General features: G+C 37.6%; 1 long non-coding RNA gene across 1 annotated transcript; it reads left to right on the forward strand.

Moving 5' to 3' along the window:
* Nucleotides 1-31,727: 31,727 nt before the first annotated feature.
* On the forward strand, nucleotides 31,728-38,137 carry LOC118708956. Its single transcript, XR_004984782.1, has 4 exons — nucleotides 31,728-31,745; nucleotides 32,998-33,003; nucleotides 34,191-34,197; nucleotides 38,032-38,137. It is a non-coding gene; the product is annotated as an uncharacterized LOC118708956 (long non-coding RNA).
* Nucleotides 38,138-61,740: the final 23,603 nt, after the last annotated feature.

Consider the following 61,740-nt stretch of genomic DNA (forward strand, 5'->3'; position numbering starts at 1 on the left):
GCACACCCACACCCATTTTGAAAACATTCACTTAGATCAGGTTTTCGTTTCCCCAGGTCAAGAGACTACAGCTTCTTCAACATTGGCCTGTTGCATTCTGTCCCTGGGCTGCTTTTACCTGAAGCAGCAGAAAATTAGAGAAATTCCTAGAGCATAAAAGCTACTGAAGTCTGTACATATGTGTGGTTTGTTTGTTTTCCCCCTAAAATAAAACTTAACAGGGAATAAATAAATAAAATCTACATATGTCATCACTGGTTTGTTTGATTGCTAATTAATTCATTGGACATTGGTGTAGAGATATTCATTCATTCATGAGACAAGCACTGAGGATGAAGTCATGGACCAAATCAATATTGTTCCTACTTTGCATCATGGTCCCCCATTTCACTTTGTTTTGGTGCCTGATTGCCCCTAACCATCTCTACCTCGGCCCTGCCAGCCTGGTCTTGCCCTCAACTGCCCCCCCTTGCCAGTCAATTTGGTTCTGATTGGTTGGTTTCTATGCCAGTCAGCATCAAAAACTCCACCTCCTAGGCAACTATTGGCTACTCACAGTTCACCCTGATTTGGTTCTTATTGGTTGGTTTCTATGCCAATGTTTATGTCACCTAAGATTCAAATGTTGAAATCTTAACCCCCAAAGTGATCATATTAGGTATCAGGCAGAGTCCTCATGCATGAAATCAGTGCTCTTATGAAAGTGACCCTATGAAGATCCTTCCCCCTTTCACTTGAGAAGTTACATAGAAAAGACAATTGTCTAAGATGTGGGCTCTCTAGATCTACCTCACCTTGATCTTGGACTTTCAGCTTCCAGAACTGTGAGAAGTAAATTTCTGTTGCTGATAAGTTACCTACTCTGTGGTATTTTTATTATATCAGCCTAAATGGACTAATATACACTTCTTTCTGAAAATTTATTGAGTTCCAATTTACCTTCACAGAGTACAATTTGGGGGGAAGATAAAAAAAAAATCATGTCAATCTTATATGATCTGTTCCCTACTACTGGTATAAATAGCATTATTCATTACTAAGGCTACTCCCTCTGAAAAATCATTCTTACCCTTTATTTTTGAGATCTGATATCCTCATCTTTGAATAGATTATATGATCCTGGATAACTCCAAAATTCAAAGAACCTGAACTAAAGTTTGAAGTCTGTCCTTCTCATTAATAAATACAGCAATAATAGCAACTAAAAACATCAATTGTGAATGATTCCTCAAAGAGAGCCAACAATACTTTCACCTCTTCAGTCCTAATTGAGGCTGGATTTCTGCATGTATTCCTGCCTTGATGGTTTATGATCAGATATCTCCCACATACATACACATCCGTGTGCACACACACACACACCATTATGATCTCCATGTCACTCTTCAGGTTTCATATCCAGAGAAAGAGTAGATTGAGAAAACCGTCCCCAAAAATAAAATAACAATGACAATGTTGATAATGGTGAAAGTTTCAAAATTTCAACAGGGAGAAATAAAAAAGTGTGTGCTTAGACTCTCCTAGCTTAGCCTGCCAGCTGCAGAGCAGTCTGTGGCCTAGGCACACATGCTGTCAGTTCCAATTACCTCGCTGGGCCTTGTGTTTGTTCCTTCAGGCCCTCTGCTGTCTGGCATCAGTGCCCTACATCAGCTAAGATGTTAGCCAGCTGAAGATTGAGAGGCAGGACTTGCACTTGAGCCTGAGAACTGTCATTGTGTCTCTTTAGACTTGTGACAGGTATGCCTTTCCAATGGGCTGTCAGCTTGATTCCTGACTTGCCAAAGCAGCTGTGTATACCGAGGTCTTTAAAAAACCATAGAGAAGAACTTAACCTAGTCCAGCAAGTATAACAAAAAACAGCCACTGTCTTAGAAAAAAATAAAGAAAAGTGTAGTAACAATTAAGTGTCAACATTACTTAACTCACTTTGTGACCAATAACTATGATGCCAAAAGAAAAGCAGTCATCATCCAAACACACAAATTAACACTGTAAATGATCCATGCAGCAAGAAACTTAAAATTAATTCTACTGACTGAATTAATGTGTTGATAAAACACATTGTGTTAGGTTCCTTTGGCTTCCATTACATTTCATACTATTAAAAAAAATAAAGCAATAATTGGTACCAACTCATCCTGTGAGTTGCAAAGCCAAGAATTTTTTGTTGTCCATGACATTTTCCGAGGATTAACATCATTCTTACTTCAATTAGAGAGACATCTAAAACACCACCCCATACAATATTATTCTTTACTATTTTAATGTCAGGGGTGAAAAGCAAAAAGTCTATTTCACTATAACTATAAAGCTTTTTAAGACTCTGAGAGAAAAGTAGATAAATTCTCTTCTTTGGGCAGGGCAGTGATGAAAGCATAGACTTAAAGTCAACATTGTCTGATATCACCATTACTTTGTTTCTCTGACCCACACACCAAAGGAGTTATTTCTTCAGTCTCCTCTCCCCAAATGGACATCAGGACTCCCATTTCTCAACCCTAAGTAATTCTCTACTCCACAATATGGGGTGAGTCTGAAAATGCACAGAAGGAAACATGCTCTCCCATAAGAAATCGACAGTGATTCTATGCAGGTGTGTCTGGGATGATGGCTCCAAATTATCAGGAAACAAAGAGTAATGCTGGAGACTATGCAGCCTCAGGAGTCTCCAGCAGAAGCTGTCTGACTGCCAACATCGTGGTGCAGAACCGCTCCCTTCCTTTCTGAAACCAAGAAGCCAGGTTGAGAGATTTGTAGTCTGTTTTGACTTATGATAGTTTCCATTACAACAATCGGTATCCTTGCTGTGTGACTTTAGGCTAATTACATTTAACCTCTCTCTGACTCAGTTTCCTCATTTATAAAAAGAAGATAAGTGCCCAGCTGGTGAGACTCAGTGCTTGAACATTGTCCCAAGAACCAGGAAGTCACTGGTTCAATTTCTAGTAGGGGGTATGCAGGAGGCAGCCAATCAGGCATTGATGTTTCTATCTATCTCTCTCTCCCTCTTCTTTCCTTTCTCTGAAATCAATAAAAACTTATTTTTAAAGAGCAAGAGGATAAGTAATAATATCTGCATTAATACTTGTAAATCACTTCTAACAAAGGCAGGTAAGCAATACATATTAGCTCTTTTTAAAAATCTAACACAGCCCAGCCAGTGTATCTCAATGGTTGAGCATGACCCATGAGCCAGGAGACCACAGTTCAATTCCCAGTCAGAGCACATGCCTTGGTTGCAGATTAGATGCCCGGTGTGAGGCCTGCAGGAGGCAGCTGATCAATGATTCTCTCTCATTACTGACATTTCTATCTCTCCCTTTCCCTTTCTTTCTGAAATCAATGAAAATATATATTTTTTTAAAGTAAAAATCTGACAACACAGAACTATCTTAATCTTCTATTTCTTTAATAAATATTTACTTCTTGCTATAAATAAATTCCTATTAATCTATTTCCTTGTAACTACCCTATTTTCTCTTTGATTTTGATTATGTTGTGTGTGTTTTTTCCTTATACCTTTAAATAATATACTTTTATAGTGCTATGTAATATACTTACATTCATCACTTCAGTTATAATACCAGCTTTAAACAATACATAGTTACCTTTGATACAAAGAAACTTGAAAAATATCTATGGGATAATTTCAGACACACTGGGGCCACTGTTAAGTGGACTTCAGTCAATACTCTATTTACCACTCAATGTGCATATGGTCTCTTTTTGAGCAAAGTACCACCCTAGCATTCTGTGTACTTCAGGGAATAGTATGACCTTAGAGCTGGCATCTAATAATATCTTAATGATTTGGGTACCTGTGCATATTTATTCTGTAGAATTTTCACAATCACTACTATTAATTCTGTAGTTTAAATGGGCTCTAGTGGGTAATTTTTTCTTAGAGTTTCTCATGCATTGTAGTCAGATATGGTTGGGGCAGTGTCATCTAAAAGTTGACTTAGTAAACATCCACAATGGCTTTTTCATTCACAGGGCTGACACCTTGGTGCTCCGTAATCTTTTCCTTTGTGTGTTGTGTGAGTTTCATAGCACAGTGGTCGTAGGGTAATTACATTCTTATACAGTGGCTGGCTTCCAAGTGGCAAGATCTGAAGCTGCTAGGCCAGTTCAGAACTATACCTGGAAATGACACAGGGAAACTTTTACCATATTTTATTCATCAAAGCAGTCACAAAGCCCACCAGATTCAAGGGAGCCAAGAAATAAACTCCACTTCTTAATGGGGGGGAGGGGTATTCTTGAGATAGCATGGAGGGACCTGGAGAGTATTATGCTAAGGAAAATAAGCCAGTCAAAGAAAAACACATATTACATGGTCTCACTCAGATGTGGAATCTAATGAACAAAATACACTAATTAATAAAAACGATCCAGAGACATTGAAGCATGCAACAAACTAATGTTGTTTAAGAGAGAAAAGGGGGATAGGAGTGGGAAGAGATTAACCATTGAATTTATATATGCATAGTCCATGGACAGATCATACTGCAGGGAAGGCCTGGGGAGGGGAAGGGAGCTAGGCCGAAACAGTCAATGGAGGAAGGTGGTAAGGGGACATCTGTAAAACTTTCAACAATAAAGATGAATTTTTAAAAGTAGAGGAGTGTTCCCTTAGTGAGGGAGAAGTCTCTGGATGAGGGAGGTCAAATTGCTGAAGGTCACGTGAGCTGAAAGATCGGCCACAACATGACATAGGTAGTATCATGCCTCTCCTGCATTCTAGGTGCTTTCATTTTATGAAATTCCTCAGGAATACGAATGCACAAAGAGGCTATGACTTTTTTGGAGATGAAAGTCAAGCCTCAGCTCACCATATCTAAGGAGTTTTTTAATCACACAAATAAAATCTTAGTGGGTTGCCATTTTTAAGAATAATAAAATAGAAAATCCTTTGGCAAGATTAAGAATAAAAGATAAAAGACACATCAAGGTTAGGGATAAAAAAAGGAGAATAATGACAGAGATTCTTTAGATCATAAAGGGAATGCTAAAAATATTTTCTGCCAGTAAATTTGAAAACTCAGACAAAATAGAAAATTAACTAGAGAATTATAACCTACAATTGCTAACAATAATAAATAGAAAAACTTAATAGCCCTGTAACTATTTGCCAAATAGAATCAGTAATTAAAAATCTCCACTATTATTTCCCTTAAACCTTTCATTTTGCATTTTATCACAACTTCAAGGAACAGATAATTTTACTATTATGCAAAGTGTTCCAAAGAAATGGAAAAAAAAAAATCACCCAACTTATTCCATAAAACTAAAAACCTTGATATCACAATGTATAAAGCAATTCAATAAAAGAAAATTATAGACAAATCTCATTTTAAAATATAGGTGTAAAGATCTTGAATAGAATATTAGAAAACAATACAAATAATGCCATGAAAAGCAATATATCATGACTAAACATTGTTACAAAAATACATGGGCTATAAAACTTTAATAACTGTATTAATTTAAAATTGCACTAATGTACTTTTCTACATGTAACTCAAAGGAAAGAACTATAACAAGATATTTTAAGATGTTAATAGTATGCTTTGCCCAGGAAGCTCAGCTGGTTAGAGCGTCGTCCAAGGTTGTAGATTTGATCCCTAGCAAGGGCACATGCAAGAAGCAACCAGTGAATGTGAAAATGAGTGGAACAACAAATTGTTTCTTTCTCCCTTTCTCTCTTTTTCTAAAAGAAATCAACCAATAAATGTACATGTTTTAAAACACACAAAAGATATTAATAGTAAATATATTTGGGTTGCAGGATAGGGAGTGTTGTTTGTTTTCTTGAATAGCATTCTCTGAATTTTCTATATTTTCTAAAATGAGAATATACTGTATTTCTGTCATAACTAGACAGAAATGGTTTTTAAAGCAAAGATAAAATTATTTTAAAAATGATGTCACTAAAGGTCTGCTTCATCTAAATTAATCTCCATTTAGACATCCTCTAATCCAAATCAAATCTCTATATATTAAAAACTGCATAACTTTAATAGTACAGCATTTCATTTACTTTATCAACATTTTTATGTACAGAATAAGCACCCTTTTTTGCCTTTATTCTTCATTCATAGATAATTTATGGATGTCTATCACTATCCTTATTGCAAAAAAAAGTAATTTCCTACAAATTTCATATTTCTGATACAATCCTAGAAGACATACAGAGATATCTAGATGTACTTCTTAGGAAGCCCATGTTAATGACACCACAACAGATCTCTAACCTCCCTGATTTGGTGGTTCATGTCTAAAATCATCTGATTTAAAAACTGAACTGATCTGCAGGGCTCTTGTAATTTATCTTTTACCATGATTACAATTTCTAATCTAACCTGCAGCAGTTCAAATTGAACTCTGATCCAAATGATCAATATCTACGCATAACCCATTACATGTGTGAATATTAAATCGTTTTTGGATAAGGGCTGTCCAAATGAAAAGCATATAATTACCATCTATTAACATATGTTTAAGTAAATAACACAAAAATTCAAAATATGTCACATACAATCTATCAGAATTCCAATGACTATGATGTTAAGGTTAAATCCCAATATTTTCAATGGATGAATACCAAATTATGATTTGTGTCTTTAATAATTTATTATTAATAATGTTGGCCTTGGGACACAAAATGTAAAACTTTGTGAATAAAATACATTTAATTTCTGATTCCATTATTTTTGGGGTGGGGACCTCCTTAACATAAAAGTTTCCCTACCTACTTATAGGAAGTAGACATGGTCAGTGAGTAAAAGTATAATTAAATCAATTTGATAGGAAAATATTCCAAATATGTATCTTACTTTTTGTATTTTCCCTGCAAGTAAAAAAAAACACAAAACTACAGGAAATAAAAACATAAAATTATATACAGAGTAGAAGTGAGTCTAGTCTTCTACCCTGAGAGTCAGAGAGAATAGCAGCAATGAAGTTCTCAAGTCAACATATGCTAATTCCTAATATTTAAAAATGCATTCTTGGGATATTTTTCTTTATGAAAAAAACTAAATTCTTAGTGTTACAAGGTCAACCTAGACAAGTAACCTTCTATGGCATATTTCCTAGATTCTCTTGCAGTTGATTGAGAGTTTTGTGACTGCACCCAAGACAGTAGGGTATAAAAAGATGATGTAATCTACTTCTAGATCTGTCTTTGAAAACATCTCATGTGATCTCCCAGGCACCTCCTCATTGCTATGGTTCCAAGTGCTATAGTAAGTGCATAGCTGCAAGATGCTGGGTGTCACCCAGCTCGATGGACTTTGCATGAGACAAAAGTAAACTTTTATTATACTGGGTTTGCTTGTGACCACATCATAGCCTAGCCTGTTCAGGTTCATTTCAGATATGAGCACAGTGAAAAAAACTTCCAATATTCATTCTCGTCACCCCACTCCAACCCACTGCCAGGCTCTTCTTTTCACTCAGCACCACTGTAATTCAGCATCAGCATCCGGTCCTCCTAGGCCCTAGGTGGTTTTCCTCCATCCACACTAGCACAGATTTAGTCTCTAGTCCTTGCTGAATTGTACTGTTATCTTTCTGTTTTCTCGGGACCCCAAAGTTTAGCTCTCAAACTCCATTACCTCTCTTGGGCCAGAAGTGGATTTGGTCAAGCTGTTCTTAGATGTCTGTGCATCTCCCTGTGTGGAAAGAAGAATTCCTCTCCTCTCCTCCCCTGAGGTAGGAGAAACTCCTTTCTCCTACCTCTGCCCTGAATATACAATTTTGCAAGAAGTATTGTGTCTGTTTTTAACTTGGGCAGGACCTCAGAGTCAGGAGTTATTTTTTGCTTCTATCAGCCTTGTTGGGAAAAAGAGTATGGAGTTAAGGCTATTCTTTAGTCACTGCCTGGGCTTCCCCTGTGATGGTTTCATTGGTGAAAGTGCTTCTACTAAAGCCTATTAAAAATGCATAGAGATCTAAATAACATGCGCCCTCCAGTCCCCATTTCAGTGCTTTAACTTTCTGAGTAATTGAAGAGACTTTCCCATTTTCTTTGCATTAAAGCTCCTTTCACTAACCTTCTTCTGAGTGATCATTTGATGAGATCTCCCCCACTTTCTTTTCATTACCCCTTCACTTTAAAAAAAAAAAAATCATTTTACACGGGAACTATTTCAACAAAACTGTCATGTAGAACTAGAGTCTTTGTTTGAAACAAGATAAAGATTAGCCTGACCTTTCTTACATCAATTAATCAATACGGTTACACCACAGACTTACCTTTTAACCTTGGTGTTTCCACAGTGCAATATTAAGTATGATTTGTGAGGTTGCCCCACATAGGGTAAAGAACAACCCTCTGTCTGTGCCCTTTGATAGTGTCAAAGCATTAGCACAACCCAGGGAGGAAAGGAGGCTTTTATTGTCTTCAAGGAAAATGGCTTTGTAACTCTAAGATAGAGCAGTAATAGTGGCAAAGCCAGCTGATTGAAATTAACTGCTGGGCTCAGTTTGCACATTTATGCTTCCGGAAAGGTTTTTGTTGGGGAATGCACAAAGGGTGCAATCATTAGATCTAAATTTCAGATAGGGTTTGTGTATCTTCTGTTAGACCAGATGTCTTCCCAACATCCTTTCTGACAAAGCCGGGCCAAAGGGAAGCCAGCCCGGGTCCTGGGTGCCTGCCGGTGGCTGGAGGACAGAAGCAGCCCGAGTTCTGGGTGCCAGAGGGAAACCAGTGCTGGCAGCTGGGGGAAGGAAGGCCCATTATTGGAAGAATGTTCATGCATTGGGCTGCTAGGATACATATAATAAAACAAATGATCTATATCTATTGATACACTCATATCCCGATTCCTTTTGGGTGATTCTCAAAGACTTAAGCTCTCTCACTACCAGTACATGGTGCCAAAGGTTGCTAAATGGATTTCACTTGGCTTTTAACCTCTAAAATACACCAAGCACCACAGAATGCCAAGATCAAGTACTTTGTGACCAGTGCACAAAGTGAACCTTATTATGGATTCTGTGATGTTTCCAATGGCAACTCAATCCTTACGTTTCCTTTTAATAACAGAACAGTGCCTTTCTCTTGGATCTGGTTTGAGCAGTCATTAAAATATATCTGGTTTAGTCAAGGATGCTCTTAGATAATGTGAGATCCCAGGCTATAATCACAAATTTGATCTGACTATCTTTTCTTTCCTTACATTTAGCTAAATGAAACTTCCTATTTTATGGAAAGTCTCTTTAAATAGTATGTGCCTCTTAATAAATAAAGTGCTACTGATTCAAATATAAATTAATTTTTGCCATGAAATTTAAAAGTATATGATGACTTAAATACCAGTAATAGAGAGGAAGGGTAAAGTTAAGTGGAGAGTCATGTGAAGTCAAACATAGAGTTGCTCAGTTTCCAAATTGAGGGCAACTGTTTAAGAAAGTAGCAGACCCTAAATCCATTATCTTCGGACTGGTGTCTGGTTGTCATTATTTTTCCGCATCTACTGGTGTGTGTGTGTGTATGTGTGTGTGTCTGTGTGTGTGTGTGTGTGGGTGTGTAACCCAGAATGCACAGCATAATCATTTGGTAAACTGGTTTAGAGTATATGGAAAGACAACACTACCCCAGAGCTTTTGCTGTTTTTGTGGGAAATTATGAAAAGAATTTTGTTCAAAACAAGGCAGTAGCTGTCTTTTGTTTAAGGAGGATTTTAAATGTAATATATATAAGAAAATATATTAATAAGGGGTCAGACTATAAATTCTGTTCAATATACCCTAAAACAAATATATGGAGCATATTTTGCAGAATTTTACCTGTTATCTCACTGAGGCCTGAGGAGTCATCAGCAGTACACCCTGGCTACTCTGGCACCAATCACAGAAGAACAAAGACTGAATGAGACTGAAGTCCAAGCTGGATACAAAAGTCAATTGACGCCCAAGCTTAGCTGTCATAGCCTTCTCCTGGCCTCTGTTTTCTAATTCTAGGGAAATGTTGGTCACTCTCAGGATAAGGTTACTTTTAGCAGATGAGTTCTGAGATCAATGAGCTTGAGCTTTAAAATAAAATTCAAGGATGTTCTTATACTGTTAATCCATGGTTTTCTGCCAAACAGTGTCTCAAAGGTTTCCTTGGGGATTTATTCTGTTTTGGAAGGATGGCAGATATAAATATTTAAGTACCATGAGATTTAGTATTTGATCTAAGGAAGTTTACATTTTGTTTTGATAGTAGTCTTAGAAATGTGATTATTTTATGGACTAGATAGACCCAAGAATGCAAAGAAAAACAATAAAGTCACTTTTTTTTTGTCTAATGGAGTTCTCAAAGATTAAAAAGCATGATAACTATTAATGTGTAGGAGAGTGGAAATGGGTATTCTTTTACATAGCTGGAGGGAGTGTAAAATGGTCCTTTCTTTCAGGGATGGAATTTGGCAATATATATGAAGAGCCAGAGAAGTGTATACACACCAACGCATACTTTCCACTTCTAGGGAAACTATCCTAATGATATCATTGGTCAAGGGCACAAAGATGTATACACAAGAGTCTAAGTTTATAAAAAAATAATCACAAACAACATAAGTATCCAATAATAAGGGTTAGTTTAATCAGATACTTTTATACAATGGAATGCTATGTTGCTGATAAAATGATTATGTAGATGTACATTTGCAAATTTGGAAAGATATTTTTAAGTGATCATTAATTTATGACAGCACATTTTAAAGTAAATTTTAATGATACTTCTATAGGAGAAAAAAACATAGTAATGGATAGGTATGAATTGAAGATATATACCAAAATGTTACCTGTAATTCTCTTTGAATATTGAGTTTTCAGGCAATTCACATTTATTTATATGTCCTAATATTTCTACCATTAACATGTATTACTTGAGTATATACTTTTAAAAAAAATGGGATATGTTTTGAAGGGAATTAATGGTATTTGCAGATATAAAGATGTCATTATAAGTACTTTAATTTACTGGAATTGTCTCAATCTATCTGATTTGTACATCATCATCAATCACTTCTCGGCCTTTTGGCTAAGATCAAGTGTGATTTGTACATCATCTTCCCAAACTTTTTAAACAAAGACTACTTTGGAAAAGGTGTAACTGCAGGAAGAAGGCAAGAGGGATGAAGAAAAGAGAGGGGTGGTGATTGAATTTAATGCAATAGTCCTTCACAAGTCTAAGATGAACTCCTGGTTGCTAATCTTGGGTTTGTTTAAACTTGTAAAAACCACTTTTCTCCCTTAAGTTTCAAGATTTTTCCCTGTAAATTGAGAGTCATAATAATATTCATAGGATTGTTTGTGAGGATAAGATGCATAAGTCAATCTGCCTTGCTCATAAAGGACATGCCATAGCCCTGGCCAGTGTGGCTCTATTGGTTGAGCATCATCCAATGCACCAAAGTGAACAGTGGGGTTCCCTGTCAAAGCACATGTCCAGGTTGTATCCAGTCCCAGTCAAGGTGTGTACGGAAGGCAACAGATCAATGTTTCTTTCTTTCTCTTTCCCTTTCCCTTTCTCTCTCCCTAAAAATCAATAAGAACATATTTAAAATAAATAAATAGCTTGGCTGGCGTGCTCAGTGGTTGAGCGTCAACCTATGAACCAGGAGATTAGCTTGATTTCTGGTCAGGGCATAGGTCCCTGGTTATAGGCTCAATCCCCAGGAATAAATAAATAAATAAATAAATAAATAAATAAATAAAGTGTATATGATAAATGCCTAGTGAGTGGGTAATATGTTTTAGAAAAAGAGCTACACATTTTAGGTACGTTATTACACGTGTCACAACAACCCATCAAATAGGCATTTTATCTCCATTTTGTAGATGAGGAAAATATTACTCAGTCACAAAAAAAGAATGAAATCTTACTAATTGGGACATAATGAGTGGATCTAGAAAGTATTATGCTAAGTTAAATAAGTCAGAAAAAGAGACAAATATTACGTGGAATCTAAAAAACAAAATAAATGAACAAACGTGACAGGAACAAGCTCATAGACACAGAGATCAAGTGATGGTTGCCAGAGGGGAAGGGGTTGTGTGGCTTGGTAGGAAAGATGAAAGGACTAAAAAGCACAAAGTGGCAGTTACAAAATAGTTATGGGGCTATAAAGTACAGAATAGGGAATATAGTCAATAATGTCATACTATTAATGTGTAGGAGTGTGGAAGTGGGTAGTCTTTTACATAGCTGGAGGGAGTGTATTAGGTTGGTACTACACTTAAGGGAGAACACTTCATAAGTTAAGCAATTGTCTAACCTCTATGCTATTCATCTGAAACTAATATAATATTTTATGCTACCTGTAAATGAAAAATTTAAATAAAATTTAAAAAATATTTTAAAATACCAATGAAAAGATTAAAAGAAGATTGCCTTTTCACTTATAAAAGAAAGGAATCTACACACAAATACTCAGAGAAAACCCTTCATTGCCCCGAAGCCAGAATCTCCTCTGTGAAATTTCAATATGCTCAGATGCCTGGAACTGGGTGTCAATGGCTTCTTCCAGACTAATCACTTGAGAAGAGATTGTCTAAATTGAGCATCAGGGGGCTATGAAATCCCTTAGATCATACAATTTCATACAACAAAATAAACATGAGGCAAAGTGCTCTGTAAGTACCTAGATTAAGTCTTGCAACAATTGGCAAATCACTAATAACAGGCCTTTTGTCCCTTTTGCAAGCGGTCAAAAATAATGAATAATAAATAGAATGCTATGCCAAATCGACTAACAGCAAGTTCACGTGAGATCATTTAAGTCAAGAGAAAATGATGCTTGAAAAGGTCCCTGATGAGATTTAGCTTTTTTTTTTTTTTTTTTTTTCTAAGAGACTCTGGATAGCATTCTGCTGCAGCATTTTAAAAACCACTTTCCAAAATTGGGCACCCTCATTATCATGCATTACATTGGCACTTTCCACTTAGGTTGCTTTGGAAAAGAATGGCACCCCCAGTTGTGTTTTTACATTAAATGCACCTTCTCTCACATTTGAGCTTTCCCTTTGTGACAGTAATCTTATTTCATAGCAACTATATTTCTTTGTCTCCATTTTACTGAATGCGTGGTTTTCAAATTACTCAGAGACCACCACTTTTAGTGTTGTGGACAGAGGCTAAGTGAGAGACGGACTTGACTCCAGAGGCCAACTTCCCTGACCCCTCAACTAGCATCAGCGTAAGTAAGGAATCACAGGGGCTTTGAGTTGGATCATTTCCCATTCAGGAAAAAAAAGAGAAAAGAGAAAATAAAAGCCTGCTGTTGTTTTTATATTTTTTAAAAATGGAGATCATGTTGCACACAGTAGGTTTATTTTGCCAGAGCTAAAAAAAAAAAAAAAAAAAAAAAGTGAGATCATTCTAAGAGTCCTTGGGTGTCAACTTGTGGGCTGTTACAATGAGCAATTTATCCCTAGTGCAGGAGTCCCTCCCCCGGTTCCTCATTGGCTGAGTACTATGGACATTCTCCCTGGACATCACCTACATTTCCTATTGGATGATTTAAAACGTGGGCTATGGGCTTTTTAGTTGTCTCCACCCCCCTTTGTCTCTGTGGTGGGAAGGTCTTCCTAGGTCTATCTGCCCTCCCTCATATCCTGTTTGATACTGGAACTTTCCAGTTGCATTAACTAGTTAAAAAAAGGAGAGATGGGGTCTTAGTATTTTTCCATTTAGGGCGAGATATGTTGAAAATGGACCACTGAGCCTTATTCCTAACAAATTCTAGACAGGAGATGGAAGTGCCTAAGGGTCAATCAACATCAGAGGTCTAGAACTACACAGGAATTGGTATATAAACACTGCATTCCGAGGAAATGTAATTGTGACTAAAACATCAAATCATAGTAATGTGGAGCTATCTTTGGGTTTCAAACTTCTCTGTAATGAGCCTTATCTTGGGCCACACACAAAAAAAAGGCCTATTTCACTGGCTCATCTAAAGCAAAAATTCATAGAAGAGATGGGAAAATACATACATAAAATTAGTAGGTTCAAATATATGTTAAAGGATATATTAAATATAAATATCAAAAGTACTACTATAATGCCATAGTTCTTTAAATTCATAAATATATAATGTCAATATATTTAATAAACAAGTATGCACACAAATGGTTGGGATTGTGTTAATATGCAAATAATCAGAAATCAATTAACACCCTAGGTGGGTGGCCAGGTTGGCTGAAGCATTGTCCTATACACCAAAAGGTTGCAAGTTTGATTCCTGATAAGGGCAATGCCTAGACTGCCGGCTCAGTCCTTGGGCAGGACAAGTATGGGAGGCAACTGATTGATGTTTCTAACATTAATGTTTCTCCCTCTCTTTCTCTTGTCCTTCTTTCTCTAAAGAAAACAAAAATTAAAATCAATAAACATATCCTTGGATGAGGATATAAAATTAATTAATTATTATAGCTTCACTCATTCTAGAATGTAAACTACAGTGGCATTTCTCACCTACTTATGTCACCTAATAACTAAAATTCAACAACATAAAGAAAGTAATAAAGAAAACAAGCTGAGATTGTTAATATATGTGGACAATTCATTTACTTGCATTAACAAGTAATTTGCTAACAAGGAATTTTCTATGTTTATAACAGTATAGCAGTTGATTTATAAGTAATCAAAAATAGTTTAAATTATCCACTTTATATAAAAACATCTAAGAAATAAAAAAAATGTCTAATACAATTTATGGCCATTTCTATAAAATTATTAAACCAAAACACAGCAAGAGGCCAATTTTGCCTGGAAAATCCATTAATGTAGAACACCTCATTCTTCAATGATGTGTCATTGTACCTTATTTTACATATTTAAGATAAGCCAGGGGATTCTGAGAGGCTAGGGAAAATAATTAGTCTAAGAAATTCTTAAGGAGAAATGGAGTTTCAGGGTTTCAAATTAGGAAAGGAAAATCCGAAGGGTCCCCTGGAAGTGGATACGAAGAGGGCACTTGGGTGTCATTCACAGCCTCTGAACTGATGGGAGTCTCAGGCACCTGGGATAGTACTGATGCATGAGACCTCCATCTGTGGTCAGGAGCTGGAGACAGGTGTGCTCCCTCAAAACCAAAACACAGCTGACGGCTCCCCTGCAGTGCCACCCGGAGCCCCAGCCATCCATCATCACTGCAGCAGAGCTCCAGACCAGAGAAACCAGTCAGAAGGAAACCGGAGGTCCTGGGAGCATGTCCTGCTTTCTCCACTAGTTATTACAGGAACGGGGCAATTCCATCGTGAATTTACTGATTCAGTCAGAAATTAGAAAATGGATCTCCCTCTATTCCCAAGTGGGAAGGAAAAAAATGAAGGAATTAGCAATGATACATCAAATGTATATGTACTACAACAACATTTGTAATAATGGTTTTGGCTGTTCCCAGTTACTTTACAAGGTTTTTTAAACTCATCATCTAATCTTTAAAATAATCCTTCAAGGTAGGGATTGTTATATCCACTTGACTTTTTTAAAAACTGAAACTTAGAGAGGTTAAGAATTTTTGCCCAACATCACATAGCTAGTAATCTGAAAATTTAGGGTCTAAATTATTATAATTCTATTGAGGCCCAGTGCACGAATTTGTGCACAGGTGAAGTTCCTCGGCTTGGCCAGCAATCAAGGCCAATTGGGGCCATCTCGTCCAGTCCCCATCGGGACTGCAAGAAGTTGGTCAGCATAGGGGGTGGGGGGGTTCATAGGAGATTGGCTGGGGGAGAGCCACAGGAGGTTGGCTATGGTAGCACACTGACCACCAGTGGGCAGCTCCTGCATTGAGCATCTGCCCCCTGGTAGTCAGTGCACGTCATAGTGACTGGTCGACCGCTTATTCTGATCATTCAGTCATTCAGTTGCTTAGGCTTTATATAGACCTGACTACAAAAACCAGTGATGGTGAGACTACCCAGACATGGCAAGGTAGATGTGAGCCTCTAGTTTTGGGGTCTCTTCCTTTAACACTGCAATGCCAGCACACCAGCTCCAGTTTCTATATCCCAGGCTTAGGAGTCAGAGAACATTACATTGGGAAGAACTCCTAAGAGAAACAAGGGTTCTCACCCTTTGAGTGGATCAAAGCCCCCTTGAGATTCTGATGGGTTTTATGGTCCCTTGTCCCATAAAAACATATGGACATCAGTTTTTGTTATTCACCATAGTTATGTTCTATAAAGTCGATTAACATTGAATTGATGAATACCAAGCCATGTTTCTAAGGAAAATACAGAGCGAGTTTCCTGTGACCCTCTGAATACAACAATTTCATCAACCAGCCAATACATAACCTTGTTTTATGTGTTTTTCTTTAATGGCACCTTACTTAATATCTATTGTTGATTCATTAAACATTGAACACACAGCCAGCAGCACTATAACTCTTGCCAGAAAGAAGTTTATCTTACAAATATATTTTCTCCATAAGGCATAGCACTGCCTTCTTGCACCTTGAAACATTAGACAAAACGTTAGCAGTATGCTTGGGGGCCATTTCAAACAGTGAAATCATCAATAAAAGCACAAAAATGTGAAAAACGTGGCACCAAATAGACTGAAAAGGACACTTGCTTACAGGATAAAAGCTAAAAAAAGAAGGCAAAGTATTGCCTTGGTGGACCTCACCTGGGATTGTGTGCTGGGCAACGTCAAATGTTTTGCTGTTCTGTGCATGTCTGCAATGATTGTGAAAGAGCTGAGGGTATTGATTTAGAGGTTACAAAAAATGCTACTGAGTAGGCAATTCACACATGCAGAATCCATGAGTAATGAGAATTAACTGCATGTAAGCAAGGTTTCATATAATTCCCTACGATAAATGGACTGCACCACATCCACCTATTTTATCCTTTTTAAATGACTGATTTGAATTCATGCATTTTATACACAGGTTCCTGGATATTGGGAGAGCACATGAGCATGAAGATAAACTATAGTTTAAAATAAAATAAAATGTCAACAAGATTCCTAAAACAAGTAACTCAGGAATGCCTATTAGTAAAAATAATTTGAAAAATAATGAAAAGGATGCATAAATTAAATTTTACTTTTAAATGAAAGTTCATGGAATATGCGAGGTTTGCTTGTTATTGTATTAACTCTTAAAAATCACAAACATTACCTTCTGCTAATCTCTGCTCTGTGTTTTAAAAGATACTTTTGTGCTCTAAGAAAGTCATGCCCATGAGTAATCCCCAGGTGTGGCATTCCTTCTTAGAGAAACTGAAGCAGGTTCTGATTAATAGTTGATTTTGGTGATATGAGAAAGCAGAAACAACTGAGTGCCTTTAACCTTGGTCCCCCAAACAATGTGTTATTATACCAGTTAGCTGCACTCTCGACCAGAACAAGCTTGCCATTATAAGTTCCAGAAACCTGACCATGAGCCCATATTAACAAAGGGCAATGCAAAGATGAAATCACTCACTCCAGGGGTCTCTAATATCAGCAGATAGAGGAATAGTGAGTACAGACATAGGTAGAAATAATTTTTAAATTTCTCTTGGGTCACATTTCTCTTCCAACCCCACCCCCACCCCACTTCCACCCCTATCCCATTCCTCTTCTTCTCTCTAAAGTTTATGAGAAAACTCATGCACGCGCATACACACACATATCCACGCACATATGCACACACACCAACACACATACACACACTAATCATATAGCACCGGGGAGCTCACTGTCATTAGATTTACCTTCTGAAATCCTACCTGTCATTCAGACCTAGCTGCCTCTGTAAAGCCTCTTTTATTCCTTAGCAATGCATAATAACTTCCTACCCCAACCACTTTAGTCTCTACATTGTTGACCTGACTTTGTAATTATTTTTGCACTTGCCTCAAACAAAATATAGAACAGCAAGACCGTAGAAGGCAGATCTAGTATCTCTCAATGCATCCAGTTTTATCTCAGAGGCCTGGTATACCTCACTGTTTTATCTCAACTCTTAGCATAATGCCAATCACGGACAAAGTAATCAACAAAGATCTTTTGGATAAAAGTATGAGCCAATGGATAAGAATGAGCATAGTATGGTTATTCAGAAGATATAAACATGGGCAATTATAAAGAGCAAAACTGTCATCTGATATAATTTGGCTATATTTATAGCATCCTGACTGGGCTTATGTTTATAATCAAATTTCAATTGATGTGAAACTGAGTTCATTCATTCAACATGTATTCAATCAATATTTACTGAGCATGTGGTCTGGGCAAGGCTCATTGGTAGTGAACAAAATAGTTAACAAGGTTCTTGCTCAAAATGTGGAGATGAGCGTGGAAAAATGCTTCAACCAATGAATGCCAATGAATTCAAACAATGTTCTTTGGGCTACTCAAGAAATATTTTGATAAACAGCAAGGAAATAAGTTTCATGAAATAGAGTTATTTCACACTGGCTTTCCTTCAAGACTTATCTGTAAGACACTGTGTAACATAGTACATGCCAGAAGGGAAGTTAGAACAATTTCACCTGAGAAATCTTCCATGCCATTCTTTCAGCCTGAACACTGTTTATCTTGAAAACGTATGCTCCTGGCCTTGCTCCAAGGCAAGCAATCCAATGATTCATTTAGGTTTTACTCTTTGGGGGTCAGTTTTAAGCAGCAATGGCAAACAGGCTGTCCCAATAAAAACATATCTTAAGGAAAGAAAATTCCATATTTTTCTTCCAGTAGACAGAATCCTCATAAATTTTGGAGTTAAGAAATTCCTCTACTCAAGTGGCACTGCCCAGATTTCTTATAAACATGATGTCTGAGGTGGAAAATGAAGACGTGCTCTTTAAAACTAAAGAATTTGCCTAAATCTAGATTTGGATTTATGCTTAAAACATAATTTTGGAGTTAAAGAAGGGGAAAAAGTCATTAATATTCCCATATTGAAGGAGAATAAATTGAAGAACAAATGATAACTTCAGCTATACCAGTATCTCTTGAATGAGAATTTTCACAACCCTCTCTACCCTTATGTTCTTTCCATGCAAACTAAATTGACTGCTTAAGCTATAGGGTAAGATAGGCTACCATAACCCTGTCTTCAAAATATTAACAAATTAGATTGACTCTATAGCAAAAATCAAACATCTGATACAGACCTCCTTATAGTAAAGACAGAAATGCCCTGTATTACCTATCATTCTAAACCAGAGGTTTCCTGTATGGGGCATATGCCCTACAGGGGGGCAATTTTAGTTTTAAGGGGGGAAATTCGAGAATGAGTTATTAACAGTAAATTTTTTGCATTTCTTGTGGTTTTAGGAGCCTCGTATACAGTATATAAATATATAGCAACATATTTATGCATTTTAGTTCTCTATTATATGTTTTTAAACTTTATTTGCTATTTTTCATATTACTTCAAATTATTATTATTAACAATTTCTTAATGATTTCTTCCTCAGTACTTCAACTCTCTTTTTGTTATTTTATTTTTCTCTTACATGGATGCCATGTTCTTTAGAAGCTTATTTAGACCAAGTTAATGGCCTTTTAGGCTTCTTCCACGTGAATAGGAGTTCACTTTTTGAATAGTAAGAATTATATATCATGGGGATGGGGAGGTGACATCAGGATTTTAGAAATGCTCAAGTGGAGCATGGCCAAAAAAAGGTTGGGAACCATTGTTTTAAACCAAAGTACCAGTCTAAACAATTCCGTTCTATGAAAAAATGTTATCCAAACTTCTCTTATAGTAAATAAATAAACAAATAAACAAATAAAAAAAATCCTATTAGATGTGGGAAACAGTACAATATTTTTTTTAAGTTTTGTCCCCTTACATGACATAAAATATATTTTTGACTCAAATAGATAAAATATTCTAAGATTGAATTCCTTAGCATCATTTACATTCTAAAACTGAATAATAATGATTGGAATAAAATTAAAATGTGCTGGTTATTTATTTCTATAAAATATAATCTATATGTTAGAGAATAATATTCTTGCATTTAATCACTTGAAGCTATGAATTAACAAATGCATTTAATTCCGACAGGTTTTTTAGCAATAAATGTCAGTATATTTTTACTCATATTAGTAATACATATTGTACTTACATTGACAGCATATATAATACTTTCATAAATATATACATATCAACAACTATATAAAATATTAAGAAAGATCAAGTTATTTGACTAAGAAAAGTGTAAGATATATGTATCACTAGCAACTTTCAAGAACTCAAAATATTACTACACATAAAAGAATGGTTCCTAAACTCAAATATAAAACATCGTAGGTCTCAATTTACCTCATACACTGTCCTAATATTCTCAAAACCAAGATTATTGCATTTACTTAAAGAAAAATAGAAAGCCAGATAACACTTGAAAGAAAAAGGAAGAAAACACAATAAAACAAAATTTCCTAAGTGAATATAAATGTGAAAATGGTCCTGAGAAAGCCTAGACTCTCAGACATGATTGGATCAGCTATCAATCATTCCTATAGAGGACAGAACCAAACAATGAACCTGATTGAAATCAGAGTTATTTTGTGAAGGCTTTCCAGACTTTGAGGTTTGCTAACCTCACTGGAAGTAGGATAAAAGAAAGAATAAAAATTCAAAATTGGGTAATATCTCACCAGTATGAACTAATTTATATGTGACTCTGCTTGAAGGATGGGAAATTGATGAGTCATTCATGTTTCCTTTTAACTCTTAAAGTATATAATAACATTATTTTAAGATGCACAAAATGGCAAGTCATTTTGAGCTCTTTCAAGGACATAACCTGTTTCCCCGAAAATAAGACAGTGTCTTATATTAATTTTTGCTCCCAAAGATGAGCTAGGTCTTATTTTCAGGGGATGTCTTATTTTTCCATGAAGAAGAATATGGTACACATTTATTGTTAAGTGAAAATAAAGGAAATTTATTACCTGTATACGGTACGGTAGTATGGTAGTTATCAACACAAACCAGACAAACTGTGAATCCTACAGTATCAAGAATTTACTCATTTATTCAATGACAATCATGTAATTATCTTCTGGAACATCATCATAACAATCCAATTCCTGAATTTCCTGGTGAATTTCTTGTGACTCCATTTCTTTCAGAATCAATGGACCAAATCTCTCTTGTTTAGCAATAGCACTGTCTTTAAATGAGTATTTCTTGTCAAGGTAGCTTACTCGCAGTGCATTTGCAATGCAACTGTCAGTGAGTTTGTCCCATGAATTCTTCACCCAAGTCACAACTTCTTGCAGTTTAGGTTTCACAAAGTTTCCACGCTGATTTCTCTCCATTCTATTTTCAATGTAGTCATTAATTTCCATGCGCAAATTGTCTTTGAATGGCTTATGTATTGCAATATCAAGAGTCTGGAGATATGCCGTCATTCCTGAGGGAATTATTATCTGATCTATTTTTCTTTTGTGAAGAAATGTCTTCATGTCTTTAGCGTGGTGAGTGCTGGCTGCATCCCAGACTAGCAGACCTCTTTGGCTTCCTCACATAACAGGCAGCAGCATCAAATCAACCCACTTCCTTATAACTGCTTGTGTGGCCCAGGCTTTTCAGTTTCAAGAATAAAAATGCCCAAAACATGTTCAATCTTTTCCTTCTTGCCCTTAGAATGATTAAAGGTGGGATTTTAGTGCCATCCAGATGAATTGCCAAAATACAGGAAACACGTGCACACTTTTGTAAGCAGTGGAGGGAATGCACACTAAGGAGGCACCCTGCTGTTCAATTGTTGTTTGAGATGATTGGCCCATAAACACTGCAGTTTCATCCATAGCAATCACGTTGGGAAGATTGTATTTAGTGAAGTCAGCATCATCAATAAAGGACTTGAATGCAAATGCTTGCTTAATAACTTGAATATCTTCCAACCTAAACAATGTTGTAGATCTTCTTAAAAACAGTTCACTTCGCTGAAGGAAATTATCCAGCCAGTGTTGTGATGCTTTGAAGTCTTCGGGGGCTATGTCAAACTGTGATGCCATTGCAAGGGCAAATTCTTTATTCTGAGCCCTATTCACAACCAAAGCCTTTACTCCCCTGTCAACAACCCATTCACAGATCAGGTCTTCCAGCTCAGAAAATAATGGTTGCCGACCTGATCCACACTTGCGCTTTTTTAGCATTTCCCTTGTCCACTTCTTCAATGAAGTTACCATACTTTGCTCACCATTTTCAGACCAATCAGATACTCAACATCTCTGCAGAAAGCAGTAAGATTTTGGCCCCAAGAGTCTTTCATGATTACTTTCTTGTACTCCATGAAGTAGTTTTTTCTTTTTTGCGTTCATTTCTAGGAGTAAAAAAAAGGAATTGGGATATCAAGGTGGGGGGAGGGAGATCACTTAAAATGACACAGGGGGGATCAGAGGGGCGAATCAAAATGGAGATTACCATTTTAGTAACCCCTTTTGATTTTCCTATGTCATTTTGGATGCCCCCTCTGATCCTCCTGTGTCATTTTAAGTGATCCCTCTCCCCCCACCACTGTGCCACTGAACACCTTCAGCAGACATCCCTCCTACCCCTTTATCAGACATTTACCCCCTGCGGCCTACCTAGGGACTGTCACTGGGCTTGCTGGGGCCTGGATCTGGGCTGGAGCAAGGTCTGCCACTGACTGAGAACCTTCAGTCATGAGGGCAGCCTCAAGCATCAGGTAGTGTCACCAGAGACAGACCAGCACTCACCACCTTTGCCGTGTCCTGTCTGCTCTAATCCTCCCGTTCTTCTACACGCATCTGCGAGTCTCCTCCTCTCTCCCGCCCAGAGCTCACTGCTCACTCCGACCTCCGCTCTGCCTCCACACAGCAATGACATCAGGACTCCGTGTAATGTCACTGGTTGCTAGACACCAGTCAGGGTGGCCCTAGCAACCAGTTTACAGTACATTAATTTTCATTCTGAGACAGAGCCTAGGGGGGCCTTATTTTCGGGGGGATGCCTTATTTTTCACTCAGAAGGAAACTTGTAAGAAGGTCTTATTTTCGGAGAATGTTTTATTTTCGGGGAAACACAGTATATAATACATAGGAAGTGGAAAATAAATCCATTGCATTGAGTTCAAGGTCTTCTTGATACTATTATGCAAATCATTCATTTAGATTTTTCAGGTACTACCTTTTCTACCAATCCATTTGCTTAAAAAGGAAGAAATCTGACATCCAGATCTGAGGATTTCTTCCCACATTACATGGCCCAATTTTGGAACATTTAAGATAATTTACTACTTTTTGTAGCATAAATATGTTGGAAGATTCTAACTCTTTTTAGTGACATTTTTAAAAGGCATGTTTAATACAATGGGACTCTGTTCTCTTGTATTTTTGCCACCATTTCTACTCTTATGGCAACTGGTCATCTAAGATACTCACTTGTTTTTTGCATGAACTGGTCACATGTTAGGACTGAAGCAAATGAAATATTATTGCTCACACCTGATATTTGTTCTTAATAACATTCAATAATGTTTCATGTCTTCTCTGTAAACCTTGTTCCATTTTTCATCAAATAATTTATTTTGATAAAATGTAGAAAACTGTCTCAATGATTCATGTTACTCATTATTTTTATAAATTATTCAGCAGAGAAGTAATAAAAACTCTATAAAGTATAATCTAAATTGAACCAAACACATCAAAATTAATGAATAGTTCATCCTTTATTTTTATTGTGTTTATTCAATTGCTGCTTAATTAGAAAAATCCCTATCACTGTAAAAATCCATGAGACTCTATTAAAAAACTATTATTAACTTTACACCCAATGATTGCTTTCCTCAAGCCAACAATAATGAAGACTAGATTAGTATTTCAATAAAATTGAAAGTTCAGTTGCCCAAGAAACTAATTTCAATGTGGGTACCAATAAATATGCAAATGGTTCCCAAATTTTTCAGCATTTATTTAAATCCTTTAAGAACCACTCTTATTATTTTGGTGGTTATTTAAAGACAGATGATTGAAATTCAATTTAGTTAGATATAAATTTCAAAGAGAAGAAAATTTATTAGCTTTGAGTTCATTTCTACTTGGGACTGTAGAGAGAAATAAATAATGCAGGATCAAATCATTCAGGCATCATTATTTTGTGCAGACCATCTAAAAATTGCTTGGTCAAAAAACTCATGAGAACTTTAAGGAATAGAGCCATAGAGAAGATGAGTATCAAAATAAATTAAGTTCATTTTTATATGGATTGATTTATTAATTCAGTCATAGTAACATGACTTCTATGTCATGTTACTCAAAAGATTAATTTTGTTCAGCTCACCCCATAATTTTGTAATGTTAGCAAAATTATAAAGTGTCATATTAACAAGTGGCCTCAAAAAGAGTAGGTCACAATCTCAATATTCATACACTTATTCATATGATTATAACCCAATCCTAACAGAATGATTAGCCTCTTCTATCTTGAAGCGCAGCAAATAGTATGCAGAGGCACAAGAAACTGGGAAACTGGTATGAAATATACCAAGAGAAGTGTAAAACATATATGGAAAAGTCAAACGTAGTTAGATCCATGTTTATGGCAGGACCAGTCCTATTATACAATTCTGAAGTTTGCTTTTCAGCTTTAACACATTCTGCTGCACACCAAGCATAATCTAACATCCTTGGTCTCCTAAAATTTCACTGAAGTTAACTAGAAGCAGTTGTAAAATACTATTACCTCTTGGGCCAAAATAGAGGCAAAATCAAACCAAGAACATTTATCCAATCGTGGTCTGGCTAAAATACATGTTAACAACATACGACAACTTGTAATTCTGTATGTAAGAATCTACTCAAGGAATGACGGTTCTCTCCCCTAGAAGGCTTGAGTGTCATTGACTGGAAAAACAAAAAAACAAAAACAAAACAAACAAAACACACACACACACACACACACACATAATTTCATTATTTCTCATGTTTAGCTTTTATTTGTTTTTCCTCTGTTGTGGCGGCAGCAAAAACAAATTATTTGGGGAGCCAGTTTGGCTTTCACAGCAGCTGTACCAGTCAGATACATCATGGTGCATGATGAGATTGCCAAGTGTTCATTGTTTCAATATGGTCCAGTTTACTAGGGTCCAAGTTATAATTAGGTTTCTCCTTTGAATTTTGAAAGGAAAAAAAGTGAAGACACAAACTCCTAATACATATAATTAAAACTAGCAGCCTTAACCTAACATGTTTTTAGAGACACTCTTACTGTCACTCTAAATACAGGTTTCCTGCTGAGAGCATAATTACAGTTTTTGTTGCTCTTCATACTGTCTGCCTCCTAGAGAGCTAACACTGTTTGTTATTAAAGGATGACCTTGTCATATCGTGTTCACCTCTGCCTATAATGTCTCTCATTGTTGCTGTTCACCTTTTATCTACTCTTTTGGTGTGAAGAGGGGGGAAAAGCTAATGAACTACAGAGACTTGGTAAATTTTAACAAGTTGGAGTTAATGGGGTGCTTTCCCTCCTCCTTCCATCAGAAAAAGGCCCGTCTGCTCAATTTGACACACTTGCATTCTGAACCCAAAGCTGCCTTCTCTTTATTATGCCTATAAACCAGGCTGGAATGAAAAGTAAACCCATGGAATCCTAACGACCTAAACTAGGAGGGTGGGAAATTCCATTTTAAATTAAATAGCAACGTTTGAATCCATTAAACCTTTTGACTGCATTTATATTTAACACTAAGGTGGTAGCCAAATCTTTCTACTGATAGACAGCAGTATTCTGAGCAAGGTCTTAGGTAGCAGAGAGCATTTCATTTCCAAAGAGAGTCTATAAAACTGCAATGTGTTTTTGTTTTTTTTCTAAAGAACTTGACCTACAGGGGACATTTATTGGCACTCTGGTAACTACATATTTCCAGTCATTTAAACAGAATGGCAGTAAATGGATTTCTTCTTCCACATATTTGCCATTCTCAGTATTAAAAGTCACCATGCAGTGTTAGCAGTATTTAAAACCCGTTTTGCATGTCTCACCGGGCTGTGACATTTCATTATGTGCTGTAACCTGCTTTCTGACAAGTCTGTATCAGAAGAGACTATTGATACTTTGTAAGGTGGGACATTTTTTCTCTATCTTTTTTAATCTGTTAAAGCTACACTCTATTGAGAATGAAACACTTGTTTACAACACTGTAAGACATAAAAAGAAAAAAAAAAGACAAATAAGGATCTTGAATCAGACAGAATTTGTTAATATTACTTTGTCTAAGGCACATTCCACTATAATCATTCACTTGAGAGAAATAAAAGTATTTCGTATGATGATCATATATAGTTAAATTTGAGGGTTTTTTTTTTTTAATATCCAGAAGCAGAAACTTGACTATGCTTTTCAACCAGCTATGTTTCCTCTCTGTGTGCCAGAGAAGTAAATGTCAACATTTTCATGTATAAAATAATTTAATGGAATAGTAATGTAAATTATAAAAGATCCACTGAATGGAAAAAGCAGAGAGTGGTTGAAAGGAAGTAAGCACATTTATTTTTTTTATTTTTTTTTAATATATTTTATTGATTTTTTACAGAGAGGAGGAGAGAAGGATAGAGAGAAACATCGACCAGCTGCCTCTTGCAAACCCCCTACCGGGGATGTGCCCACAACCAATGTACATGCCCTTGACCAGAATCAAACCTGGGACCTTTCAGTCTGCAGACCGACGCTCTACCACTGAGCCAAACCGGTTTTGGCGGAAGTAAGCACATTTATATGTACTAGTAAAAAAGAGTTCCAGGACACAGTAAGTGAAAAGAGCATAATGCAAAATAATTTATGCAGTGAAACATTTAAAAATACTTAAAACCATACCATTGACACATGCACAGATGTACATATGTAAAACAAGGTCTAGAAGAATACACACCATATTGAAACATTGGTTACCTCTGTAGAGGAAGTGAGATTAGGAGTCTGTTTTAGTTCCTATATTCAACATTAGAAATTATCACATATTTCATGGCTTCAAAAATCATGAATATATTATTTTACAGAGGTCAGAAGACCAAAATGAGTCAAAGTGTTGACAAGTCTGGTTCCTCTGCGGGCTTTGAGGGGAAAATCTATTTCATTGCCTTTTCTAGCTTCTAGAGGCTGCTGGTACTCCTTGGCTTGTGGTCCCTTCCTTGATTTACTCCAGATAACAAGGCCTTTGCTTGACCGGCCCCTCACACAGGCTGCCCCATGCCCAAGGGTACCCCATCCTGATCTAGGACACCCTTCAGGGAAAACCAGCTGGCCCCCATCCATGCACCAGGCCTCTATCCTATCTAATAAAAGAGTGATATGCAGATTGACCATCACTCCAACACACAAGATGGCTGCCCCCATGTGGTCAAAGATCCTGCCCCCATGTGGACACAGATATCCACCACAAGATGGTCAGCAGGGGAGGGCAGTTGGGAAGAACCAAGCCTGCATGGGAGGGCAGTTGTGGGTGATCAGGCCAGCAGGAGAGGGTAGTTGGGAAGGACCAGGCCTTCAAGGGAAGGCAGTTGGGGGTGATCAAGCCTGCAGGGGAGGGCAGTTAGGGGTGATCAATCCGGCAGAGGAGGGAAGTTGGGAGCAACCAGGCCGGTAGGGAAGAGCTGTTGAGGGGGACCAGGCTTGCAGGGGAGAGCAGTTAGGGGTGACCAGGCCTACAAGGGAGAGCAGTTAAGGGAAAACAGGCTGGCAGGGGAGCAGGTAGGCATCAATCAGGCTGGCAGGAGGGTAGTTAGGGGGCGATCAGGCTGGCAGGCAGAAGCAGTTAGGGGCAAGCAGGAAGGCATGCAGGCGAGTAGTTGGGAGCCAGCAGTCCTGGATTATTAGGGCCTAAACAGGCAGTCGGACATCTCTCGAGGGGTCCCAGATTGGAGAGGGTGCAGGCTGGGCTGAGGGACACCCCCCATCCCATGCAGGAATTCCATGCACCAAGACTCTAGTAGAAAATAAACTGAAACACAGTATCTTAGAAACACTTAACTCCAGCAGTGCCTTTGTTTATCTGCAATGCCCCACTGAGTTTACTGGAATCAGAGGATCCTTCCAGAGAATTGAATCCCAGATTTCTAATCAAGAAGAGGGCAAAGACCCCTTCTGTCCTTAGGCTTCCTACTATTATCTGGATGGTTCTCATGGTATAGGAAAATAAAACAAAACAAGAATTCTGACATCTGTCTTCCTCTACCTCTCTGAATCTCACTTCTCTCTCCTTGTCTTCCCATTAAATATGCCTTCTGTATGGGGCATAAAGCATTTTGGACAAACTTTAATAGGCTTTAATCTTCTCCAGATGGAGAGAAACTGTGTCATGTCTTTGTGTCGTGGCTCTTAATATGCTAACATTTTTAAAAACTTGTAAGGCTGGCTTCAAGCCTATTGTTCTGCTAACCACATTGTCAGCTCCTCCAGTCCTGTCTGTGGTGTTAAGCTTTCTCCATCCCTCTGAGGCAAAGGGCTGTAGGGAGACAATATTTTCTGGATGATGGATCAATTCATGTAACCCTCATCCCAGCGGCCTTCTAACAATGTTAGGTTTTGAAAAACTAAAATCTACATTTCCTGGACTCTCTTGTAGTGAGGGTCTGGGTGAGGTCAAAGTTCTACTCTTCTAATGCACTCACTAGCACACAACTTTGTTTCACACTCAGCTACAAAGAAAGAGAGGTTAAGCACAAGACTGACAGGAACCGTATCAAAGAAAGTGTATTCTTGAGCTGGAAATTATCGAAATAGTTCTTAGATTGGGCAACTTCTTCTTCTTCTTCTTCTTCTTCTTCTTCTTCTTCTTCTTCTTCTTCTTCTTCTTTTACTTTTTTAATTAAATCCTCACCTGATTTTTTTTCCTATTTATTTATTTATTTATTTATTTATTTATTTATTTATTTATTTATAGCTGTACCTGGCCACACGTTGCTGTGGCTTAGTCTGGCTAACTGGAAAAGAAAGAAAAGAGAAAGCGCACGTTTCTAGTATGTTTAATTTCACAATGCTTGTGGGAATACAATATTTTTTGTCGTTCCATTGTCTGTGCAGATATAGAGATTGTTGGGTTTGCCGACTCTAGAACACGCAACATATAATTGTCCATGTGAGAAGCAACCTGTGTCTAGATCTAAACCGCACAATTCTAAAGATTGGCCCTGAGCTTTGTTGATGGTCATTGCAAATGCCAATCGAATTTGGAATTTCAATCTCTTAAATCGAAATGGCATATCCATTAGAATCATAGGAATGCGAGGAATGAGGACTTCTTCACCTTTGAAAGGTCCTGTCAAGGTTGTTGCTTCTACAACTTTGCTCATTAATTTTTATTATTTTTTTAAATATTTTTTTTATTGATTTTTCACAGAGAGGAAGAGAGAGGGATAGAGAGTTTGAAACGTCCATGAGAGAGAATCATCGACCAGCTGCCTCTTGCACACCCCCTACTGGGGATGTGCCCGCAACCAAGGTACATACCCTTGCCCAGAATCGAACCCGGGACCTTTCAGTCCGCAGGCCGACGCTCTATCCACTGAGCCAAACCGGTCCCGGCTGCTCATTAATTTTTTTAATGAAAGCCACGTGCCATTGCAAAGCTTTGGCTGGTTGCTATTTCACAACATGATAACTGTCACCCTGATTTTCAATTGCAGTACATGCAGTAGCATCCCTGGCAGATTGAGTGAATTCAAAAATTCCGTTAGATAATTAACCGTTTCATCTGCTTCCACAACAGTGTCAATGGACTTGCATGTGACTGCCTTGCCTTGAATGTTAGACTGAATAATATTGTTAAGTTCGTAGATGTCTTTGTTCTTGGCCTCAAGAATAGCTCATTCACTCGAACAATTGTGATTCTTATAATTGGTTTGAATATTGGGAAATACTTTTTCAACCAATTCTTCTTTTTACGTTACTAAATTGCAGAAGTTATGAGGCAATGAAATTTGTACTGAGATCAGATCAAGCGACACCATTCCATTCCCAATTTCCAGCAAGTGATGCGAGAATATCTCAGCTGATTGATTGTTTTGCAGTTGAACATGCATATTTGTAGTTAATTTTAACGTCTTTACGTGTCGCCACAAAGTAGAGTATTTCAGGCAAGCATTTATTTCGTCCGAGGGTGTCCATCGAGGAATTACAGGTAATGTTTGCCTGAAATCTCCTGCAAGCAATATTAATGTGTTCCCAAATGGTCTGATGTTTCCACACAAATTTTGCAATGATAGATCAAGAGCCTCAAGCGATTTTTTGTGAGCCATTGTGCATTCATCCCAAACAATAAGTTTGCATTTCTGCAATAATTTTGCCATGTTAGATGCTTTAGAAATGTTGCACGTGGGAGTTTCAATGAATTGCATGTTCAAAGGCAATTTCAAAGCGGAATGAGCAGTTCTTCACCTGGTAGCAATGTCGCAGCTATTCCGGACGACACAAGAGCTAAGGCCATGTCATTTTGGGATGGAATTTCTGCCAGAATTTATCTAATTAGAAACATTTTACCAGTTCTTTCTGGTACATCTAAAAAGAAGATTTCTCCAACCCCATTATTGACAGTTTGCATTATTTGATCTTAAATGCCTTTTTGTTCAAGTGTTAGCTTAGGAATATATGGTTGCACATAGGACAAAAGATCACCTGTGTTGTAATTTTGTTTATGATGCAATTCAAGATCGAATGAAGTGGCAGCAGATTGATTCGAAGATGGCATTCCCAATTGATTGAGAACTTTGTGATTTCAAATCTTGAATCATTATCAACATTGAAATGGAATCATAAAACTAGAAATCATAAAATAGATTGTAAATCGGAAACATTGAAATGGAATCATAAAATATTTAGTATAGTGTGTGTTGCTTTTACATCCAACATATGGAATTGTTTTTTAAAAAAAAAAAAAGCAGGTTTTACCTGTCACAGGTGTGACATCTATATAATAGTAGGTATAAAGTATATAGAAACACGCACGTATTCGAATGCAATGTTGTGTCAAAATTTCAAAGCAATTGGTGAAGAACTTTTGGAGATTTGAGATTTTTGAACAAACAAACATTTACATTTTTATTTTTATTATTTTTTAGAAAGTGGAAGGGAGGCAGGAGGTAGAGGGAGAGAAACATCAATGTGAGGAGAGAAATTGAATGGTTGCCTCCTGCATGCACCCCAACAGGGGCTGGGGATTGTACCAGCAATGGAGGTATATGCCCTTGACTGAGGATTGAACCCACAACCTTTCAGTCCCCAGGCTGATGCTCTATCTACTGAGCCATACCTGACAGGGCCATTAGGCAATGTCTTGATGGTAAATTACCAGAAGGATAAGGTTCTGGTTTCTGGCAGCCAGGCTGGTGGCATCTTCCTAATCAAGAAGGGCAGCACCTCCCTGAAGAGTCCATGGGTTTTTTAAGTCATTCTTGGGAATTGACTCACCTTCCCAACAATTCTCCAAGCTATCATCACACTTAAATCATTTATGCCTTATATCTGTAGGCTGGATTCTATTATCTGCAACTAAAAGTTCTGACTAGTGCGCAGTGTCAACCTATGATCCAGGAGTTCAGGGTTCAATTCCCAGTCAGGGCTCATGCCCAAATTGCAACCTTGATCCCCAGTGGGGAAAATACAGGAGGCAGCCGATCAATAATTCTCTCTCAACATTGATGTTTCTATCTCTCTCTCCCTCCCCCTTCTTCTCTGAAGTCAATAAAAACAATTTTAAAAAAGAATATTAACTAGTATATGTGTGAATGGAGTGGGGAGAGTGGTACCAAAAGCTTCAATTTAGTATTGAAAAAAATGTCTTATTTGAGAGACTAGTGTGAGAACATCATTCATTGTGTGACCTACTTCCCACTTTTGGGTAAGGTTAAGAATGAAAGATCACTCTCTAAACACAGCATAATTTTTTTCCTATGGCTCTTCTAGGTGCCTCTACTCAAGTTTTATAGGTTTTATATTTACATTCTCCGTGAAGGGTCTCCTTACTTTATCACTTTTAACTTTGGGGTAGGGGGGCGGGCACGGTAAAGGAGTAAGTCTAGAATGGTTCTTGAGGTCTTTGTTAGGAATGAGAGGGAGAAAGCCCTTTGGTGCTCTCCAATCCAGCCATTGTCAGAGAGTTCTGAATAAAGTCATGTTCTGTTTCCCTTTGGCTCCTTGTGACCCTACTCAATGACTCAGACCTCTATAGGATGGAGGCTGAAGTGATTGGTATCCACAAACTTCAGTCACACAAAGCAGGAACTCACCTGAGAGATTATTTCAGCCCCCTGTTTTGTTGATGAAGCTACCAATGTCCAAGGTTATAGAACCAATAAATGGAAGAGCCCAGACTCAAAGTCAAATTTACAAACTCTGACTTCATTGCTTTTGTACCATGTGAGCTAAAGATGGGTGAATACACTTAAGAGACTAGCTCCAGCGTGTGATTTGAGCTCCCTATTTCTACATCCAGCCCACTTTATTTTTTTTACATATACTATCTCCTGGCCCCTGTAAGCACTTGGGTTTGTGAGTCTTCATTTAAAAGAATCCCATATAAAACATTTCAATGAACAAAAAAAAAAAAAAAAACAAAAAAAAAAGAAAAAGAAAAAAAGAAAGAAAGAAAAGAAAAAGAAAAAACCTCCTTTGGAAGAGCAGAGTACATTCCATATATTTAAATTTTGCAGTTGATATTTCTAAAAGCAGAACCCCAGTTAGAAAGGAGCTTGGGACAATGTAGAAACAGTCTAAAAGTATGTTCACAGAATCTTACTATATACTTAGCTGTCCCAGCTACAGTTAAAAATGTGCTGAGCTTGTGCTTATGGCTAGACCATAACAAGAGCTCTCTGGAGTTGAGAAGCTTTTCCTCCTGGACTAGTCTGGTAATGCCCCCCACTGGCAGAACTCGCTTGTCTTCCATCTGGAATAGCACCACTGTTTTTGTCATCCCCACAGGCACTATTCTGACACATCTCATTAATTTTTACAGGGTCTTGACCCATAAGAATAAGTGGTCTATGCTTCAATGTCTAAGTATGCACATAAAGAGAATAGAGTTTAACTTAAGTGCTATATCTGTAATCTTGGGTTCAAGAAAGAGTATATAAGCTGAAAATATATAAATTTCATGAGGTGGTTATTTATTAAGCATCCAAGAAAATATAGTGTAGTATAAGACAGTCCAAATCTATTTGGGAGAAAAGTATTAAAAAAAAAAAAAACTGCCAAGTATAATTGCCAGTTTCTTCTACATAGTGTCATTATTCCAGCCCCTTTTGTGTTTGTATATACCTAGTTTATTTTAACTGTACCCATCTGTGATTAGGAAGCTCAAAAAGAAAGTGGCTAAATAATTCAAAACCCTCTATCCAGCGAGAACATCAAATACTAAAAAATTCCAAAAGTCACAATACAATGAAGTTGTTTCTATATTAAATACTGTTCACGAAAAAAATATATAGCAAAACTACAACAGTTATACCAAAAATAGACACCAAAATTGAAAAAGAAAATACAGATATATGCATAATTCAATCTGAGCTCTAAAATATTAACCCCTCCCCCCAAAAAAATAATCTCCTTTAATGGAACTTTAACAATTAAGCCAACCAATTAGCATCTCATAAGGACATACGCTCACAGAATTGAACTTCTGGAAGTAGTGGTCAAGAAAGAAGTGAAATAATAAAAGCTGATCTTTACTGAGTTTTTTATAAAAGCCTAGTGCTTTACCCAGGTTTACTAATTTCATGTTTATAATAGATATGATCATATCCATGTTGATGTTAATGACTAAAAGGGGTATTTAAGTGAACTCTCTAAGTTCACTCAGTAAGCTGTGGACCCCATCTATCTTCTCCAGAGTCACTATCCTTGACTACTACTCTTGGAGCAGTTTCAACAGCTTTCCCCTCCCCTCTATCTCCCCTATGCTGTTCTTTCCATCTCCATGACTATTTTGTAACTACCAGCTTAGAGCCAAAGCTGTTTTAAAAAACAATCTGATTCGAGGATTATAAGATTAATCAGAAAAGATCTAATAAAGTCTGAGTATATTCACATGATTAAATTCCCTATTGGGCATGCAAAACTTCAGTTATTTGTCTTCACTTTAAAAAAAAAAAGCATGTGAAAGGAGGCCTATAGGAGTGGAAGATGCTAGAAAAAGAGCTATAGGAAGCCTGAGCCACTCCTCATACTCCCATTATTTATGAACTTCCAGAAAAACAGAATGAAAAAAAGAAAGCAGGTATTTTTTTCTGCTAACATTTTATTGTTATCCATTTCTATATTTTACTCAAAAAATAAAATAAGCATCAATAGCCGAAACCGGTTTGGCTCAGGGGATAGAGCATCGGCCTGCGGACTGAAGGGTCCCGAATTCGATTCCTGTCAAGGGCATGTACCTTGGTTGCGGGCACATCCCCAGAGGGGGCGTGCAAGAGGCAGCTGATGGATGACTCTCCCATCAACGTTTCTAACTCTCTATCTCTCTCCCTTCCTCTCTGTAAAAAATCAATAAAATATATTTTTTTAAAATAAATAAATAAATAATAAGCATCAGTAAAAATAGACTGCATTGCAGACTATTTAGACATAACTACATTTCATCTTATGGGTTAAATTAACATAAAACAGACTGTAAATCTCAAAAACATGTTGAATTATAAAACTACTACCTCCATTTAACTGATTCCTCAGTAGAATAAATATATAACCACCAAATCAATCTTCTTCAGTCTGAGATGACAGAAATCCAGACGTGAAATGAAGTAAAGTGATGGTGAGAATTAGACAACAGCCTTGTCAAAGCCACCAGCCCTTCAAGAAGCTTCAGAAAGCTCATGGCATTCTGAGCCTGAATGCTTCCTGGGCTCAGGGAACTGGTTTGACTGGAAAATAAGTGGAACATAAACTATAATGAGAAGAGAATCCTTTCCTACAATTTTCCTTGTTCCCTCTCCCCCTCTTTCCCCCCCGGCTTCCCTCTGATAATGGTGGAATTAAATTTGAGTTCCTGACATCATTATGGGTAAACTAAAGTAACAAACTCTCTGGGTTTCAGCTTATATATCTGCAAAATGGTAAAAAGGTCACAGGTCTTGCAAAAGACTAAATGAGAAAATTAGTTAAGAGATGACATATAGTCCTAGGGACAAGCTGGATTCCCCTTTAAATACCTGGTAGAAGTTCAGGTTGTTCACTGGTATTAAGTGTGCAACAGCATGGAGGGTGAATAAATGAATAAGCCTTTTTTTCCCCCTCAAAGAGTTTACAATCTAGATTAGGAAACAAAACTGGAAGATATGAGAAAACTATCAATGAGTACAGCAGTCTTGGAAGGCCTAGATTGTTGTGAGGTGGAAGAGGTGAAGAGGATTCATGGTGGACACACATTGTTGGCTGGGCCCAGGAGGCTGAGGAAGATCAAGGATGAGAATTGAAAGCTGTTCTTTCATTTTTAAAGAAATGTTGAGAGGTAGAGGTGACTCCCATCTTCCAAACAAAAGCCTCAGTGAATCTGATGCTTGACACAGTGTGATTCTACATGTGAGGTAGTCTCAACTTTTGCTATTCAGAGTGTGGTTCATGGATAAATTGTGTGGCATTTCAGAGTTTGGTAGTTATGCAGAATCTCAAACCCCACCCCAGACCTACTGACTGGGAATCTATATTTGAACAAGATCCCAGGGTGATTTGAGTCCACATTAAATTTTCGGAAACACAATGGTAAACCTTAAGAAAATCTCCAAAACAACGAAGCTTATATATTTCTTTTTTAAAACATTTTATCATTATTGATTAAAATATTACATATGTAATTATCCCTCCATAGCCCCTCCATTCCTCCACTCATGCCCTCACCACCCTCCTTTCACTGCCATGTCTGTGTCTATTGATTAGGCTTATATGCATGCATACAAGTCATATTTAGAAAAACATCAGGGCATTAAGACACTCTGAGATGATACTGTTCTAGAATGTCCTCATCTATAAGATGGAGATGATAATACCTGTCCTTCAGGACGATCATAAGGGTCAATTGATATAATCATGTATAAAACTTCTATTTTCTAAACCCTCAAGAGAAAAATGTGTTTTTTAAATATTTGTACCCTTTTCTTTGAGCATAGTGCTACATATAATACATATTCCATATTGAATAAATATGTGTTACGTAAATGAATTAATAAATGAGTCAAGCCCTAACCGGTTTGACTCAGTGGGTAGAGCATCAGCCTGCGGACTGAAGTGTCCTGGATTCTATCCCTGTCAATGGTATGAACATTGGTTGCAGGCACATCCCCAGCAGGAAGTGTGCAGGAGGCGGCTGATCAATGTTTCTCTCTCATCGATGTTTCTAATTCTCTATCCCTCTCCCTTCCTCTCTGCAAAAAATCATTAAGATTTTTTTTTTAAATTAGTGAGTCAAGAATTTTTAGGATCAAGCACATTTTGAAATGGATAACCATGAGACCATGGGTTAGGTCTGTAGACAAAGAAAGCTGAAATGGAGGAGCACTTTTCAGATTAAAATGTGCACACTCATTTAGTTACAAGGTCTTTTTCACTGTGCAAATAAATACAAGTGATAATATAATGGTGTAAGTTATATCACAAAATGCATTTTTTCATAGGATATTAGATTTATCACTTATTACCTCGCTAGCCTTGTGTTAATTTAATTAAGTACCAAATATACTGTGGATATTCTATTAGTTATAATACTAGTTTTCTCTTGGAAGACTTAAATCTCCTAAAGATTCAAACCGAAATATCATTACTTCAAAAACTCATTTTCCACACCCTCAAGCAGCTATAGTCTCATTGGGGACATAGGCAATTAATAATTAGAATGAAGACAATATCTTGTTGGAAGAGTGTTTCAAAGAACCATGTGGCCTTAACAAAGGAGCTGCCTCAGGCTGCGGGCAAAGGTAGGGCAGGCCTCAGAGAGAAGAGATTGCACAGTAAGGCAGGTGGACTAACAGGGGGAGAGTAACCACATGAGCAAAAACATAGAAGAAAAGAGAATACAGCCTGCTCACTGAGCTACCAGCTGGCTATCTGGAGTATAGAAAGAGTCAGTAGCAGGAATAAAACTGCAGAGGTAGTTATGGCCCTGATATGATAGCTTTGCATGCCACACAAGAATTTTACTTTTGAGGTCATAGAGCAAGCATGTTGTTCCAACTCACCTTCAGGTGGGATGGTATGCTCAGGTGACTGGGGTCCCTCAGCCAAAGGATTGGACTTATACGGGTTGCCCACAGTACTTAACTAAAATTGACCGAGCATAAACTAAACACAGAAACAAGAGTTAGAATGCATGAATCCCAAGGTTCATTTACCAGAGTCCTGGTGGTTTCCAGAAGCCTAGGCAGGTCACCTGGAGATCCGCGCCGGCAGACACACACACTGGACAGGAACACGCCGCTGCAGCGTCTGGGTCAGGAACGAGGCCTCAGAGGTTTGGCTCACAGGCAGAGTGATAGCTTCACTCAGGCAGAGTCTCATGCAGTATTTCAAACAGGGAGAAGGGAGTGGGAGAGCACGTCGGGTGGAGGGCCCCTTCATGGTCTCTGATCAGTGCCTCTAGGTCCCTTCTTTTATGGCCATTTCTGGGTATTCCCTTGTTCCTTCTGGGTGCAACCAATGAGTCTTCAGTGTGTTTTAATCGGGGGTCTCCAGGTACTTTTTGCCTCGCTTTCCAACTTTCCAGATAAACACGTTAGAGCATCCACACAGTTACAACTTTCCAGATAAGCACATGTTAGGGCATTCACTCAGTTAGGGGCTCAAAGTCTTAAGACTTAAATTTTACAAAATGGATTGAAGTCACACTAAATGGAATTACTTATACTAAACCTAAAACACATTTCAAATAATTTATTTTACTTAAAATAAAATCAGAATAAGATCAGAAATACAATTCACAGTAAAATTATAAATCACTCATAAAAGTAAATGCTTTCAGTCCTATTTTAAATCACACAAATAATTGTTCTCACACTGTTTTAAATCCTTAAAATATAAATCAAACATCACACTTATATAACTATAACACATGTCAAACTCCAAGATTTATTTCGATAGAGATATGCTGAAGACAAAGGCCTGAAATAAATGAGTAATCGTTAACATAAAATAATAGAACATTTTAATAAAAATTAATATTTTTTCTTGAACATTAACTTACCAGACACTGAATAACTGCACAAAGTAATAAGCATAATGCAAATAAGCCTATTTTTCTTGTTCTCCAAAAGCAAAATGTTTCCTGTTGTGCACACCAAACAAGTCAGAACAAGACTAATGACATGGCAATTGGCTGCTAAAATATTCCCTGCTAGTATTAGTGGAGAGAAATTGTGTGGTTGCACATAAGGCATATAAGGGAAATGAATGCAACACAATTATAGTAATCAGTCATTCGTGAACATTATAGTTATTAATTATTATGTATAACACTATATTGGAGAAATTAAGTTACAAAATTTTTATTAAAACCTTTCTTACATATCATCATATTGGCTGAGCTGCAAAAAATATTCAATGTGGGCCGCATGCAGCCTGTGGGCCATGAGTTTGACATGCTTGTCATAGAGAATTGTTGAATGGAGATGAGACCACCCAAGAGGCAGAGACCCCTACCCGGGAAATAACTCCAACTAGCCAATTGCGGAGTCTAATTACAAATTTTATTGCAGATTCGAATCTGGGCTGCCGCCGTGGCAATGGCGCGGCCAGAAGCAGCAGCAGTTACAAAGCGGTCTCTCTCTTTTTAAGCATTCTTCAAACAAGCACATTCCAAACAAGGGGGGAGGGGGGTGGTCTTAACCTTGTGATTGCATGCATCTGCCAGATGGCCTAATCTCCCTCCTTGGTTTGTTCTGCTATCTTAGCCTTGACTATCCCAGACTGCTGATTTGGCCTTCAGCCTTGACTAACCCAGACTGTTGATTTGGTCTTCAGGTCCAGGAGGGGGAGGGAGTAGTAACTTTCTACCCTCCAGGCAAGGTCAGTAATTTTTCACTCCTCAAGAATCATTAAAAGAATTTGAGTAGAGAAGTTAAGATGATCACATTTTCATTTGGGATAGGCCAATTAGGCAGCACTAGGTCTGAAGGACTTGGGGAGAGAAGAGACTAGAGATTGGCAGACAAGTACAGAAATTAATACATTAGTGAATATAGTGCCTTAAATTGTGTCAGTCATGGTCAGGGTGGAGAAAAGAGTATGAAACAATAAAGAGGTAGAATTAATAAAATTTGGGTACTGATGAAATGTGATGATTTTCTAACCATCAAGAGAACCTCCAATGAGTTTTAAATTACACAGGATTGTGAGTGAATTCATTTAAGTTTGTTGTCCCATATCAAATAAATTTTGTGATGTAAGAACAAAACTGGAATCTTTGAATTTAGGCATATGAACAATGAAACTTGTATAGTTGAGGGCATATCGATATTGAACTCCCAGTTGCTCTTCTAATGGCACCTGATGTCCTTCTAACTGAAACTCAATCGCAATTATGGGTCAAGTCCTAGTCAAAGTAAGTTGGGGTTTCCTTGTCCAATGTGAGCTCCCAGAATAAACACTGTGGAGAGCACAAGATCACAGGTACTAATCAGAAATCACAAATAATAATAGTCTAATCTCCTTTCCCAGGTTAGTGAGAGCCCAGGAAGAACAACAGCTGGTCAATCTGGAGTTTCAAATCAGACTTGAATGTGTGGGATTGCAAGGAGGCTGGCCTGGATCTTTAGGTGATAACACAGAATATCTGTGTCTGGATCCAGGCACGGATAGTCATGATGGGAATCCAGGGAACAGGTCCAGCATCAGCAACAAAAGAGCAGAGACCAGGAGGAAAGCCCAAAGAATGTAAAGGAACATCCTGAACATTGGGAGCAAATCCCTTTATCTTTCACCACTCACGTTTTATTAGTCTCAAACATTGGTGCCTGAATGCAGAGATTCTCAGAGTTGGCTACCCATTAGAACCAACTAGAGAGCTTTGTAAAAATATTGATCCTGTCCCCACACCTAAAATTTCTATTTAATTGGGCTAGAGTAGGAAAATGACATTCTAGCACAATACCACCCTAATAGATTATCATTTCTGGCTACATGTTAGAACTTCTGGACCTTTTAAAAAAGTGCTATGCCTAGGTTCAATTTTCAGAGATTCTGATTACTATAATTAAACTGGGGTTAGGCCCTGTGTTTTTAAAAGCACTCAGTTGTTGCCTGGCCATATGACTCAGTGGTTGAACATTGACCTATGAACCAGAAGGTCACAGTTTGATTCTCAGTCAGGGCACATGCCTGGGTTTCCCAGGTTGTGAGCTCAATCCCCAGTGTGGGGTATGCACTCCCTCTCCCTTCTTCTCTGAAATCAACTAAAAATATATTTTAATAAAAACCATAAAAGCATGCAGGTGTTCCTACTATGAAGCCAGAGGCAAAGAGGTTCTATATTTTCTGTACTTTTTTCAAAGCTACCCTTCCCAAACCTACTCTTAACTATTCCCATGCCTTTTATCTAACTTAGGTATGGGAGTTTGATATAGGCTCCATCATCTTTTCTCCTCTTCTTACTCTCTTCCATCACTGATTTTGATCAAGAAATGTCTATCATCCTAATCTCACCACCATTCTCATATAATATACCCATTTCCCTATCTCTAGTGGACTTTTTCTCTCTGATCACAACCATGTAGAGTCTTTCTCATTACAAAATAAAAATAAAATACAAACAAAATAACCTTCCAAACACTTTAACTCTTAAGATGTCTCTCCTTCAAAGCAAAATTTCTTTGATAATAGTATCTCCTTAGGAACATAATTATTCCTGATTACTTTTAATAAAGTTGAAAATGAAGGAAATCTGAAGAGAAATTTTTTGTTTCAGAAATTGTAGACAGGGCCCAGAAGAGCCCTCATATTCGTACCAAGCAGAGTCCAGGGGGAGGGGGGAAGAAGGGGGAGTCTCTCATTTTTGTACAAAAAGATAAATTTCCATGTAACACATAAGTACAAAGAATTGATATAAAAAAAGATAAGTTCATTCTAGAATGAATTTACTGGTAAGTAATTACATGTCACACTTCAGTCATTTCTGGGAGCAATAAAAATGACACACTTATAAATGCCCATTATATTGGTTCAAGTTAATATGAGCAATGTCAAGGACTTGAGAAAGAATCTCATAAAGAAATCCACTATGTCATTCATTTCAGGTAGTAATATATCTGGTTCACTAGACTTGAATATTAAAGCAACTGGCATAAGAGAAGAAAAATATGGGAATATTTTTGTGACATACTCTGCCCTATCTCAGGCTGAAATCTAGGGAGCAGTCAAGATCTTTCTTTCCCCCATCCCATCTGCCACCTTTGTCACCATCACCAACACATTCATAGACAATTTTACCTCCAGTAAGTAAAACTCTGAGTCCAAAAGTGTTGAGGATCAAGTAAATCTTTGCTAGAAGATAGTAAAAGTAACTCTTTTTCTACAATCTTTTCTTTCCCCTTTGGAAATTTGAGTGGGAAAACTGAAAGGAACCCACTAAGAATAAAGGAGGGTCTCCTACCTGATTCAATCCAGTTCGCCATGATTTAAAAAAAAAAAAGCTGATAGACATGGCTAAGCCTCGAAATTTGGGCATTTGCCTGAAGCAAATATGAATATATTACCTGAAATCAAATGATTCCAAATTTCAAGACTTACATATCTGAGGTCTCATATATAAATTCTCAAGTACCAATTATTATTATCTCTTAAAGGCCAACATAATTCCTTGCTTAATAATTGCTCAATACTCATTTGTTGAAATGATTTTTTTTTTTTTTTTTGTCTTAGCTTGCTTGGTATGCCATAATTAGCAAAACATCCTTTAAAAATTTGTGTAAGAATCAAAGAAAATGCGCTTTGAAAAACTGAATTCAGCCAAAGACAGTTTGGCTCAGTGATAGAGCGTCGGTCGGCCTGCGGACTGAAGGATCCCAGGTTCAATTCCAGTCAGGGGCATGTACCTTGGTTGCTGCCATAGCCCCAGTAGGGGGTGTGCAGGAGGCAGCTGATCGATGATTCTCTCTCATTGACATTTCTAGCTCTCTAACCCTCTCCCTTTCTCTCTGTAAAAAACATCAATAAAAGATATTTTAAAAAAGAAAAGAAAAACTGAATTCTACATAAATGCAAGATATTCCTACTAATAGCTGGAATATGACGCTATAACACCCCACAGGCAGTCTGTCTTCAATTCACCAAGCTTCATTAAGACACTAACAGAAGGGCACCATAACACACTGACATTTGGAAGAACTTGGTCTTTGCCCTTTGGCTTCCTGCCCCTGGGCCCAGAGTGCGGCCCTTAAACCCATCTTCCCAAGAGACTCTGTGAAATGCTGTGTGGTCAAACTGGTTCCACCACTGGTCTCATTCCAACCAAAGCTCATTAGTTTTACTTTTCCCTTTAGATTTGTGGGTTAGAGTTTTATTTGTTGTATAATAGAAGGCACTAGCAGCTTGTATTTTTCTTTGCCCCTTGGCACTGAATCAGCAATGTATCCATTACATTTTCTTTATTAAGATTAAGTGGTGGTTTACTACATGTCCTTAGACTAGGCTGTCATTCTAAACATTTGTTAATTAATCTAATTAGAATAACATACTAGCTATTCTATGTTTCTCATCAAGATAAAATAAAAATATACTAGTGCTCTAGTTTCAACTTCAAAAATCTGGACCTGTACTATCCAATATGGTAGCCTCTAGACACAGATGACAACAGAGCCCTTGAAATATTACTATATTTCAAGATGAGATGTGTTGTAAGTCTAAAATACACACCAGATTTAAAATTTGAGATGTGCTGTAAGTCTAAAATACACACCAGATTTAAAAGATTTAGTACAAAAAGGAAAAAGTTTTAAGCCCCATATATCATGTATTTGAAATGATATTTTGATTTTCCTAAATAAAATTAAATATATTCTTTAAATTAACATGAAATGTCTAGTTTTAATGTGGTGACTACAAAAATTTAAAATTATTCATGTGGTTTACTGGATAGCATTCATCTAGATATACAAATAATCTTTCTAGGGATTTTCACAAAGAATCTTTCTAGAGATTTTCACTTAATAATAGTTCCACTAAATTAATTAAAATTATATTTCACTTTTTACAGGCTTTTTAAAATTTTGCTTATTATCTTACCTCTAGAGTTGACAAGAATATAAAAGATAAATTTAATCTAATTAATGATCATTAATCATGTTGAAATGGCACTGACCTTGAACTTCCAAGAGCTTGGGACAATCTTTAAACATCTGCGTTAATGGCTTTGAGTCATACCAAGTGATACCAAGTGCTGAATCAGAAATACTCTCTGCTATTCTTGCTTAGAGGTGATTTCCTTGGCCTGGAGCTCCACTGAGCATAATACACAGTGAGAGACACATAACAGCCCTCACTCTGATGTATGCATTGGACAAAAATCATAGCATTTTTCCAAAACAGAATTTACAAAGAAATATAAAAAAATCAGGAAAGGAGCTCTGTTCCTAATACTTGTAATTTATTCTCAAACACAGCTTTTAATGGGCATGTTGTATAATGTATTCATGATGTATGACCATCTATTCAAATATCAGAGGTATTTTTGAAAAATTGATGACTACTGTATTTGTGTCCTAAAAGAGAAAATAAAATTTTCTTAAGAAAACTAAAAAAGGTTCACCAACCACCCCTCTGTGCCACTGGTTTCATCCACTGACTTGAAAAGCAAATAACGTTTAAAAAAACGGTACCTCAACCACAAGAAAATAGCGATGTCCTTCTAATCTGGAATATACAGCAATGGCTTTATTAAATGTCACTAGGTCCAAAGGAAGTATAGGCCCAAGTTGAGTAATTTGTGCAAAGGAAATAGAAGCCTGCAAAATGATAGTGGACATGCGAGAGCCAGAGCTGATAAAGACTCGGAAAAGAATAGCTGCATTAGGAAAATTGTTCTGTATAATTTTCCTACCCTTCTCTAAGGAAGTGCACTCCACAGCTGTGCCAAGATAGTCAGAAAGGGAGAAAATTATTTTTCTCCAACACAAGCTTCTAATAACAAAAAACTATTCAATGGATTTAATAATGCAAAGATAGTGTACTTAGAATAATTTCATCTTAAAGATACCCATGTTAAAAAAAAAACACACACACACACACCTCACAAAGAAGGAAATGAAGAGATAACTAAAGACTGCTCCTCATTTATATACAGAAACACTTAGCATTATTCACTTTTAGTTTAGTTTCATGCTTTCCATTTTTCAGATGGATAAACCAAATCATTGAATTAACTTGCAAAAAAATTTTAAAAGCCTATGGAAGAAACAAAGCTAGATGTCAATTAATTTCCAACTGATTTTTAAAATTAAGTTTTGCACAGTTCTTTCTCCCCACATGTTAACTATAAAGCCACTATTTACAGGAAAACATGAATGGCTTTTAAAAGATCTAACATGCAGGGAAATAATCTTAATGATTTACTACATAGATGGTCCTTGAATTATGTTCAGCTTTTAAGACATTTTGTTCCACAAAACAATTGTGAACCTACTGCCCCAAACTGAACCCACTATTAATTAGTTAATGGTACTTCCTTTAAAACATTTTATAAAATCATATACTTTTGAAAAATCAAAATGGGATGAGTCAATACATAATATCCTGAAGTTTTCATGTTTTAATATATCATAAACATTTCCTTTTCAGTATTTATTTTTTTAATCTATATAATTTATTTCTCTATGAATATCCCATAGTTTTCTTAACTGCCACTGCATCATTGGCTATTTATTTTTTACTATTGCAAACAATACTACAGTACTATTCTTTGGCTTATCTTCTGCAAATTATATAATTTCAGAAGAAAAAATTTCTAGAGGTGAAATTTCTAAATCAATGATAATTATATTTGAGAGGCTTTAAGAAGATATAAAATTATTCTCCAAATCCTGTGGGCCAATTAGTATTCCCACCAGAATATTAAAAATAATAATAATAATAAATATGAGGACCTGTTTTCCCATACTTTCATCAAGAATGGATATTATTAATTGGTTTTTTTCTGATATGTTTTTATTGATTTTAGAGAGAGAGGAGAAACTTGTATGTGAGAAAAAAAAACATTAATTGGTTGCCTCCTAAACACCCACTACTGGGGATTGAGCCTTTAACCTGGCAGGTGCCCTAACCAGGAGATGATGCTCTACCAACTGAGCCACACCAGCCAGAGCTAAATACTTTAATCATCCCTGACAGGGAAGAAAGAACTTGTCTTAATTTTTATACATTTGGACTTTTTGATTAATCAAAATTGAGAATTATTCTTTCTTGAGATTACCTTTTATTCTCAAGTTTACCTTTTATTCTCCACCCTTTTGTTTAACTGGTCTTTTCTAATACTATCTATGAAAAGGAGGATAATAACACTAAAGTTCTCCATCTTGAGACTTACAGGTTATATTTGAAAACATCTGATTCCAGGGATTGGCAATAAAATTCAGTGCTGAATATACTATGAATTCCAGGAAATTTTCTAAAATTTTTGGGTTTTCTTTTCTTCAAACAGAGCAAAAATCAATTTTATTCTACATAATGTTCCCTCAGAATAGAGAAAATTTTGATTTGGCCTGTATTCATGAAAAATTCAAAGGTTTCAGTATTACACAATTTAAAATTTCTCTTCAAACAGTCTCTGTCTTTCATAAACATAGACTCAAACCCAAAGAGAAATTCTTATCATAAATGTATACTTCAAAAGGAAACCCACAAAAACCCAGAGAAGTGCTTCAAGATTGCCTTGGAAATTGACATTCCTGCTGTGCATCCTAAGGACAACATGTGAGAGCTTTAGTGAAGCATCTGAAGATTTAAAATGCATCAAATTAAAAACCATGTCCATTAAAAGAAACTGTTCTGGCATCAATTCTGTCAACATTTCTCCAGGGAAGGAAAGTTAAAAAAAAAAAAAAAAAAAAAAGCTATGCACACAGTTGGAGATAAAGAAATTCTCTTTGTAGAGACTATCTAGCTATCTCACTGTTGGATATTAATGTTGAGATACAGCAAAGCAGATTTGTGCCAGTGGACATGACAGGGAAGTGAGCTACAAACAGGAAGTAATTTTCAGACTGCAAAAAGTTGGAGTGCTTATAGAGTATCATCTAGTCTTAAAGATCTGAAGGCAATTTTAAAGGAGATCTAGTTCAACCACTTATCCATCTAATGCTTAAATCTTCTCTATGGGAGAGTGGTCAAATGTTCCTTCACTCAGTGTTTAAATACATGCAGTGAGGGGGACTGTGTTACCTACTGGGGTAGCTCATTTAACCTCTGGCCAGCCATGACAATTATTAAGTACTTCTTGGTATCTCCTGCTGAAATCTTCTCTTGTACTTGATATTACTGATCCTATTTAACAACACTAGTATTACACAGAAACTCTTGGCTGGCTAACTCTACATCCATCCCCAATCCCTTCTCCCTTTCACCTTCTGCCAGACAGGCAGAAAAACTAAATACTATCATTTTCTGGTCTCTATTGCAGCTATGGGTTGCCAACAGAACCCAGTTATGGCTAATGAGATATGTGAAAGTTTACATGAGGGTTCTGGAAGAGCTATTTTCATCCATTCCCTCTTATTTCTGCCTAAAGTATAAACTTGGTAAAGCTACAATTTCCACTTGCAACTAGGAATCACGGACAATGGCCCTCACATTTCTGAACCGCTGAACAATAGCAGCCACCTATCTTTAGACTTCATGTTACTTAAGAAAAGTAAATTCCATCTATTTTGAGGTATTTCAACCCAGGTCTTCTGATGCTTGCATCTGAAGACATCCTACTTAATATATATACCACATGGTCACACTGAACGGTCAATTACTTATGCCACTTGATAACACCTTATATATCAACAGAGAGAAATATTTTAATGAACAGGTACAGCTAGCCACATGAGATATACTCTCACCTTCTAAATATTAACAAACTAGAGTGTATGTAATATTATAACAATTTAAAACTATTAGGTAGAGTATATCCAAAAAGATAACTTAGTAAATTAAAGTGAGAAACCCTTGAATTCTGATAGAAAAACACTGAAGCAACTTATTTTTTCTGGTCAATCCCTTATATTTTCTGTCTTCTCTTTCTATTCCTATCTTACCTAAACTCCAAGTTCACATTAAATTAAGATTCCTAAACCCTGGAGAAGTCCGATAGAATGATTCACTGTGTTTTCTCTTCCTTCCCTCACCCTCCCTCCCTAGTCTATCAGGATGTCAGTTTTCTAAAAAATTTCTTGCAACCATAGCTTAATCTCAGAAAGGATCCCCGAATTTCAGCTTTCCCAGGACCATCAACTTGAGCCTCAAGATGCAATGTTATTTATAGATACTGACCTGCTATAATCTTTTAGACTAATAGCAAAATGCCCCACCAGAAATATTTCTAAAATTTCAACCTATTTTTCTCAAATGATTTAATGCATATTACTAAGAATGCTGTAAAATAATGAATAGAAGTAGTCTTTTACAGGAATTTCAAAAATACATTAGGGTAAATTGGAATTTCTCTCATAATTTACATTTAACTCAATACTTCTTAAGAAAACTATTTGATTTTATCAACTGAATTTCTGAATCCATCAACAGGATCAATCATATATCTCTGAACTACCTCAAGGAAAGCTCCTAAGGATGATAGTAATGTAGTTAACTGAATGAACTTTAGCAAAAGTAAAGCTTGGGTTTGAATTTGGATTTTGCCCCTTAGGGACTGACTGGATTACTTAACCCCACTTACCATATATTCATCAGCAGCAAAAATATAATAATTATACCTATTGTACCTACCTGATAGATTTAGTATATGAATACATTTAAGATGTGTGTGTGTGCATAAGCCATATACATATTTGGGAGCAAAAGACCCTTGAATTCTGACAGACAACCACGGAAGCAACTTGTTCATTGTTTCTGGTCAATCCCTTCTCTTTTCTATCTTCTCTTTTTATTCCTCTCTTAAGTCACCTTCAGGTTCACATCAAATGAAGATTCCTAAACCCTGAAGAAACCTGATAGAATGATTCAATTTGTTTTCTCTTTCCTTTTTGTTTTTTTTTGTTGTTGTTAAAAGTATATCAGGATATACAACATTCTACTGTAGAATGTTGTATATATTACAACATCTAAAATGTTATAATATTACATACATTCTAGTCTAGTTATTTTCATATTTATACAACTTTATCTTTAAAAATCTATGTACCATTGCCCATCTTTTTGCAGAAATAGAATGTCTGTGGTTTGGCAAGAGGTTTTAAAAGGACATAAATGATATGAGAATAGAGATAGAAGTTCCTAATGTTAGAGATATGCCTAAATTTGTGTTCTCCGAGGAGGATACTGAGACAAGGATTTGAGTGCAAATAGCTTTGGGAGGAAATTCTGAAAATAATGGTATGAAAATAGAGAAGAAATATAAAGCAGGTTGCCTTATCAATCTATCACTGTAGATGACTTGAGCTTAATTTCACTGAGGAAACTCTAGGAACCAGGGCTAAGCATACACTTTGAAATTATGGCACCCAAGGGGCAAAAGAGCTGGGGTATCTAGTGGAGAACATTAGTGGAAGGCTGGTCCCAGGGGTTGTTAATTCCCTGGCATTTCTGGCCTATTACTAATGGATCCCAGGCAGTGTTCTGTGGTACTGGGGATGAAGAATCAGATACTGAGGTGCAAATACTGAGAAGCGGAAGTGAGGATCACTGAGTGATCACAAGGATAGAAAGAAGGGAGCACTGATGGTGTGTGCTTCAGGGCACCAAGCACCAAGTCAAACCAGAACAGGAGGTAAAAATAAACCATATCTTATGACAAGTTGAATCCCAGGAGTAGACATATTATTCCATTGACAGCATCTGAAAAGAGGAAGCAAAAGGCTAAAATTTTTGTGGGATGGAAATGGTGATGCCCAAAAATGTAGCTGGAAATCTCATCTCGGTGGACACGGTACACAACTTAGCTCAAACAATTTCATTTGGGTGTATCCTAGCAAGAAACTTGTTGTGCTGTAAGTTCTACTCCTAGCTACTGTACATCACACCTGGGTGTACATTTTCTATCTGCATGGCTATTGCAGAGAGCACATGGTACCTCTCAAACTTCACCCAGAGCTTTAGAAAGGGGGGACCATTTTGGAACTTCTTCTCAGGCCGGATTTTTCCTCTCTGTGGGAAATTCAGACATCTCTGGACTCCAGAGAAGTCCTTTGGTGCTTGAAACATAGCACACCAGCATGGAATTTTCTGCATTTCCCCAGTCTGCTGTACAAAATTTGTTAGGTTCTAACTTAAATTGATCTGCAGTGGAGATCCGGGGCTGTGCTGAGACCCAGAATCTAGGCGGAAATGTACCTACATTTATAAGAATATCTGCAACCTCTGACCTCTTTTTCCCTGCAAAGTTCTTCAACAAACACTTATTAAGCACTTACTTTTCTCTCACTTATACCTCTGTCAGAGAAAGTCAGGAGCTGAAAGCCCCTCTTATAAGGCCTATCAATTAGTCCATTTGTGCTAAGGATGAAGATCTTTTCCCCAGCAGGTCTGGCTTGAGGATAAGAGAAACTCATTATTCCATCGGTATTACTATGTCATGGTTTGTATAGTCATGTACCCAGAGTAGAAATGGCACCAGCCAAGACTTCCAGGTTTACTGTTTCTTGGGACCCAAGACATCTTAAGTTGACAGAGTTAATAAAGATATATTCTAAGAATCATGAACCTGCCCATTATTTTTCTTGGAATAGCAGCCAAAACCAATAGAAAAAAATGACCCAGTGCTGCCAGGATAGCAGGCATTCTTTACTACATTTCGTGCCAATTATTTCTTTTTATATGACAAGCAGACATTAGTTTTCAACCCCTGACCTATATTTCAAATGTCTGGGTTGTAGACCAAAAGAAACACTAGCTATCATAAAAACGCTACAACAGCCTGCCATGTGATGAGGAATCTTTTTAGGCTCGCAGCCAACAAGTTTGGCTGAGTCTGCAAACTTTTATAGAATAAAATGCGAGGTAAGAGAAAAAGAGGACAATTGTCCTCCCTTCCTTGAGAGGTCTTATTTATCATAATATCTATCACATTCAGAGTGGTAGAAAGAAATGGAAATAATAATCCAGTATTTACTTGTCTCCAGAGTGTCTCCAGAGCCAGCCAACCATGCCCATGACTACACATCCCCTCTTTCAAGCATATACTAACCATTCAAGTAAAATCTCAACAATAAAACAAAACAAAAACAAATGAACAAAAAAAAAAAAAAAACACAAAAAAAAAAAAAAAAGATTTGCCTTCCTGAAATACTTCAAAAATATGGGACTGAAAAACACAAAAAACTTGATAATAGTATGTGACTTTTGTGAATGGATGTCATTACCAAAGGCACTTATAGTGGCTTAATAGGTATTTGAATGTGATGGTGGTATATGTCCATAAGAGGTTCCCCAGGGGCCCTAAAAAAGAAAAAAGTAATATCCAAAAGTGCCCAGTGTCTTTCCAGAGGTAGCCTTTTCAGAGGGAGGATTTCACTCTGTGAAGACTTACAACGTGTTAAAGTAAAAAAAATGTCATGAAGATATATCCCCAGCCCTCTATAGCACATCCCAAATGTAGAGAAAGAATCAGATCACAAAACATTCTGAGTATATCCAAGTTCTTCATGACTATCAAGACCCAGAGAGATTCATTTAATTTTCTAGGAAACAGGAATTTTAAAAAAGCTTCCTTTTGCCTTATAGCCATACCAAGTACTTAAATAATAAGTCATTATCAAACTCCATTGTTTAAAAATATAATATTTTTTAGGCATAATAAAGGGAACATGGGGAAAGAGAAGAGGAGGCATATTAATTGTTATTGAAAGTAGATCTTTAGTGTCTTTCTGTACTTCATTCATTTACTTTACTCAATTATTCTTTCATTCACAAATATGTATTGAATAACTATTAAATTCCAGGTACTGTGCAAATTGCTGGGGCTGAAATTATGAACCAGATAGACAAAACTCCTGTCTTCATGAAGAGACAGAAAAGAGAGGACAATTACAGCCGGACTTGGGGCAACAGACAAGCTCAAGCTGAGCCTAAGTCCAGGGCTCACATCTCTAACATACTTGGTTATGGAAGCCAACCTTTATAGAAAGCAAGAATTCTAGTCTTGGTACTGGCAATAACTTAACACATCATCCCAAGCAAGTCATGAAAACTTTTTGTCCCCCAATGTGGCATCTGTAAAATGGAGAGCATGGAGCTTGTTTTAACACAGCCCATGGAGCAGAGACTCAAAGATGATATTAAAGTCTTACAAAGCACCCTGTAAATATCAAATTACAAATATTAGAAAATACTTGCTAAGAGTCACTGTTCTAGTTGTTACCTAATTCAATTCTAACAAAATTTACATGGTGTCAAAGATGAGAACCCAAAGAGAGAACTACATGGTGGTTATAAATATTTACAAAATGCATCCTGAAGAACAGAAAATACAGAGTTGCAAACTAAAACAAAACATTTTTGCACAGAATTGAATTAGAATTATTCACAAACATGTAAGAAAAAAAATGCACATTTTTCTATTCAGTACCTTTCAGAATTAAAGAAAAATAAGAGAAATGGAACAAGCAGGCTTTTTATAGATAAAGTTTTCTTTAATAAACAAATAAATTTAGTTCAATTAATATTCATTGAGTCTAAAGAAAGAAGTTAGTTGACATAACATATTTTCTTCTTGTAGCTACTCTCCATGCCCAAAATAACCAGGTCATAAATTATGCTGGGGTCCATGGGTGTGTTTTTTGGTTTTTTGGATTTTGTTTTTGTTTTTGTTTTTGTTTTTATGGGGGGGATTAGTAGGGGTTTTCCCCCTCTCTCACTCACCTCTCCACCAAAGGGGAAAAAAACAAATATTGTGATTGGATGTTTTATTTTTCATTCTCTCATAATTTAAACACTTTCTTCCAACTGAAAAAATGGCAAGTAAGTCTTCAGCTATGATCCAGAATGAATCCTTTCTATGAATCCTTTCAGCTTCAGAGAGGATAATTGAAAGCAAATAAGCCCGGGCTGGTATTCTCAGAGATTAGAACATTTCTTCCTCATCCTCCCCCAACCCCCACACCAAAGAGTCTCAGGTTCAATTCCCAGCCAAAGGCATGTATCTGGGTTGCAGGTTTGATCCCCTGCCCTGATTAGGACTCATGTGGGAAGCAACCAATCAATGTGTCTCTCTCACATTGATGTTTCTCTCTCTCTCCGCCCCCCTCCCTCCATCCCTTGTAATCTCTCTGAAAATCAGTGGAAAAAATATCCTCAGGTGAGGATTTATAAATGATAATAATATATTGGACATATAATTGTAATCACATAGAGACATTTTTTCTTACATGTAAAACAACAACAAAAAATGAATCTAAATTTTTTGAGTGGCTTTACCTCTAGGTAGAAAATATATATTTTTAATAGAGGGAACGTAAACTCCCTCATAGATGGGTCTGCTGGGTTCCTCAGGGACAATGGATTTAAATCTAAACCAAACTCACTGAGGATTCAGAAACTGCCATTGTGGGAGCAATCAGTCAGAAAGATGGTCATTGATTGTTTTAGCACAAGAGGCATTGGGAATATTGCACAGCTCATCAGAACCAGTTTTGCAGCCTTCAGGTCCTGGCCCACATACAGGGTGGGGCAAAAGTAGGTTTTCAGCTGTTTCTATAGAGAAAAAAAACATGCAGCTTGTGGTTATAAAATACAAGAATAAACTCTGTCTTGCATATCCACAACTGTAAACCTACTTTTGCCTAACCCTGTATATGGGACAGCTCTGACCCTTTTGCAAATGGACAACTTGACACTCACCCACCCCCACCTCGACCAGTAGTACACTTCTTATAGAGCAGAATATTATCCTGGCAGGAGATGATTTATCACCTGTTTATTGCAGGCATGGAGAGTAGCTACAAGAACTAAATATGCTTTGTTGTCTCACTCCAGGAAAGCATAGACAAGGTAGAGAGGGCAAGTCTATTCTAAGTTTAAATATTTAATAAGTTAGTGGAATAAAGATTTAATACCAACTCCTGGCCATCAGAAGTAAGAGAGGGCAAAAGGAGTCCCAAAGAAGCAAGGGAAAACCACACACAAATGGGAATTGTGTGCATTAAAGAATGCAATTCTGATGGAGAAAAAAACAAGATGGCAGCATAGGGCAGACTCCCAAATGCAGCCTAACACAACAAGTTTGAGTTTGGAACTGAAAAACAGGGGAAACATCACCCTGAGGTGCCAGACGGCTGGCTGAGGGGAGGCTCTACCATCTGGGAAGGAGAGAGAAGGTGCACTGAACCTCAGGAACTGTGAAGGTGCGGAGAACTGTGCACGAGAAAAGGCAGCCTCATAGTTCGCTGCAGGCTTGCTTGCTGAACGTGGAGAGGGCGGGCCGAGTTTGCTACCAGCTTACTCCCTTCGTGCAGAGAGGGCGGACAGCTAATGTGAGACTGACTTTCTTGTTCAGGAGGAAAACAGAACCACCATATTGCGCTAATAGACGACCCCAGACAGGGAGAGGCCAGATTGTCGGGCAGTAGGCGGGGATATCTCAGAGGTGTGTGAAGCCAGTGGCCATTGCTGTGGGACTCGGAAATCAGACCCTCGTAGGGAGGGGCTAAATAAAGCTTGTCTGCACCACCTGAGACTACACCCCATCCAAGCAGAGCATAGAGGCCCTTCCAGTGGCTAGCTTCCTCGTTTGCTGCCAATAGGACTCTCCTAGGGAGGGACAGACAGGAATCTAAAGTTTGTCTGCACTTATACCAAAGAGGTGCGAGCGCCTGCAACCAATTGTGCAGGATTCAACAAAGCTTGTCTGTGCCACCCCAAGACTCTGCCCCATTCAAGCTGACTACCTCCTAGCTGAGACACTTCTGATCCTCATAGCCAATTGGCTTGGAGATCAATGCTTCCCAGTGATACCAACAACAAGAAAGGCTTAACAACAAGACTGCACACACAACCCACAAAGGGCTACACCAAGACTGTCCACCTCAGGTAACTGGGAGGCTGATTCACTGAACCATATAGGACACCTTAGTACACAAAGTCACCCTACCAACTCAGGGAAGCTGTGAAAATGCTGAGACAAGGAAATAGATCACAAACAAAAGAAATGGAGGAAAAGAAGAGACTGGATATAGAGTTCAAAATCATGCTTATAAGGTTGTTCAAGAATCTCCTAGAAAAGGTTAATAAGACCTATGAGGAGATGAAAAGGGATCAACAAGAACTAATAAGGGATCAATAAGAAATAATAAGGTATCAACAAGAAATAAATAATACATTGTCTGAAATAAAAAATATTATACAGAGTCCTAAAAACAGAATGGAAGATCGCAAGAATCAAGTCAAAGATTTGGAACATAAAAAGCCAGAAGACACTCCGCAGAAGCAAGAAAAAAAGAGAATCCAGAAAGTTGAAGATAATGTAAGAAACCTCTGGGACAACTTCAAGCAAACCAATATCAGAATTATGGGGGTCCCAGAAGATGAGAGAGAGCAAGATATCGAAAACATACTGAAAGAAATAGTGACCCCACCTGGTGAAAGAATTAGACTTACAAGTCCAGGAAGCACACAGAGCTCCAAACAAAAGGAATCCAAAGAAGACCACACCAAGACACATCATAATTAAAATTCTAAGAGCAAAAGACAAAGAGAGAATATTAAAAGCAGCAAGGGCAAAGCAGGTAGTTACCTATAAAGGAGCACCCATATGATTGTCAGCTGATTTCTCAACAGAAACCATGCAGAACAGACGGGAATGGCAAGAAATATTCAAGGTGATGAATAGCAAGAACCTATAGCCAAAAATAATCTACCCAGCAAACTATCACTCAGAATCAAAGGCCAGATAAAGAGCTTCACTAATTAAAAAAAAAAAAAAGCTAAAGGAGTTCATCACCACCAAACCAGAATTATATGAATTGCTGAAGGGGGTTCTTTTGGAAGAGAAAGTAAATAAAGATAAAAACTATGAACAACAAATACATAACTATCAACAAATGAATCTAAAAACCAAGGGAATTAAAAAAAAATCTGATGAACAATATTAACTGGTGAATATAATAGAATCAGAGGTATGGAAGGGAAGTGAACTGACAGTTCTCGGGGAAAAGGGGAGAGGAGGATGTGGGAAGAGACTGAACATAAACTGTACACCTATGGATGAGGAAAATGGGGGGTGGGGAAAGGGCAGAGGGTGTGGTGGGAACCTGGTGGAGGGGTGCAAAGGAGAGGGGGAAGGAGGAACATTTGTAATAATATGAACAATAAAGATTTATTTAAAAAAAAAAAAAAAAGAATGCAATTCTATGCAGTGGCAGAAAGCTGCAAAGCAATGTTTTCTGTAAAGGCTGTCAAAAGTCCAAAACTATCACTATAAAGGTACTATAAAAACACAAGCAAGAGGAAGACACTAGGCAGTTAGATAGCCTCCAACTCACAGAAAATGTCTTATAGAAACATCAGCATGAAGAGAAACTGCATCTTAACCAAAAGCATCTGAAGGCTGAACTAAGATGCCCTGTAAACAGGATCGTTGCCTCTATTTTTCTCCCAGCAGCTGACTGCAGTTTAGGTAGTTTAAATGAAAGTTGGAATTTTTTTCTACAGATGAAGCCTATATATTTGGTGTTTGCAATTCTGAAATCTTTCTTTACCCATATAAGGCTCTGGAGAATATGGATAAAAGCAATACTACACACACACACACACACAAACATATTTCAAGTCCTCATGTCTTAAGCTAACAAATAAAACCAGTGGGGCAAGAAGTAAATTCTTTAATATTTGAAGAAAACGTAAAAGATTGCCTAGCCCAATCAGGGTGGCTCTGTGGTTGAGCATCAAACTATGAACCAATCCACCACTGGTTCCATTCCCAGTCAGGGCACATGCCCAGGTTGCAGGCACAGTCCCCAGTAACAGGTGTGCAGGAAGCAGCCAATCGATGTTTTTTTCTCATCGATGTTTCTCTCTCACACACACTTTCCCTTCCCTTCTTTCTAAAATCAATAAAAACATATTAAAAAAAAAAAAAAGATTGCCTAAAAGTACTTTTTCTTTACCAATTTACCATTGGTATGATCTGAAATTGCCACTTCTGGTCTTTTTTTTTTGGACACAAAGAATTCAACAACTCTGGTAAAAGATAAATATGTTACAGGTAACATAACCTGAGTTTTCTTAGTCCTTAACACAGGTGGATTAAAATAATGTTCTTAAAAAAATAATAATAATTTAAACATTTCCAGCTTGTATATCCATTTGTGTTAGTCCCACAGGCCTTCAGTAACATCCACCTCACTGCTCCACCCACTGCTCCACCCCACCTCATCCCCTCAGAACTCTTTTCCAGTGTTTCAAGGTCTTCAGAGAGTTATCTCAGACCTGCTCCTAATAATCCTGTTCCTGATGGCTCCTGCAGTGACCTTGGGTGGGCTTAGCCATCATTTCCACAAGAGCCCTCCAGAAATCAACTCTATGCAAGGGACTGTGTCACAGCACAGAACATCTCACTTGTGTTGTTTAGGGATCCAGTTCAAGGTTTGGGTTCTGGAGAAGGTCACACACAAATGAAAGAGTCTAGAAAAGTATTTGGGAATACTGGGGAGCCTACCTCTACTATGCCTTGCTTGTGGCCTTGCCATCCCTTTTATTCAGGTTTGGGATACACCCATTGCCTTTAGGCATGTAATTCCAGTAACCAGCAGATTATCTTATCAGTAAGGATTTATATGATTATTTGGTGGGGAAGTTGCTTCAGCTACCATTGTCTCAATTAGATAGGGAGTGGTTGGCTCTGATCTATCAGAGCTTCAGGGTTGACCAGCCTTCCAGGTTCCTTGTCCGCACCTTTCTAATTAGTGAGGCAATGGTCGGTTTCCAGCACTCATCACTTTTGATCCAAGCACTGAGAGTCCTCTCTCAATCTGACCTCTCTCTCTATCTTCCCTGAAAATTGTAGTCTCTCTGCAGAGCTCAGATGTGTGTTCTGCAGTGCTGGGAGGCAGCTCTAAGTGCACACGGCCCTGGCCAGCCCTTGACAGCCGCGGCTCTGTGTCCAGAGCTCATCCAGCTTTTTCCAAGACTTCTCTCTGAGCTTGTACAAGCATGCTCCTGGCAAACAAAAGATAAAAGTTTGCCAGCTATGCCTGAATTTTATCTCAATTGAGACCACATCCACATAGGGAAAGATGAAGAGATAAATATTAACACAATATCACCCACAAACATCTTCATGAAAATTAGATTTGTTTATTCCAGCTTTATTGAGGCATGATTGACAATTTTTTTTAAAAAAGTATGTATTCAAGGTGTACGACATGATGATTTAAAGTTCATATACAATGTGAACTCATTACCACAATCAAGTTAATTAGCACATCCATAACCTCACATACGAACTGTGTGGGATGAGAATACTTAAGATCTACTCTCAGCAAATTTCAAGTTCACAGAACAATATTATTAATGTTACGAAGCGAGTCCCCAAGAGATGGACCACCGGAGCCAATTTGATTAAGCATGCTAGAATTTATTACAGATTCGAATCTGGACTCAAACCATGGCTGACGCAGCAGCCGGTAAACACCCAGGTAAGAGCCCTGATGGAGGGGCAGTCCCTCCAGAGCGCTCACACAAAAACACAGACAAACACACACCTACCGCGGCCAGTCAGGCTCTTCGGAATGGGGGTCCCTCATGGTCCTGGCTGGGGATTCCAGTCATGATCCCCAAGGACCACCAGGGAGCCGAGTCCGATGCAATAAACAAAAGAGCCATCTCCATGCTAGCATGGGCCCTGTCCCACTCACGCCGGCAGCATGGCGGAAGAGAGCAAATTTGACCCAGTCCAGGAGTTTTATTCAGGTCGGTGATGTCACTGCCTCGGCTAACCCTGATTGGCCCCTCAGGACTAAATTCTAAAGACTGGGGACGGCCTGCAAGGTTGGTTCCCAGTCACACTCTGCTTGACATTGGATGTGGCCCTATCTTGCCCATAATACAAAAGCAGAACTAAAGGTTATCTACAGTTTCTACCCCTGAAGCTACTGAGTCAGTGGGAGTCAATCTCCTGTAACTACCCTATTGTTTAAGCAAGCAATCAAAGGTAGAAGTCAGATAGCAAGGTTAAAATTCAAACAGCAGTTTTTACCCAAGTATGAGTGCTACCATATTTCAATTAACTCTAGTCACCATGCTATACATTAGATCCCCATAATGTATTCATCTTAAAATTCAAAGTTTGTAGCACTGGACCAACCTCTCCCTGTTTCCCATACTCCCCATCCTCTGGCAACCACCATTCTATTATCTGCTTCTACTAGTTGGAATTTTTTTTTTTTATGGATTCCATATATAAGTGAGATAATACAGTATTTGTCTTTTTGTGTCTGGCTTATATCATCCAAATTCTGGGACCAGTTGGTCCCTCAACAGAGAGCAATCTCTTAATGATAAGACAAATGAGATTTGATGAGCGGGTAGAAGGGCACGAGAGGGACATAAGCTGAAAGTTTGAAAAGCTGGAAGTCCTGCTCAGGGAGAAAAGTCCTAGATGCACACAGCAGTCTGGGGATGCTGTATTCATAGCAGGGGACATCTGGGTGCATGGAACTAAATGGGAATAGAGGGCCACCAGAATCTGGTCTTAGAAATAAATCATCCGTTCCAATAAAATCCCATGCACAAGTTCATTTCATATATTTGTTTACTGGTTTTTCTCTGTAACTGGCTCTGTTCCATCTTTAGCCAGTCATAACATCAGGGTACATGACAACAAACATCCAGCCAATTCAGCCATAATCAAAACTCTAGTTAACCAGCCAGCTGTTTTCTGTACATAACGCCAAGCAATCAACTGGACTAACTTCATGCCTCGAAAGATGGAAAAGAACAGATGTTTGGGCATTATGTAAATGTTAAGTGCCAATTGAAAATTGGAGTGTTAGCTGTCACTTTACATACATTTTTTTTAAAAAGGATCCACCTTGTACTTTTCTCCTGGCTGGGAGAAATACAATAAAGATACAGGGTATGCATACACAAACATATGGACATACAGGGACTGAAAATGCTAGTGTGTGAGTGTGTGTGTGACAGAAGATGTCAGGGGAGAAATTGTTTCACACAGTCTCCATTCTACAAACCTTATTACATGTGCCCTTTCCCGCCCGCCTGTGCTTTTCCCTGCCCACTCTGCTCCCATCTTAGGGAACCACCCTTCCTGGCCTTTTGCCCTCTGGCATCAACCACTGGGAGACGAAGGGTGGGAAGAAGGAAATAACGAGGTAATTTTTCCCCTTCCTTCTGTCTCCAATGACGTCTCCAGAAGCTGTAGCCCTTGCCAGCTGGCTCTTCCTTCCACAGTTCTAGTTCCCACCGGTAAGCCCCATCTGGGGTCCCTCAATCTCCCTCTGCATCATCTGTGTAATCCCTGTTTGGGGCCTAAACTTTATCTACTGAGACACCCAGAGTGACTTTTATTTTTCTGGCTAGACTTTAACTGATACATAGGGATAAAGTATCTTCTCACCCTGGGATTTCAAGCACAGCCTGAGGCCTATTAAATAGCAGCCTGGGTCCTGGCCTCTTCTCTTCCTTTCCCACTCCTCTGCCTGTCAAAAGTTCCAAGTAGGAGAAAAAATAAATAAATAAAAGTGATTTATCACAGGCCGGCCCTACTCAAAGTTTCCTCCAGTGATTGTTGTGAGACAGAACCCCCCCATCAGATGTTTGCAATACTTTCCAAAATCAACAATGCTTTTTGCCAAACTTCATTCTCCATATGCCTACAAATGGACTTCTTTTCTTAACTATTTTATTGTCAAAAGAGCACTTACATTAGATTTACTTCGTTAAATTTTTAAATGGACAATACAAAATTATTAATTACAGGCACAATGTTGTACAGCAGAACCCTAGAATGTATTCATCTTGCCCAATGATCAGCAGTTTGCAATTTCCCTTCCACCCAGCCCTGGTGTCCAATATTCCTTTCTTCTATTCTTAGATTTTGACTATTAGATGCATCACTCAAGTCCTTGTCCTTCTATGACTAGCTTATATTACTTGGTGTAATGTCCAAAGCTCATCCATGTTGTTGCATATTGCAGAATTTCCTTCCTTTTAAAAACTAATGTCCCATTGTATGTGTAGACCACATTTGCTTTGCCCATTCTTGTATCAATGTGCACTTAGGGTGTTTCTACATCATGAGTACTGTGAATAGTGCTGCAATGAACATGAATGGGTGTTCTAGTATCTCAATTTTCTGATTTCAATTTGTTTGGATACATACACAGAAGTGAGATGGATGGATTATGTGGTAATTCTATTTTTAATTTTTTGAGGAACCTCTGTACTGTTTCCATAGCAGCTGCACTGTTTTGCATTCCCACATAGATTCTACATCTTCATCAACACTGCTGTCTTTTTTTTTCCATCTTTTTTTTTTTTTTTTTTTTAGTATCCATCCTGACAGGCGTGAGGTGATATTGCATTGTGGTTTTGAGTTGCCTTTCCTCAGTGATTAGTGACATGCAGCATCTTTCACTTATATGCTGGCCATCTGTATACCATCTTTGGAGAAATGTCTATTTGAGTCTTTGGCTCATTTTTTAATCAGGTTATTAAAGGGGGTTTTGTTTGTTTTGCTTTTGGGCAATTGTAGAGCCTGACGTGGCCCTGTGACTTGGCCCATGTCAGCAGTGTGGGAGAAGGTCTGCCCATCCAGGCACCCAGCGGAAGAGAGACTCCTTGCGTCTCCAGAGGCAGGCCTGTTTATCTCAATCAGACTTCAGATACTGGAAGCAAGTTTTGCTCCCAGACTGAGGTCGAGAGGGCCTGGAGAGGATCCTGTTTTAGGATTTGCTGATGGAACGAGATCAGGCAGCCTACCTCCACAGCTTTACCAGGTGTGACTCCTGGCAGGCCCCTGGGAGGGCAGGATGCTCCTGGACTGTGGCTGGATCCCAAAGTTCTCACAAAGGCATTTGTTTCCATGGCTGGTTATAAATTATTATTGCTGATGGCAGTTCACCTAACCTACCATCTTACTGATATTACTCTGAGAGGGAGATTTTTAAAATGAAGGAAAAGTCTATTAGAGAGACATGTTAAAAACAAACAACTAGCATTAATATCCTTTAAAAAAAAACAAGAAAAATAAGTACAGGATATTACAGAACATACAATAGGAACACTCAGAAAATAAAACTAAGCACTTGGAAATTAAAAGTGATAGTATATTTAAAACTTGATAGAGTAAAACAATTCAATAAGGAAAAAGTATTATTTTCAATAAGTGATGCTGGGACAACATGAGAAATATTATGAAGTTGGACCCCTATACACATCATGTGCAAAAATGTATTCAAAATGAATCAGAAACATAAATGGAAGAGCTAAAACTATATAACTCTTAGAAGACATAGTAGCAAATCTTTCCTGACCTTAGATTAGAAAATGGTTTCTTAGCTATGACATCAAAAGCAAAGTAACAAAAAATATATATTAATTGTATATCATCAAATAAAAGCTTTTGTACATTAAAGGACCCCATCAAAAAAAAAAAAAATGAAAAGACTGGCCTGTT

Source organism: Pipistrellus kuhlii, unplaced genomic scaffold (assembly GCF_014108245.1).
Source record: "Pipistrellus kuhlii isolate mPipKuh1 unplaced genomic scaffold, mPipKuh1.p scaffold_m20_p_7, whole genome shotgun sequence".
NCBI classification, from domain to species: Eukaryota; Metazoa; Chordata; class Mammalia; order Chiroptera; family Vespertilionidae; genus Pipistrellus; species Pipistrellus kuhlii.